We start from the raw sequence: 59845 nt of genomic DNA, 5'->3' as shown, positions 1-59845 counted from the left end.
ATGATCAAAATGAGACTTAAGCTGTCTCAGTCTACCCCAACGTACATTCACACGCTCGCAGCTTTGCTGTCCAACGGTTTTCACGTCGTGGAACTGGCTGAAATTTTTCTGGGGGTGTTGGTATGCCACCGGTAGAAATGCAGAGAGCCTGCGGCCAAACAATATCTTGGTTATTTTTCTACTTTAACCCTTTGTAGGTTTGCCTATATCTTTGACACGATCATACAAAAACCAGCTGTGGTATATTCATATAAGCTACAAAGAAATGGTACAAAACAAATTTCATCAAAATCGAGCCAGTAGTTTACTGAAAAAAAGTGGGACATACTTGTCTCACTGACTTGTGTTTTCAAAAAGTGGGAAAACTGTCCCACAGTCGTATGAAGGCACCATCTCGAGATTGCATCAACGGGTATTTAGGATGAAATGGCAGAAGCAAGTGGCACAGTGTATCACTTCTCAAGGTGTGCTGAGGAAAGCTGTGGAGATCTCATTTCAGCAGTAGAACACCACCTGCGCCTCCTGTGAGCCTCTTGTGAGCGGTCGTAGCGCCTTGGTCTGTTCCTGTAAAGCTTACTTCACCACATGCACCAACCATATTTTTTGTCCATTTGCCTGTCCTTGCCTTGGCTGTCGAAATTGTCAAGTACAGGTGCTGTCCCTGAATATGCGCCTACTTTTCAAGAGGAATATGATAGCAAGAAAAATATTTCCACGCACCAATATCCGCAATTACGCTGAGGAATGAGCGTGGCAATATCGCAGGGGATTGTTTCGATACTTTTATCGGTCAAGTTATTCCGCAAATTTACAAAAACACGTGATGACTGGAAGCTAAAATCGCCTCTCTGAAAAAAGAAAGAGTAGATTATCTGGTATTTTGATTGGTAGGTTTTTTCTATCTGGGAAGAAGAAAATTCAGAAGCTATCATAAAGAATAGACCCTTTTCATAATTGTCAAGCTAGCTTTCCTGCCATGCAGTTTGCCCAAGTAATGGCGTCTAGTGACTTACTGCAAACAGCGTGTTCAAGCGCATTTTGCTTACGCTATGACGTGGAAAATGTAGACTCGGCTCTCTTGACATAAATACGCATAATAGACAAGCCTCAGCACGTGCAACTAGGACCACGTCTCCACTCTAAGCAAGAGAGGTGCCGCCATTAGTTGTTCAAATATGCAGCGCAGAGAAGCGCACTTGCGGATTATGAAAAAGGTCACTGTAACACTACTTCCACCCTTCGAAAGTGTGATAAAAGATTTTTTCTCAAGAATACAAAGACTTGGGTAAGATATGAGTGACTTATTGTTGCGCTAATTACAACGGGTGATGTGGGAGAAAGTTTTTCCTGCAGACAGAAAAGTGGGACGTATGTGTCCTGCTGTCGCACAGAGGGTTAATAAAGTCAAAGGATTAGCTGTTTCATTCACTGCAATATCTACGTGCAAATAAGAGTGGGAAGGGGGGTGTTCCGACCCCCGAAAACCCCCATGGCTGCACCTCCGTTCACCATTACACTAAAACGTCAATATAAAAAACACGGATATAACAAAACATCGGTTATAACTTAGTAAATGAAGAATAGTCTTGCAATAGGCAAAAATCAGCCGAGAGTGTACATATCGCAGTAAAATTCGGAGGGACGGAAATATTGAACTTCACGGTAATACATCGTGCTAGGAAGATACGTTTATAATGAATTTTCGGATATAACGAAGTTATTTTTCGTGCAAGACATAACTTCGTTGTAATGAGGTTTGAGTGTATAATGTTCGCGCATGGCACTCTCCAATATGTACTGTTCAGCAGATGACGCTACAGGAATGTACATCCAAACCCATGTGTGATGGTAGCGATTTTAAGAGTGTCAAACAACAATGAGAAGCTGCCGCATGGAGAACTTCTATGATGATGTAAACTACTTACTACAATATTCAGTGCTATCTTTTATAACAGTGAAGTCTGGCTACTGGGTGTCTGCATGGAAAGGGTGGGTGAACCCTTGAGCAGGCATAACAAGTTGCTCATTAGAACTTTTTTTATTTTTCAAAGTTTTTTAATGGTTGTAGATGAAAAAAAAAAAACAGCGAGCAACAACGGACACAGAAAAAGAAGGCAGCAGTACAAAGTTGGCTTTCCAGCTTTGTCCTGTCGCCTTCTTTTTCTGTGTTGTTGCTTGCTGGTTTTTTTTCATCTACAATCATGTACCAACTCACTCAACTATCGGCCTTGTTTTTAAAGGGACCCTGCAACTTTTAGCATGGTCAGAAAACTGCTGTTGGGTAGTCAAGACTCCAGAGAACACGCGAGCCAAACATTACAGCGCAGCACGCGGCTTGGAATTTACAATGAATTCTTGAAGTCAGCTAGAAACCGCTCCCTCTTCTCTCTACAAATGATGCCATATACCTAAATTAATGTGCCACATACCTTAAGTCCACAGCCGTTGGCTGATTTTAGCATCACGAGCTGCATAGTTGCGTTGGCCGCCACATTCTCGCGTGCGTGCTCGTGATCACACTGAAAGTACAACGCGCGTTCGGAGTGTCATGCTCAAGGACATGACGTGCGCTGACAAAGGGACGCATCTTCTTGCCCATGATATAATGCATATATCATTTTGTTTGAATTTTTCTAGTCTTTTAACTGAAGCAGACTTTATAAATCTGACTAATATTAGAATTATGGTGAATTTTTTACCACTAGGACCTAAATTTTCAGGTAATTTGCATCTTTGAAAATGTATAACACAAAAACAATGAAGTGCATGATTTTAATTCTGCTTCAGTAGTTGTATGCATGAATGCAAGAAAAAATCACTGTTTATCCTGGAATACATAGGAAATAATGGTACCTAAGTAATAAAAAAAACATGGTTCTGAGATAATCGAGTTTAAAGTTAGAAAACAGCTGAAAAGCAAACATACTTCGCCACAAACACTGTTCAACTACTTTATTTAGTAGCTACAAACTTGGTAATCATTGCCAAAGTCAATTTTTCACTTTGGAGCCTCTCATCTTGCTTGAATTGCTTCTTTTCTGAGCTGTCGTGCAGCTCTATCCGCAATGTATCGTCGATGGTGGTCAACGTTTTCCAGCAAATTGGCTATTTTGGCCAGGCTTCAATCCTAATTATTTCAGAATTTTGGCTTGTGCGATACTGCCATCATTAAACAAAAGAACAACATCCAATGTCACAATCCTTAAGACTCTGAAGCCTAAACAAAGACAGCAAGGACTCTGCGATGCAATTCCCATTAGCTGAACACTTGCACCGCACAGTTTGCACGCGCAGTTCGGTCTAATTGCATCACAAATAATATTCATGTCCATTAGAGCATACCCATTGTCACCCTGCACACAATTTGCCTTGAACGCTGAAAAGGCCAAGGTTCAACGATGAAGAGCTTGCTGGTTCAGCGTTCAGCACCTCAGTACGTCACGGGCATTCATTTGCATTTACAGTTGCTGAAGACCTTCTTTACCCTCAGCATGTCAACTTGTGAACAGGCACGACACAAGGTGTAATGAAGCTAGGAGCTGAAAGTGTTTGAACAGACGCGCTCCGAAGAACAAGTGCGAATAAAAAGCCGTACAGCGTCTTCGGACTGCCTTAGAAGTCACCCGACAATTTCCTGCACACAGCCGATTCCAGACAAGCATTGTGGCTTGCGTACACAGTTTTTTTTTTTTAGAAAATGTACCGTAAGCATGGAGCACATACGAGGGGCTTGTCCTAGAGCGAGTGTTCACTCACTACTTGCTTTCGGAAAAACTGGTTTTCAGCCACAAAAAATACTTTTTCAGAAAAGCACAAATGTGACAAATATGCACAAAGGGACACCCTTCCAAATTGCAATTAAAAAAAAGTAATCTTTTTTTTTTCAAATTTTTCTTTACCCTGCGCCCTTAAAGTGCTCGGTAAATCCCTGTAACTCTACTCGTACTTGACGGATTCTAAAAATTCTTGCGGCAGTCAATTTGCGAGGTAAGAAGCTCTTTTAATGAAGCCATTTGACAATTACTTGGAAAAGTGTAGCAGGGCCTCTTTAATGACATTATGCAAACCTTAAACGGGAACCATTTGCAAAGCTCTCAGTGTGGAAATTTAGCTGTAATCACGACCACGACCTTGTACACTTTTGCAGCACGCAATAGGTTGGGGCTCGCATTTGCCTCACTCACGGCTGACGTAAGCATGAGCCTCAACCAATTGCATGTGGCCAAAGCATTATTTTTCAGTAGTGAGGCCAAACAGGCAAAGAAAAGGACAACATGTCATTCAGGTCAATGGAAACATCCAGGCATTTTATTATAGACAAAGTCTCTTTCACAAACATGTACAACGTTAAATCTGCATAGCAAGGCGATGCTAGAGCATTTCGCTGGCCGCCTGTGCAGACAAAAGAATGAAAATGGCATTAAAAACCTCTTAAACAAGCATCAAGACAACAAGGTTATCTTAAAAATAAAAGCAACGCAAAGAAAAAACAAACTTTCTCATTCAAAACAAAAACTGTACACAAATACAAGTCCCCGCAAATAAAAAAAGAGCGCACACAAGTACATATCTCAAAACAATCTGTCAATGCTCTGAGGCTACGTCGATGCTAATAAAGGAAATTTTGTGCAGTCATGGTCAAAAAATAGTTTGCGTGTAGTGTGCACAAATAGCTCTACAGGCCAACACAGTCTACGACCATTGTCTACATCCCCGTTTTTGTAGGAACACGGTTATCATATAGTAGTCGCCCAAAATTTATACTATTAAAAAACTAAGTTTACGTGCTTTGATATAAAATGCACCTGCAGACCTAAACGTTTGAGCTGCCTTTTGTTCGTATTATTTTTTTTACACGACTGTACATTCGTTGCTCCCAGGATGGTCTTATTTTTTTTTAGGTTGGAAAGATGCAAATGCCTTGCATAGAACTGCAGTTTTTTTTTCCCCCTTTCAAAATAGACGGCTTTCCAGAAGACTAGATGCGTACTAACAAATAAAAAAAAAGATATCTACACACCATAGTATAAGAACGTGTTCGCTCACTAAAAGGCCTGAAGGTCAATCTACAAGCCAGAGTACACGCGACGACAAATTCCATTAGCGCTATTCAATGCCTATCGATTATGAGTCACATGGTCACCTCTTCGAGCTCGCGAAAGCAGCTTTGAATTTTCTGGCCCGGCGATATGTGTTGGAAAACTTGCTAGGCAAGTCGCGCAGTCAACCTGTACCATCGGAACCCTAAAAATGAACAGCCACACATTTTGACGCGAAGATTTTGCCACCGGCATAGAACACAATTTCAAAAATGCCTTACTGTCGCACATAACCCAAAACAAAATCATTCTAGGTCACTGAGCAACATAACAAATGGTCAAACTGCCAAGAAATATAAACAAACAAAAAGGCCACTGTTTATCAAGCGTACTACACAATGCAAGGTCTCTGCTGTTATATCCATAACTACAAAGACTTTTTCAGGGCATAGAACTTCGTGAAAACATAGCTGAACTTCATTACGGCGAACAGACCGACCGATGCTAGAACCAAAAAGAGGTCCGCACGCATCACCGCAACGGCAACACTGGGCAACAAGTCGACAGTTTAGCGACGTGTCTTGTCTCGTCTTCAATTACTTCGGCTGTTTTAAAAAAAAGCTAGTCCGAGGAAAGTGGAACCGTTTTGCAAACTTCTGCATTCCGAAAAACTTTGGCGCTCACGCATACGCGCGGAGAACTGCACCCAACAAGCAAGCTAGTACATTCATTTTTCTGTACAAACTCCTATTTTTTTTTTTTTTTTTACCGAAGCACACGTGACGTGCACCTATTCGTGGCAGTGCCCACTCGAGTTTACAACTCCACGTCGCCAAAAACAAGTATCACAGATCCACTGACCGCACTCCCCTCTCGCCAGGCCAGTTTTGCTGCACCTACCGATGCTGGTGGCTACCACTCCGGAAAAACCACGACGGCACGTTCAACAGCCTGTCTTGAACCTCCGCATCTGCTGCTAAAAGCACTTGCGCTCCCGTTGTAGCCGAGCGAATCGATACGAAATCGGGGACTCGAGACTCAATGCACATAATGTAACAAAGAACTGTATCAGCAGTTTGTATATATAGTTAAATACATGCAAAACAAAGCCGTCTAGCACGACAAGTGACAGTTGGATACTCGGACCAGAATTAGTATTTGACCTCGACTCAACTTATGCACTACAATCTCGCTTTTCTTCTTCTACGAGCGCATGTGGCAGCTTTCAATGCTGGCTCTCTCGATTCGCGACGGCGAGCCTGATTCCCAGGAATGCAAGGGAGGGAAAAAATGCGCAATCGCCGATGGTGGTTTGGCGGAGAGGGTCGCGGGATAGGGAAGCGATGAACGCCGCAATCGGAAGTCCCGCGACAGACCGGCAAGTCGGATCACACCTAGGAGATGGAAGGGGGACCGCGCACTCGAGACCAATTTCAGAAGTGCTCCGATAAGCGAGAAGAAAGCGGGTCGTCGCATCCCCCGCAAAAAGAGAAAAATTTTGTGACGCTGCCAGGAAGGAAGAAGGGTTCCTCTCTCGACATCCGTAGCTGCCGTCAGGCGTAGACGTCGGCTCTCTTGTCGCGCAGCCTGTTGCGGGTCTTCGTGCGGGCGCGACAGCTTGCAAGGTTCACCATGTGCTGCACGGAAAACAATACCAAAAAGAGGGCATTCAGCTTCACAAAGCCGAACATATTAACGTACAGTCATGTGCAATATGAAAAGGGAACACTGCGATCACGTTTAACCAATGATCACTCAAAATGCGAGGATATGAATCTGACGCAGTGATTTGCAAGAGGTACATTTCTCTTCAAATGTTTAGCATTATGCACACTTTTATACTTACCAATTGCGTTTAGCTACTCTGACCGCCTGATGGTCACTCTAGTGTTCACTTTCATATTGTTCACGACTGTACAGTGCTCACATAATGAAACATGTTGCTTTAGGGCAAAGTAACTCACGTACTTTAGATTCCACCACTTTCAGTTTGTGTCACAATGGCGTAAAAGTGACCCATACGCTTAAAACAGAGCTAACACTCCCTAGAGTGGCTAGATTCGTAGCGAAATGCAGAGTTACCTCGAGCAATTGTCACACTTGGTTTTGGTGTCACACTTCATTTTACGAGAGCTGTACATGACACTTGCCCACAGAAGTAGAACCCGCGCAAGATATAACACAGCACTATATCAAGACGTTCAATACGGCAAGTGATTCTAAGCACAAGATTCCTGTGCATTAAGACAACAATAAGTACTAGCAGACATTCATGTCTCAAGATTAAGCAAACGGCCACAACAGTGTATGCACAAGAGTTTTTCTTATCCGCATCAATTTCTTAAAAAAAGGTTGTCACTTATAGGGAAAAGAAACACATTTAGAGGTCGTTATATTGAGTCTCCGAATGTTGCTGCTTAATTAAGGTATACATGGCAACTCTCTCGGTACAAGTGCTTTCTTGCAGTTGCCAGCAAGCAACAATAATTACCGTGCTTCAGGATCACTACACCGAGACAATGCATTTCAGAAAAAAAACGGAGAAGCACTTACCCTCTCAAATTTTGTTATTTTTGAAATGATGTGGTCTTCAGCCGCTATTACAGGACCCAATTCGAAAATGTCCCTCAAGAGCTCGTTGGCCTAAAAGGAAAAAGAGGAGGGGTTAGCAGACTTGTCTTAATGGCAACACGACGCAACGCTCAACTGGGCATTGCTGTTAAACAGGCGTACTGGCCGCACCACTGCACTCAACAGAAAGATCCCTAAGTGATAAACAGCAGATCCGGTAATTTCGCGCTTCAGTGCACAAAAGCCACAGACACACCAAAAGTCCAAATTAGAGGACCTACGGTAAGCCGATACATTTATCTCATGATGCGCTCAAAATTTTGAACGGGAAAAAATGTGTTCTTACAGTGCCCTAGACTACTTCGACGATAGTGTGTCCAAGTGCACCGTTGCACAAGCCAGAGCGCAAGCCCACTGTGGCTTCAATGCATTCTCGTTTTTTTTTTTTTTTTGTCTCCCTCTAACATCATTCAAGTCACAGCAGGCATACATGCAGGGAAGCACACAGACACACCTTTAGAATTTGTAAAATCTCGCGACCACAACAGGCAGTGAACACCTAAAAAATGAAACAGTACCTGGGGTATCTTTCTGTTCCACAACAATGACCATTGTCTATCTCACATGCCTCTCCTTGCGTTAACAGCGCGCATCCAGCACATCTAGGTCACAAGTGGCGTTCATGCTATTGGCATGATATAGAATTCTAGATATTGAAGTTGCAAGTGCACAGTTTTCGAGAAAGGATGTGTGTTCAAGCCAGATGACAGTAACTGTGCCAGAAAGGTGCCACACACACACAACCCCCCGCCCCCCTTTTAAAGTGAAGAAAGATGGAGAAGAGCATTCATATCTTATAAAGCTTGTTGTGACCACTTTTTTCGGGCGAAACATGGAGTACAAACTTAGTGATCATATAGTCTAAAGAAGGGGTTCTCAAACTTTGGGACCTTGGGGAACCCCAACGGCCTTTCCAGAGTGCCGCGGAACCCCCAACTTTTTCTTCGGCACGAAGACAATCAAACGCGAAAGGGGTGGGGGGTGTTGTAGGGGGTGATGACACTTGAACCACAGTATTAACGATGAACCACAGTATTAACACTGTCTGCATTGGCCTGTTATCTTTGATACCGAATGCCAACGCTGTTGATGTGGAGCTCCCGATAATACATAAGACTTGTGATCCCTCAGCAAGAACTCCCCTCCCACCCTTGTGAGTCGTGTAACATGCCTGCTGACCACACATTGCACGCTTCAGGCACCGTGCGATGTACAAAAGCCTCTTTTATTATTATATTTTTTTTTCAAAAAGAACGCATGCCAGTTGCACGCAAAATAGCTGTTGACCAATACACCGGTCCTAAGGCTGAGCATAAATGTTCGTGCAGCCCACAGCTGGCAAGAAGCGATGCCTCTTGCACGCGTATCAAAGCGCCCATTGCACGTTTTCATCACAAAACCAACATTGTGCAGTGACAAAGTGGCGTAAACGAAAAGTGCCGTGTGAATGCCGGCGCGCCATCAGCCATGAATGAATCGTCAAGGTGCCTGTCGTTCGAACTGGTTTCCACGCCCAATATTTTCTGCATCTCGACTTCCAGAATTACCAAAATGATTTTGCGCACGTGTTACAAACTGTGCTCACGAGCTTGAATTGTCAGCGCTCCGCATGCTCTGTCGCCGCAGGTCCGCAAATCATGCATGTTTCATGGCGTGCACTAGACGACGAGTCTTTAGTACTGCTACCATGTGGGTCTCTCACTACCTGCAGACTCCCAATGTGCGGATGCGCCAAGCGATGGCTCCATAAAGGAATACTGAATAAAATTTTTGCCGCCAAGATTTTCAGCCAAACTGAGAGATTGGGTACTGAAATTGATAAAAACAACCATCATTCCTGGCAGAAACTAGAGGAAAATAACAAGTTTAATGCGTTTTTCACAAACTGCCACGTTCAGCGGCTGCGCCGCGAACTAGACAGAAGAGACGACGTTTGGCGACGCTACATACATCTGAAACGGGCATGCAAACAATGCCAGCCGTCGCCCGCGTCTCTCAACCCTGCTCAGCTCCCACTACGGTTCCCAGAATCACCACGAACAGCACCGGCAGCGAACAATGTTCCCCGCCGGGGTAGAGCATCAGGGCTTTGTGGAAGGCGGAAAGTGGGATGAAAGGAGAGGTCAAGAAAGGAAAGAGGAGGCCAGGAATACATGTACCCTGCATGAGCCTCGGGGAATGTGACGTCACGGCTCACACTCGCATGCAACCGCCGTATGCTGACAATCCACCAAAGATACAGCCAAATGTTTAAAAATACGCGAAGTAAACTCTGATTATCGGAATATTCACGTCTTTTGAGTACAGTTCCAATGTTTTCGTCAGTTTTTCCAATTTTTGTTCAGTATTCCTTTAAATGCATAATACAATGCAAGTTTTATCATCCAGATAAATAAATGAGGTGCTAATGAGGGTAAAACAGGTACAGGTAGCATTCGTTCTGACCGCACGCAGAACCCTAAAATGCCCTTCACAGAACCTCTGGGTTTCACGGAACACTGTTTGAGAACCCATGGCCTAAAGTGAAGAATACGAGCAACCCCAAACACAGAACAACAGGGGTTGACAAGCAACACATCCTTTCTTGTGTTTATCAGGGGGTTTTTGAGCAGTTTTGCCATTGTTGATTTCGAGGACTTCACTATGTAAACTAGCTCAAAGCCAGAATGTTCCAGTGTCCTTTCAATGCCAAGAGACTTCCAAAGGTTTGGAGACTGACAAGCTAAATTTTTTTTTTGCAATATTTATTTCGCGCAAGAACAATGCACCACTTCTAATATCGCAACACGATTCCAGATTATTAAAATTTGCAAGACGGTTACAGCTATGCCCACACACACCAACAAAAGATACACCAAAGACAGCAAATAAGCCGACTCACAGCTAGGTGGAGGTTCATGCCCGATCCCAGCAGTTGGCAGAGGGCATCGTACTGCAGCTTGCGGCTCCAGGTGTCCAGCTCGAGCACCTCGCGGCCAAATTTCACGCTGATGTCTGGTGAGGACCCTTCCTGGAATCCGGAGGGACAACAGACATCACTCACTGCAGTGGCCTGTAGTACTATGCATGCTTACTAATCAGTAATGTTACATTACACGGGCTTGTTAAAATACGCTTAAGATTCATTCATCCATCACTGTGAATTCACTATGTGTTCACACCAGGTGCGGGGCTTTTGCATTACGCTGGAACAGTTGCATGTTTTGGAGCGTCTTTTGTCCCACGACAATAACTGTTACCCTGGACGCTTTTCCTTGCTTCAACACTGCTACCAATGCTTTCATGTCACGAATGGTGTGTGCGCTATCAGTGTGACATAGCACACTTGACATGAAAAGGGCGAGCGCCAAGTTGTCGGGAAAGGAAACGCAAGCAAGCCAGGTGACAATTATTGTTGCGGAACAGAAGGATACTGCCCCAAGGAGCGAAACGTATTAGAATGAATGATCTTCAGTTCTACACTAATTTCCTTTTTAGGCTGCACCCTAAGTGGTGTACAAATTCTACTTTGTAACCCGTAACCGAAATGGTCCCGACAGCTTTTCGAAGGGAACCTCAGTGATGGGAATGGCCAAAAGTGTTTTGTATCAGGTTTTGTAGCAGGAAAAATGATTTGTAGCAGCTGGCCTCAGTTTTGTAGCAGGTTGCGAAAAACGAAAAAAAAAAAAAAAAAAAAAAAACAGGTCAGATGGCGTTTTAATGCTTTTATTATACAATAAAATGAAGTATTAAATACAGTGTGCGCATGAGTTCAATGACGGCGCAACTAACGCAAGCTTTAAACAAAGCCTAGGATCGCAAATATATGAAGACTGGTTGGCACAAAGACAGCCTCGCCGGTACGACTGCGAGGCTGCGGCACGCAGCGAAAACTGGGAATGAGCCGCAACTGCACTCAGCTCAAACGACAGTGCCACCAGGTAGCGACACCATAGAGTTTCCTACAATACTTACTAGAGGGAACTCTGGCGCTAGTGTCTATGGGAGCTGCAATGCATCGCGCTTCAGCCAGCATGGGAATCGTGGGTAGTACACGGATTTGTCTAAACTTCGTTCTTTCGGCTCCGTTTGGCTCCGCGTCGTCTGCATCTGCTTTGTCACAAAACGAAGTTCAGCAAAAATCAGCAGTTTCACTTCACCACTTTAACTTCTTCAGGCTCACCGATTCAAATCTGGTCCATAGTTCACAACGATCCATTCTTTTATCCGAAAGAAAACCAAAACATAGCAATAAACAAAGCCACAAGTGCGTTCGAAGCCCACAAGCCCGAAGACTAGGCAAATCCGTGTACTACCCATCATTCCCATGGTGGCTGAACGATCGCAGCGCCAGAGTTCCCTCTAGGTCATTTTAGGAAACTCTATGACCGACACTACACAGTGACAAGCCCATGCACAACTACAGCCACGTGCCCACGCATTGGATTGTATTGGATTGGCTCTGCCTACGAATGGCATGAGAGGCGGCAGCCTATCTGCCACCTGGTGTTGCTGAAAAATCCCCTTGACGGTGGCCTCCGAGATAAAGCAGCGCATTGCCAGGTAATCTCGGAGGCTATGCGTAGCAGCTTTGGAGCAGTTCTGCTCATTTGTAGCATGGATGTAGCAGCTTTCACAAAATGTAGCAGGTTGGAGCAATGGTGCTCATTTGTAGCATAGATGTAGCAGCTTTAATGAAATGTAGCAGCTTGGAGCAATTGTAGCAGCTTTCCCATCACTGGAACCTGCAAAGCTGATCTTCTGTTCCGGCTAAAGCTCTTGCAAAGCTTTGGAGGTGAAGTAAAATGAAGTCTGATAAGCTGCACGAATAACTCACATGAACTGCCCGGTAGACATCGCGGAAAGTGGAGCGTTGTTGACGGCGCTCCTTCTTCGCTCTGAACTTTTGGCTGTCAGTGGCAAGCTGGCGGAGTTGGTTGCAGAGGGCGTCTGATGGTTCCTCGAAATTCTAGCAAGAAAAAAAAGAGAAAACGGCGAAAGAAACAGTACAATATTAAAAAAGGGCAAATTCAAACAAGACAAAAGAAAACAGGACGTAAACATACCAAATGCATCACAGAAGTGCACTTTGATGAAATAAAGCGTAAAAGTGTACAAAGTACAACTGTGCAGCCATGTTTAGAACACAACGAGGTAAAAGCTTTGAAAGCCTTCCACGAAGGTCTTTAACAAGCTCAGCATAGTGATTAGTTAAGCAAGTAATTTCCATTTGCTCAGACAACCAACCAGGAAAAAGATATAAATGTTTTGTGCAAAAGAAAGAGATGGCAGTGTGGAGAAACCTACATCGTCGTAATCCCTGGCCACTTCATAGATGATCGCAATCACTTCGCCAGCCGCAATGCGCAAGTCCAGATCCGAGCTCTCCAGCAGTTCTTGAAGGCGGCCCATGTTGCTGCACGACAAAGTCCACATGCAAGTTCACTCAGCCTCTCCATGGCAAATGAGAGGGGCGGTGAAAACAAGACATCATAACGCACACAACGTAACGTACGTACAATAACAGCATGCTCAGTTGTAGTATTTTTCAGCAGTGGTATTCTAAGCGACTCGCTTTCAGGGATAATACAATTAGTTTGTACTATCGCTGTACACTTGAACTTCATTATAACGAAGTTGCATTTGACAAGAAAATAACTTCACTATATCCGAAAATTTGTTATAAGCGTATATTCAGACCACTGTATCTGTTACCAAGGCTATTCTTCATTTACTTCGTTATAACAGATAATTCGTTATATCCTTGTTCGTTATGTCAAGGTTTGAGTGTATACGCAATGAACACCCCGATGCATCCAAGTCTTTGGACAACAGCATTCCCAGAACTGTACTGAGACAGCAACTATGGGTAAAGCTCAAAGCGATCACAGAACTTCCACTGTCACATTCCCTTGGACGTAACAACTAGGAATGGTATCCTTGGTCGCCGTCCCCTTTAGGGAGATGAGCCACTTCTGCGGGATTTGATGTAACCAGTCATGTGCAAGGACTGGCACTGTGATACAGTGGACGCTCAGCACCGTGCTAAGAGAATGATATTGCCTGTCGATGCTGACGCGTCTGCTGCAAGAGTGCACACGAAGCACCACCTGCGTCAACACGGTTACTTTTTTTCTAGTCTAGTGTGCTTCATTTTAGCAGCTTAAGCTTCATGGAAAGAACCAACTAGGCCAACAACAAGTTCTAGAATAAACCTCATTTAAGATCAGGGGCGTGGATCATTGCAAACTGCATTCCAGAAGGATTGGACTGGGTTTCAGACTTTTGTTAGTTTCTTTCTCTAAGACAGCAATGGCACATTGAGAGGCTGAACTTGGCCTCCACAATTAGCTCCAGCATTGCGCTGTTGCTCAGGCCGTTCCATTTGCATGGGGGGAGCATAATCAGAGAAAGCGGTGTGACAGCAAGAAGAGCCTCACTGCTTAGTCACTGAACATGGGCTAACATCGCCATCCCGCCAAATGTTAAAGAATTAACAAGAATATTACACCACTGTTGGGCTATAGGGAAACAGGATGCGTGTCGTGTCTCCCCTCTAGCCCGGCTGTGATTACTCACAGAAAGATCGTAAACAGAGAATGCGGTGTGACAGCCAGGCGAGCGTCGCAGAGCTTTTCTTTAAGCTTCATGGATGCTATGCGCAAGGCTTCGGCTAAGGTCGCCACCTCCCGGCATGTTGAGGTGTAGACAAAATTACACTTATCCCCTCGGAAACGCGCCGAATGGGACAGTCATAACAACAACACACTGCCGGAGCTAATCACGGAGGCCACAAGCTGAGACTACTGCAAATAAATGCTGTAGGTTCAGCCACAGATGCCCTTACCTCTTGGCCAGTGCCAACAACTTGTCCAGGGGTGCCACGGTGAGCAGGAGACCCCAAGCCAGGAGTGCGGCACTGTGCACCACAGTGGCGGGGCTGTTGCCAGTCGATGGTTTGGCCCCCGACAATGCCTGCCACAGGGATTCCATGCACCTCTGCACCTCCTGCACATCATCACGTGGCCACAGAACTCAGTCAGTCAATTCAAACAAATTCTACCACAATGTCATCGGCTCTGCAGCTGCTGCTTGCCCCCATGTGGCTGCATGCATCAATCAATCAATCAATCAATCAATCAATCAATCAATCAATCAATCAATTTAGTCGAACTTCCCAGGGTAAAAAATTGCACCATATTTGCATCAACAAATCAATCAATCGGCCACCCAGTCAGCCGATGAATTTTATTTTCACGCAACACGAGAAATTGCAACATACTGTTGTACAGAGAACCCCCAGAGCTAACTGGCAAATCTGAAGATCTCATAAAAGTAGAGCCCAATCCACTTATGCCACATTTTTCAAGTGCTGAAGTTCACAAGCACTAACAAGGCCATAGAGTACAAAGTGCATCAAGTCATGGCAAACTTTCTTTCCTCCTGATGTGCAACGTTTGATCTTGATACTGAATGCATAATCAAAATTATGTAATTGATGCTGTTCAAGCAGGTAAGTATGGAATACCTTGTCCAACACACAACTATCTATGGTTTGGTGAAATAGCTTTATATAGTTACGGGCTGAAGAAATCAATATAACTATCGCAGTCAAAGTGACTATCACAATCACTATCAAAGGACAGTGATGTTGGATGCAACAAGCAAAGCACAGTTGCTTCAGAAGTAACATGCACACGCATTATGCTCGTCTTATACGAGGCTGTGCTTTGTGTATAAGCAGCCTAAAGTCGCATCCTAATCTCCTCCGTCTGTGCCACGCTCTACTGCAGGATGCTTCAACAATTTATCTCAGCCCTTGTGAGCAGTTACCCCCGATAAATGCACACAAGAGACTCACAGTATGTCATTGCTTCATCAACATCATTATCACTATCAGCAGAAACAGCAGCCTAATAACATCGGCTACCACAACCAGCTATCTCAAGTTACTCATCTTATGTCACCCGACTCTTTCCCATGTTTCCAGATACCACCGCTTTCGTCACACCACTTGATAGGCTATCCTCGACAGCATTTATCTACCCTTGATAAGCACGCTGCCGCTCCGAGGGTTCATTCACGCTGGGGACTCTCACAGTAGCAGATACAGTCGCACTCACCTGTAATGATACCGATCTTAACATATTGGATATAACAATGAGCAGGTTCATTATAGGAAAAATTTTGTATGCCTTCTATGGTGAGATAAATGGCTTACTGCAATGTTCAAGGGCAGCATTATCAGTTATAACAATTAAATCTGACTCCTGGGTGTCACGAGGAAAGAAACTGGCGGAAAAGAACCAACCAATGCGAGCTGCGAACCCTATAGTACTACTACACGTTTGCAGAATTGAGCCAGTTTACCAGCCATCTCTCCAAGCCCACCCTCACTCAACTTCTGAACACACATGGACTGTGTGTCCCCAAAGTTCTGTGCGAAAGATAATAATAATTATTGCGGTTTTACCTTCTGAAACCACGATATAAGGAGGGACGCCGTAGTGGAGGGCTCTACAAATTTCGACCCCCTGAGGTTCTTTAACATGCACCTAAATCTATGTACACGGGCCTCTAGCACTTTGCCTCGATCGAAATGCGGCCAGTGCAACCGGGATTCGACCCCACGACTTTCAGGTCAGCAGTCGAGCATCATGGCCACTAGACCACCGTGGCGTGTTGTGTGAAAGATGCTGTAGGTATCCCGCGAACTGGGGAAACTGAGCATGGATGAGACCAGAAGGATCCAGATTATGCGTGCTGTCTTACCATACCAAGCGTAGCGAAGATGGCCGCAGAGGAGAGGTGAAGGTGTGATTTCGGGGGAGGGGGAGTGCCAGCAACAACATGTTAACAAGGGAGATAATGCAACCAGTGTTTCATCTTATCTGCTGTGGGTGAGAAAGTTGGAGAGCCAAGATAGCACTGTGCTCTACATGTCGAGACGATTGTTGCCACCTGCTGCGGGTGAATGAAGCCGGCAGGTAGGCCGCTATTATTAGTAGTAGAGTGAATCGAGGGCCACTTTTCATATTAACGAGCCTGCGCAAGCCACAGTCGGAAACAGGGGAGGGGTGCCGGCCACATTTGCATGACAGTGCTTCCTGTGCAATCCGGTTATAACACTATAATAGTTATCGCAAGAACATTTTCAAGGCATTTAGGTATTAAGTAGGTTCACCTGTAGTAATAAATGGTTGCTTTGGTCGAGAAGTGACTCTTCTGAGACAGTTGCTTACTCACCTGATGTATGCTTATTTTACAAGGCGCCAGCTGCGCAAGGAGACGCGAATAGCACGGTACTTCAGCATGACGATGGGTTGGTCATACCTGCTGGAGTGAACGAGCCATTTAAATCACCAGTCGCAGTCAGTCGCGCAGCCTCTGCCAATCGCAAACGTGAACGAACCCGAAGAGTCCACCAGTTATGTATCTGTTTCAAGCATAACATGGCCTGTCCACCTCCAAGAATCACTGCACGCAGCCAAAGAATGGCATTTTGCGAAGTGATTAATAAGAAACGATCAATGCCCACTCACTGGATAGTTGTCCGATTCTGCCACAAAGCAGCATAGGCCAAGGGCTGTTGCACACTGAAAGAAAGGCCATGAAAAGAAGGATGTCAGCAACCAATTGGCCTGATAAGACTAGAATGCTTATGTCACGCTGGCAAATGGAATGCTATCGAACTCTCACAACTCCCAAGCATGAGTCATTATGAGTCCCAAAACTTGCATGAATATCAATCAATCAATCAAGATGTTTTACTTTCACCGTTATGTACACAAGGTGAAGAAGGGTGAACAGGAGAAAAGAGCCAAAAGTTCTATCACGAAATACGCGTTAAATAGTGTGCTGCCTTACTTGACCTGCGCTTCAGAAATTGGCCACTTTTAAAACCAATTTTACGTTGTTCAATTCCAACTTGGTATTATTGTCGATTTTTGGCATTACTTGTAGATTTTAGTTGAAGGTTTGTAATTATGAGGCAAAGTGGCACGAAAGTGGGAGGAAAGAGAACTCGCCACCGGTGGGAGCTGAACCCTCAACCTTCGCACTAATGCATGCGGTGCACTGCCAGCCATGCTGTGGGTATGGCTCCCCCTAGCAAGTTGTTTTTTCGTACCCCTTCAATTGCCTTCATTAATTAATTGCTAAAATTCAATTAAGAACCATGAGTGACACCACATATGCTTTACTTTGTTCCTGAAGTTGTGTTCATATGGCCCCTTGATCAATTCGCCCCTTTCCTCGTTCTCTTCAGTAAAGGAATTTTTCTCTGCAAATAATCCATCTCATGGCTCAAAACCAACGTTAATATGGCCAGACTCGTTCAATGTTTGGCTTTAGTGTCTCTTTCGAGTGAAATCGTGCACACCTTTGCTCGCACTGATGGAGGCTGCGCTGTGTCCAAGAGCAAGGTGGTCAATGGCTGAAGCAACGTCTGAAACAGGCTAGCCGCCTCCTCGCCAGCCCCGTAGTGAACACAGGCCAGTGCCGCCAGGGTAGCCGACACGCCCTGCTCCTCTCCTCGACCTTTGCGCAGGCCACGTTCCACTAAGTCGCAAACAGTTGTTGGCCTGCTCCAAAGAAAGCATCAAGCTTGCAGTGTATAAAAAAATTACGCAGATCCAACAAATAAATGAAGGAAGGCAATTTGGAAGGCTCTTTTTTTTTGACACATCCTTAATGAAAGTGAGCTGATAATGAAGCCAAGGAAGATATAGGGGACGTTAATTGTACCGTTTTAAGTGTATTGTAGTGATTGTGATATATATATGTGAAGAAAGTAACGTGAACAAAAAGACAACTTGCCGCCGGCAGGGACCGAACCTACAACCTCCGACACTTAAAACAGCACAATTAGCGTCCCCTATATCTTCCTTGGCGTCATTATCTGCTGGTTTTCATGCAGATTCAACAAGCGTGTTGAAGTAAAAAGGTTTACAATTTTATAAATTCTGGGGTTTCATGCGCCACAACAGTAGGCTCTCAGTAAAGGAAATCTCTTAGGAAAGCGGTGTGCGTGCATTTGCTCTTACGTGTGCTACCCGACGTAACCGACGTAAACAATGCACAAAATGTCTCAAATTAGGTTAGACTAAAGGGCTGTAGAAGATGAAAGTTCAATCTCGTCATTGGCCACGTGATTTACCGTATTTACGCGATTCTAAGCACCCCCCGATTCTAAGCACCCCCCCTGTTTTCACTATAAATATTTTGGAAAAAAGTTTGCTTGCGAATCTAAGCACCCCTCTTTTTTATTTTTTTTTTTTTCCTTTCTGCGAACACGGCGCAGTCAGGGCCGCCAAGCGCGCCCTCTAGTCGCTAATCTCGGAAGCCGCCATGTCGTATGTTGCTAGGTTCACACAAGAGATGGCGGCACAAGAGTCGGCAGCAATCCAATCCGCAAGTCCGGACAGGTTGCACTGGCTTCGCGGTGGCGGGTGGCGTGCTTACGTTTCTTTGTCAGTTGTTCGATAGCCCTGACATCGGTCAAAATGAGTGCAAAGAGGGCATCCTACAACTTGAAGTTTAAGCGTGCTGCGATCGCGTTTGCCGAGGACAATGGCAACCACAGTGCTGCTGCAGAATTTGGCGTGGACCGAGCCTGTATCATCAGGTGGAGGAAGCAGCGGGACCAGATTCTCAAGGGCGCCGCGACTCGCAAGAAATTCACGGGACCGCGCAAGGGCCGACACCCCGAACTCGAAGAGGAAGTCTGCGAGTTTGTTCGCAGCGAAAGAAGCAGGGGCTTCGCTGTCACTGCCGATGCCCTACAGACAAAGGCGATGGAGATCGCGAGGAGAATGGAGATTCCCCGCGCCGTGTTCCGTGCTAGCCGTGGCTGGGCGGAGCGCATGATGCGAAGGAATGGATTTTCTTTGAGACGCCGGACCACGATATGTCAAAAGCTGCCAAGTGATTTTGATAACAAACTCGTTGCTTTTCAGCAACACGTGCTGGATCTCCGCAGATTAAACAGCTACGATTTCGGCCAGATCGGCAACGCCGATGAGACGCCCGTTTTTTTCGATATGCCGAGAGCATGCACCGTTAATGAGGTAGGAGCCCGGGAAGTGAGGGTGAAGACTACAGGGTATGAGAAGCAGCGTGTCACAGTGATGCTGTGCATTACAGCTGACGGCCGCAAGCTTCCGCCCTACATTATTCTGAAGAGGAAAAACATGCCCAAAAATGAGTGTTTTCCGAAGGATGTCATCGTCCGAGTCCAGGAGAAAGGATGGATGACAGCCGAGCTAATGGAAGATTGGATCCGGGTTGTGTGGCAGCGGCGCCCCGGGGCACTGCTTGGGGAAGCTTCAGGTACGCGGTCCATGCTTGTCTTAGATGCTTTTCGCGGCCACCTCACCCCGGATGTGAAGACCAAGCTGCAAAAGAGCAACTGTGACTTGGTCGTGATTCCAGGAGGCATGACACCAGTACTGCAACCCCTGGACGTTTCGGTGAACAAGCCGTTCAAGGCCCACCTTCGACAGGAGTACGAAGAGTGGGTCCGGAACCCCGAGCGAAAAAAAACACCGACGGGAAAGTTGCAGAAAGCGTCCCCGTCCACCGTGGCGACATGGATTTCGGACGCGTGGAAGCGAATCAAAGTCGACGTTGTCGCGAAGTCGTTCAAGAAATGTTGCATCACGAACAACCTGGACGGCACCGAAGACGATGTGCTGTGGGACACAGAGAGTGACGGGTCGAATGGTGCGACGGACTCGAGCGGTGCGACGGACTCGAGCGGCAGTGATAGTGACTGACCTGATACACAAGTGGTGTGTTCACTGTGTGAACCTATTTTTCTTTTCATTGTTTTTGAATTAAAATGCGATTTCTCGCGTCAGCCTCGTTGATATGTTGTCGCAAAAGGGGGTGGGGCTGTGCGGTCATTTTTCGATTTTTCGAATCTAAGCACCCCCCCTAACTTTTAATATCGCGATCGTGAAAAAAAGGGGGTGCTTAGAATCGAGTAAATACGGTATTTAATTTCAGTGCGTTAGCGAATCGGATGACGGAAGCAGTCGCGCCAAGCACTTCTTGCCGGGTACACAACAGTGCAACCAATAATTTTCCAAGGAAGAATACTGACCGTTCAATGAGAAAGTCGTACAGATATCTGTTGGACAGAGCTTTGCGAATGGCTTCCAGGCATGAGAGGCGTCCTTTGGCACTGCAACGATTTGTGGAGAAAAGGGGCTTAAGGGGAGATGCTACTCGAAAACGATTTTTTTTTATTTCTTGACTTAGAACTTTGAAATTTTAGGTAATAGTAGAGTTTGTGATGCTGATTTCAAAACTGTAATTAGTTTTGTGATAACTGTAAAAGTTCCAGAGTTACTACAACTTTGACAACAAAATACTGAGTTTTTTGTGCACACTTTTTAGCTTATTAAAAATTTTCACACAGAATCCCAAGATAGCTCATTTTGCTGCACATGAGCAGTACAGTACTGAAAAGTACCTCAAATGCCTGCTTAACTTGCTACCTTTTTAAAAAAAAATCGAGGGTACCAAATGTATATTTTACATCTCTCCTATCAGCATATCAAGTTATGAAACCAAAAATATGTAGTGTATAGTGCAACTTCATATAGATATCTGTATTTTAGATTGGCTGAAGAAGCTCTGTGCAAAATTTCGTTATGATAGAACTATTTTAAGTGCATGAAAGTTTGTGCACAAAACTTCAGAACTGCCTCAGAATGGAAATTGAGAAAAATGCATTTAAAAGTTATAAACGTGTGTATTCATCAATATACAGTGCGATTAGCATGAAACTTTGTGAGAGCATAGAACAATCCACACTCTAAACAGCGAGCGCACTTAAAGACATCCGGCTTCATATGTTAATCCTTCCCAGCCCTTAAGTTAGCCATAAAGGTGCACTCTCTTCACCATGTGGCAGTGATGAGCCCATGCCTCGGCTGTTTTGCATGCAGACAGACACTATTTTGATTCGCCTCTGGTCATGTGAGTGGCCCAGGGTGACAAGATCTTCAGCTGGCAGTATATCAAGCTCTTGAAGGATGTGCTCAAAGTTTGAATATCCCTTATTGAAGAACTAGGTAGCCATTGTTGCAGCTTCCACAGCTGTACAGGATGGGAGCGTTGTCTTTGGACACAGAAGCCAGACCTTGCTGTTGAGCAAGTCCACAACACCTTGCATCGTTCCTTGTAGACAGTGAACCAAGAGCTTTTCAACTGTGAGTTGCTTATATAATGGATGTGCAGGCAACACCTGTTCGTTGGTCAAGATTAGAGTGTAATCTGGTACGCACTCCCAAAGAGCTCTGGCTCGCCTGTGCTTACACCAGGAAGTCACTCCTTCTGAACAGAATTGGCGACTTCCTGCCATGTTGCTAGAATTAAAGTAAGATGCTCGCATGACAAGATACATTTCCTGAACATTTAATGTGGGTGGTTATTGCAATTTCGTAAATATTTTGCAGCTCTTGTGTTGCATCATCTTTCAACTGATCTCCACAGGGAGGTGGTAATGGCAGTTTACGGAGTGCCGTGCCATGGTGCTTGGCCACATGGTTCATGCCTTCCCCTTTACCACATCAACTTACCATATACTGTGGCCTCAGCACCTGCTGTGGCTGAGGCCAGAGTGACATTGCCTGATTAAAATAGATTTTTCACCAATTTCTAATCTGAATTCAGCCTTGATACTCGGTGAAATAAAAGTTTAATGACCAAACATAATTTTACAAGTGAAATGTCAAAAGTGACAATTTTCACAAAAAAGGCCATTTTTCGAGTAGCATCTCCCCTTAATTCATTTCGCACAATGACCGAGGAACGAGTGTGAGCTTGCCTTTTCTGAGATGTCCCTTCAATCGCTTCCTTCAGCTTGTCCTCAAAATCGTCGTGAAGCACACCATCATCCACATCTGCCTCACCAACTGTGCGATAAGTGAGGAAAGAGAAACGCACAGGTGACGAAGAAGTACCGGTAAGTATGGCACAGTCATTAAAAGAGCTCTGAAAGATTTTCTTTTAGACTACCATGGTAAATGAAACCCACTTAGTAATTCGAGAATAGTGTCAGGAAATTGTAAGCCCAATGTTACTCCTGTACTTCTATCAGGGAGCTGCTATCAGGGAGCCCATGCTTTCCTTCAATGCTGCCAAGTTGACACAACTTCTTGTGTACGGTACAGCCCACTCTTAAAAAGAATATCCAAATCTGAAATAGTGCTTTATAACTACAATAGTTCTTCAGCTATGCCTGAAAGAGCCTAACACGACACATTAGTCGGACGGCTATCCATGCATGCAGAAATAACCTACATACCTTCATCGCACACCTCCAGTGTAATTAACAGGAGAATGCTAAACAGGGTTGTTCCTCTAAATGTCCTGCCCGTTCCTACGCACACTGATATGTGAATCATAAGCCAAATTTTCATGACTATGCGGAGGCTCTGGAGGAATAGCAAATGGAGAAATTTCATGCTTAACAGGAAATTCGTCACTTTTCGTACCAAGGAAAGAAGATACTGCTGCGCCCATAACACGGCCAGTCACATGACAATGCCTGCACCATCAGAACTGTCTACCTGAATAAAGTGCTGTGCACAGATTCACGTGTTGTCATGCAATATCGCAAGCTGCAGGCACAGCTCGTCACCCGAGCTTTCAGCAGCGTTCAGAGGCGAGAAAAATCGAGGAGGCTGGCCACCATTGTCAAGACTGCCAGTTCGTGACAGCTTGTGACAGTTCATGACAGTGCAAATGCACTCGCTGCGTTTTCACACACTTCCCTCCCTAGGCTACAATAATACTGCCGTTGTGCCAATACACAGCACCGGTGTGCATTAGTCGGCAAAAAATAATGTCATGTTTACCAGTGCCGTCACTGCCGCATCGAGATTCTGATGCACAGCTGAGCACGCTGGCTGTGTCAGCGTTGGACTCGTCGTCGCTGCTCGAGGGCGCCAGTCCGGCCTCAAGCCGGGATCCCCGAAGGGTGCCACCTGAAACAGCCAAAATGGGGGGGGCAACGACGTCAGCCAACCTTGCCAAATTAATCTTTATGACACACTCGATGGCTGCAACTCGCGACTGCTTTGAATGTTTAGCAGTCGTCAACAGCAGCCCCTGGAATCAGGCTGACAACTTTCCTCGTGCCACAGTTAAATGCACGAGCTTGCGGAAAGACGAATCTCTCGTGGTAGCCCTGCGTGTGCACACAGCGATATAACTGGGTGGCCTTCCAGCCTCTGAATGCTGCACGCAATAAAGCAGATGTCCTGATCTTTCACTGCTGGCGTGTTAGAACAACAAACGGGTGCAGAGGGTTGGGATAAATCAAGGCCAGGACAAAATGAGATGGAGTTAAGAGGTTAGCTAGTACGCAGGCATGACGGGAAGCCAGCCAAAAGAACGGGGGATGCTGACGACAGTGGGAAGATGTCCATCCCAGCAATGACTAGCTTAGGGCTGATGACAAAGATGATGACAACAATGGCTGTTGAAGCAGAGCACATGTGAGAAGTGAAGCAGACAAATGCAACGCTGAGCAGAAAGCAGCAGCAGCAGCGATGATGATGATGGAGCACTTGGTGGCATGAGACTGGTTGAAGAGTGTTAACAAATGAGAGTGGAGCGATCAATGACAGGTATGTAGATATGACTTGACTGTAAAGGGGCCTAAAAGCAGTTGTCGTTAAGTGTGTAAAAGATAAATATTGGAGACCTATAGCAACGCCTAGTAAAGTGTGCCATGAAACAGAAAGCAAACGAAGAAGCAGGTAGCACGTGTGCTTGAATATCAGGTTTTAAGAAACATTCACTTATGAGCAGTCTTAAGCATGAAGCATGCTAAGCGATGACTAAAAGAACTGGCAGATCTGCTGAAAATCTATTGCCGCAGCCTTAGACGCTCTGGAATATGCTGGCATCAGGAGAAAAACTGCAGATGAATTTGGTGGCGTGCTTAGCTGTAGTAGTTTTAAGCATTAGCTGGGGCTGTATTGTCAAGCAATCACTTTTAGAAATACCTGCACTTTTGTAAGATTTCACAAGCACAGCACCGGATGCACCGGTGTCTACAAACAAAAACGTTTCTGGCCCACTGTATTAGCCCAGCTCACACAGTGGCACTCCGCTGAGGACTATGGATGGCTGAAAGCATCCGGTGATAGTCTCGTGAAATCTCGCGAAACAGGAAGTACCATCGAGAGAGATCGCCTGAGAATGCGAGATGTCGAAAATTCTTCATTGTTTATGCCCTCATTGCATCAAAAGCACCAACTCATTGACTACGATACTCTTTTGCCACACCTTTTGCTAACCATACAAACAGAAGATGTGGCTGTATTGTCTTCATACTTACAGGCCCACATACTTACATTTAGGCGCACGTTAAAGCAACCCCGGGTGGTCAAAATTCCCGGAGCCCTCCACTACGGCGTCCTTCACAATCATATCGTGAATTTGGGATGTTAAACCCCAACAATTATTTTAACACCCGAAAATTTGTAAAAACCACCACACATGGTCCACAAATCGTGGAGTACTGCATCACAAAGCACAGTAAGGAACACAGCAGCGGCCATCACTCCGCAGCAGTGACAAGGTGGGGTCCCTTTTCTAGTGCCTAATAGGTCTTTAAGATAGTCCACATATTAACGTGTATATTTTTTCCAGATATATGTATTTTGGCTACCACTGCAATATTCAAATCGTTGAAAGATGCAGATAAAGAAGGTTTGACTCCAAAAATAGTTTGCAAGGTCGAATAGTGCAGCGAAGTCCACAACCACGATTTCTTTTAGAAGGTAACTGAAGACAATGAAGCGCAGTGTCTGGGATATTTGGCGTAGCACGACCTTATAATTGAACGCTCCCTCAGCACCAGTTAATTTCATATTCATTGATTTCTCACATCGGAGTTGAAATAATCAGATGTCCCTGCATTAATTTTCTGCAATAAAAAATCACCTATTTGGCACAATTTTTCATTATATGTATTAACTCATACGAGCCCCTCTCAAGACTCTGCAACGAGTTACAGGATTCACCTGCATAAAAGCGTCGTGTCCTTTATGCAAAAATAAACTCGATTGTGACCGAGACCACATGTAAGCTAGGTACGAAGAATTCAAAAACAGGAAGCGTTTCTTTCCTCGCCCGAATGCACGGTTCGACTGCTACTACATTTAGACTACGCCAGCTGTGCTCTTGTCAAAGACTGAACTAAATGGGCTAATCTACATTTACTAGCACGCTGCACGCAGTTTTTACTGCACAACAGTATCTCAGGTGATATCAAAACGGAGACGAGTATTACAGGTGTGTTAGCAGTGCAGGCGACACCAATGAACCGGTGTGCATGCACACCATTACAATTCGTGCATTTTACTGGAACTCTCAACCATTTGTGAAATAATGTATATATTAAACAAGTGCACAAGACCAGGATTTTGCAGTGCAATTGACGATCTGTAAAAATCGAAATGTCAGCTTTCCTGCAAAGGTTTTTTACCTTAACCAAACACTTTACAAGTCCTGGGCATTACCTCCTCAAAGGCGGATGCGAACAAGCCTGTACCAACGGACACACACCCCACCTTTGGAGAACATTGCAGACTGCATGAGTTGGACTAAACAATAGACCTCTCCCTGTTTGCAAACAGTGTGACGTCACTGGCAGTGTCCCGCCCCCAAGTCCCGCCTTCGGAGCAGGCTCTGGTTGGCAAGAAAGTTCCGCCGGCGGGATCTCTCTGCATAGCAGCGCTGCGTGTATCTGCTTTACTTCGATAGAAGTTTTTGCAAATTGCTGTTTTCTGAACTCACAGCTGTTAGAAGGAAGAGTTACTGCCTGTAATGAACGATTCTGTTAGTTCAACATATGATTTACTCGTCGGGGATGACAGCCATAAAAAAATCTTATGCTCCTCGGAAGCGAACGTTGTACATTTTCACGGCGACTGGTGTTTGGAGAAATATTAGCATGGCATGGATTAGCATGGCATGAATTTCCGTCGCGAAATCTGCACTGCAGTTTTAAACGATGTACAGCATTGGCGGCTACTGTGCGCGAGGTCACGGATTCGATTCTCACTCACGGCGCAAAATTCTGATCAGAGATGAATCAAAGAAAAAAAAAAAAACGAAGGAAACACGCATTAGCCTGCGTTCGGTTAACAAATCCCCGTGAAAATTAAAGCGAAGTTATCCCCTACCGCGTTCCTCATAATCCACTGAGCAGTTTAGAGATGTTCAACACCAATAATTTAATTATAAATGTTCTCTTGCGCGGTTACGTCGCTGTATCTGATGCCTACAACGTGTTTCCATACTTGCTCCTCTCCTTTAGACTTGGTACACAAACTCGGAATGTCACTTCATAAATATCGAGCCGTAAAGATAAGCTAACTAGAATATGACAAACAAGAATCTCCACTGCTTCCATTATGACGTATATCTCCAATAAAAGGCGATACACGTATGGTTCTGGATATTCGCCGTGGTAAACCATACGTGCATGTTCCGCAATGCTAAAACACGCTGGTAGCTCATGCGTAGTCTTACCTTTCAGCACGGACACCATGCCCTTTCTTTTGTTTTTGTTTTTTTTTTTGTGCACGCAGCACAAACACTGAGATGTACGCACTCGCAGATCATCGCGTCAAATAAAATGTCCAATCCTGATGTTCCGTCGACAACCGGTCACTGCAAATTGCCCTGTTAGATACAACGCATGCCGATGTTTTCGCAAACAAGATGCATCGTTATTCACACAACACACACCACACAATATTGTCAGTTTCAACGTCCGCAAATGTGAACCGATATCGTCGCTGCCTTTCAACGCACACTACACGCCACAGTAAACGCGGCACATTTTCGAAGACGATGCCGCTGTTCCTTGCACAAACCACCACGTGGGTTCACTTCTCCAAGTTAACCAGCCAGCAGCGTAGCAAATTCTTCGTCACACAGTCCACGACACATTTATATGTTCTTTGACACATACCACAAATAATCTTGGAACCGAAAGATTCAGAAAAAGGTTCCAAAGAAAAAAAAAACGTGCGCCAAACACCGTGCGACTGTACCACGCTGAGCCGCCAGCGGGAATGTTTTGCCAACCACCCGCGGTTGCACGTGCGCCGAGAGGTCACGTGACCTGACGCACGGGGAGTGAGTGACGTAGGCTGGTAGAGGTCTATATTTATTTAGTCACCATTTGGTCTACCGGGTGGGGCCTCTCATTGCTTTTTAAGTTGTATATGACTACAGTTCACAGACTGCTTTCACTCTACAGTAAATGTTTCTCCCCTAAACTGCAGGCTCTTGGGTCACCAGGTGTAGTCTGACAGGCAACAACCCTGTAGGAACTTTTGAAAAGCATTTGTGGCATTCCCACAGCTTCACTGGAATGGGCTTGGGGGAAACCACTCAGATTAATAAAAGCTTTTGGTTTTTGCAAATCCTCAATTGATATTTTGCAAAAATCTGGGGAATGCTTTCCTGAAAGGCTATGAACCTGTTCACCCCTCCACATTCCAGCAAAGGTGCTGGAGCAGCACAAAGGCTTTTCAGAGATAACTGCTGAAATTTTGGGTCTTACAATAAACCCTGTGGTGTAAAGAGAAAAACAAAGGAAAGTCAGGGACCCGCGTTGAATGGAAGGAATAGTTACAAAATAGTTATCCACAGTCTTGAACACAGACCAGCCATAACAAACTAGTTTTTCCATTCAACACTCCTCCCAGCCTTTCCTTTCTACCTTTTTCTCTGAACACAACAGTGGTTACTAAGAGGGGTACTACACTACAGTAGAAGACGACATTTTCCGGTTTTCCTATGCTTTTCCTGGATTATTCGTCTGTTGGATTCATTCGTTTGCGTCTAAGAAAGAAGGAAGCTTCTGGAAAAAAATTCCCCTTCTTTCGTTTACTATGAGGGGTGACACTTGATTAAAACCATAGAAAACCCTTTATGGTGTTGGCCCACTTTCCCTGAAAGGTTGAACACTTAATGGAGGGATGAAAGTACTTAAGTGAGGGAAATGAATTTTGAAAGGAGAGTCTTGGGTTGGAATAAATTCTTGCAGGAAAGCCAACTTACGGATTCTTGAAAAGCTTCCATTCTCCAATACTTGGGGTATATCCGCATATATATATCACGTAGATAAGCACAGAACTTTTCTGACAGGACCCTTGGCAAGTTTTATTGGATGAATGGAATCGCAGCACACACTCCCGACAATGCATCGCAATGACCTATGCCTAAGTATCTGTATATTCTTTTTTAGTTACGGTTGTAAAGTAATATCTACACTTTTATAAACACCTCAGAGAGTAATTTAAGGATAAATAAAAATGCCACTTGCGTGCCACACACGCGAAAATCGGAAGGATAAGGGCAGCATGTGCGTGATTTGAAGTAAATTCCGAGGGTTTTAATTGCGAAAAAATGACGATATAACTGTGGCATGCCGTTCGGTATACAACATGTCAACCAAACTAACCGCAGTTGCTCGCTCAAAAATATAAGATTATCGACTAGGCTGCAGTGTTACCATTAGCCCTGGCCTCGCGCTCAACCAACGTGCGCGCCACGTGACTAGCACGTGATCATCGCCAGCGGAGCGAACATGCCTTGTCACGTTGTTTAGTGATTCACGGCGGTAATTTCAGCACAACGATTCATGGGGGGAAAAAAGACAGAAAAACCGTCGGGTCCCAAATAGAGTCATAAACTACGCTCACGATTCAATGGGCAACACAACGCGATATTCCGCCGCTCCCGTTTAGAGAGCGATTTATTGTTAAGGTCGAGATACAGACGGATAGGCACTAAACACATGCCGCAATGCCCAATGTCAATTGTTAAAGTCCACGTGTTTTTTTTTTGTTTTTTTTGGGGGGGGGGGCGCCAAGACTTTCTTGCTAAACGATTGGCACCGCGTTCTTTCTCGCCTTGGTGGCAAAAATTAACAAATCCTAGACAACCGATCCTGTTATTATTTATTTTTTGGTTTTTTTTTTTCTGGCGCTTAAAATTCTTGCTCGATTGCTCTCATCTGTATTCTATTACATCTTTTTCGGCAGCTTCAAAGACTAGACAATACCATATTTTCAATGTCGTGTCGTACGCTTCTCTCACCAACATGTTTTATGTGTTATTTTTTTTTTCATACTGTGCAGTGGTGGAATGTTTTTTTTTTTTTTTCGAGAACGTACGCGAACATTACAAAAATAAATTTCTAACTACCATCGAACTTCCGCAGTAGTGTGTACAATATGTTACTTCGGTCTCACCCGCAGCACTCGGCTGCAGGCAAGGAAACGACGTTGTAGTAACGTCACGAACGTAACTACGAGGAAAAAGAACGCGCTCGCGAAACCAGTGGAATGGCGACCTTGAAGAAAAACCTAGCCGAGCTTCAGAAAATATTGTCACCCGACTCAGTTTATGAGTTCTAAGTCACAAACGGCCACACCGTTTCGTGGACAAGCACAGCGATTTAAAGCCCCACACTCTAAACGTCGCGTCACAAGTAGCCAACATATGGGAGCTGACATTTTCATTCAAACTCGGAGGTGGAGGGGGGACCTACAAGGTCGATGCCAGCGACAACTAGTTCGCTCGGCCCCGTTCTCTGGGTTGAATTTCACACCAAACGTTAGCTCAAAGCCACTTTTGATCACAGATTAAATAAATCTGGCCAAAGCGAACTATCAAATGTCAGTTTAGCAACGTCAACGGTGTAAGTTGACACAACTCGCACGACTAGCACTGATTTTAGGCCTCGATCGTCACTCACCTGATTTAGATTTCTTCTTTCCTTTCGGCATCGCGTCCAAAATCGTCTAGCCTAAAAAACCTAGGAAGCCCCTTAATCAAGAAGGGCAACAGGCGAGTATCGATCTAAATATGAAATCCTTCTCAAAGACGCAATATTTGTTTACAGATGCGAGAGGCTGTATCCACATGTTGAGATGGACGTCTGATGTAACGAAAAGCGCGGAAAAAAACCCCGAGCTCGGATTCCTGGTGGCGCTGCTGTTAAAACAAAATAATATTTGCAACTATTTTAAAATAACTCATTATCACTTCAAGAATGCATTTTTCATAAAGTAGTTCTATGTATGAACGATAGGAAATATATATATATCGGTTTCTGTACAATGTGCAACTAGTTTGCCGCTAGGGGTCTTCGAGTAATCAACTTGCGTGACAAATGTATTCAACCCCTGTCGCCCTTGTCCCCGCAGTGTACGAAATCTGTGCGTTTAGCGTTTGTGCGGTTCGCACTCCTTTTGAATACCTTTTCTGGAACTCGTACTGAAGGCGCGACACCTCTGTTATCGTCGATATCGTTTCCGCAAGCCCGCGTTCTCGGAAGCGAGCGAGCTCCGACCTGCTCGATTAAAAAAAAATGCAAAAAAAGGAGGGCAAGGCTTGGGCGTGTCAGTTTACCACCAGGGAAGATGCCGTGGTCCAAGGTTTTCAAGCGAAAATCGACGCGTTAACGTTGTACATACAAAAGCCCAGGCCTTGCGCTTCTCCATGCGTTCGTTACAATGTTTTACGTAGCTCGATTGATCGAGCGATGCTTATATTTTCGCGCCAACGTTGGAAGAGGGCGAGTCGTAACATTTCGTTCTGTTTCTCCGTTCGGCGCGCGTTTCCTAACAAAAGCGGCAGGCATTTTCAAATGCGGATCGAGGCTCCTAGTGTGGGTGAAAATGAAAAAGAAGCACTCCGTGTTCGTTATAGCGCAATCTCTGATCCTGCTTCTGTGCTGTACACTGCTGTGCGGTAACAAGAATTAAAATATAACGGTATAAAACGAACTGTAAACGAAGATTTCAGCCTCGCCAAAACCGCTCGGTTCAAAACGCCAAATTCGAAGCGTCGGTCGTATTTACAACGTTCGGCTTCGCGTTGGCTTCGTGGCATGCGCGAGCCTACAAAAAAAAGCGACAAAAGAGAATGAAACCAGATGCAAAATTGCGAGCTCTCTCCGCCCTTTCCCTTTATTATACCGCCCTCTCAAGCGCCGAATATATCCAGCGGGCCGCCATTGGTCGAGCGAACAGCCGTAGCCGTGACGTAACGAACGTTATATATACGACGTCACCGCGGCGGAGAGGGTCAGTTGAGCGATTCGTTCTGGCTTGGTTATGTCGCAGCAGCGATCGGCTACACGTTGTTCGTTTCTCGTGAATTTTCTGTCAACGGACTGCTTCAAAGACAATTCACGGTGGCAGGAAGGCTGATCATCGGCCGGGGCAAGTGCTGCGTGCTTTTGGGATCGATCCAACAACTGGCTTTGAAAAGGCATCGCCGAACGTGGGGCCGCGTCTGCGAGTTTGTGGTCTGCTGAAGCCTCGAAAGGAGACACACGGGGATTGTGATCGGCCCGGCCTTCCACTCTTCGAGTCACATCAAGGTGATACGCCTTTCTCTCTCGCGTTGCCTTTGCAGGTTTAGTCGCGTGACTTTTATCGGGATTCGCGTGCCCGCTGCTAAAAAGCGGCTGGCCCTACCTGAATACCGTGTTGTGTGCGCACGTTGTAGTGACCCGTAACTAGCGCTTTTGTGAGATCCATCTTGGGATTAAAAAATACATAGTTAGCGCCGAATGATCGCTAGTGTTCCGAGCGTTGCACCGTCCCTGCCTCTGAACGGAACGGCAGATCGGCCCATGACTTTAACCGACGAAGATATGACGGTCGCTACTACTACCGAGCCCGCCGGAACTGAGATGCTCGTCTTTGACGCCGCGGGCAAGCACCATCGCAGGAGACGTCGCGGAAAGAAGCGCCGTCAAGGCCGGGACGACCCGGACGCCGCGCTGTCATCGTCGGATGCCTCTAGTCCCGTCAAGCGCAGTCCAACCAAGCAACGCAAGAAGCAGGTCATGATTCGTCCCCGCGAAGTGCCCAAGGCTCCGGCAAATTTCACGCAGTTCATCATAGACGATCACGAGAACTGTGCACTCTACCAAAGCTTCGAGGCCTACCCCAATAACAACGGCGTTGCCGAGAACGGTGGCTGTGCGATCGCAGCAGACGATGCTCGCGTAGCAGACGACGCTCGGGCGTCGTCTGGTGATGACCACTACCATCACCACTACGGCACTCACGTTGACGACTCCGGCGAAGAAGGGCAGCCGCAGTCGGGCTTTCCGACCGGCGAAGACTACGAGTACCTCGACTACGGCAACATGATGCAGTTTTACGAGAAGGACTTCGAGGTTGTGTACAGGAGCGCGAGGTTCGAGGAACTGATGCGGCTGACGCGAGCAGAAGTGATCGACAGGTACACGACGCTAGAGTGCCGCGCCGCCGAACTGTACGACGAACTGCACAAGTTGGACCCGCAGAACTGCCTCGAGGAGCTTCAGCGGCAGCTCCTGCGGTTGCAGGACGAGAACCAGGCGCTGCTGAAGCTTAACGTAACGCTACGCTCGGCGGCGACTTCCAGTTTGACCACCACGACGTCATCATCGTCGTCTGGCCACGACGACGAAGATGCAGACGACAGCGACCAGTGCGACGCTCATCGGGACGAGAGCTGTGGCAATGAGGACGATTCTGAAGACAGTGGTCACGAGGACAGCTTTGAGGACGCTCAAGGTGCTGAAGAGGATTGTTGCCGACCCTAGTTGGCGTTTTTTTGAGGGTCCGCGAACGTCCGCTGTAGATAACAGCTTTGCCCCCTCCACAAGACGGGGAGAGCCCCTTTTTTTTGTATATTATTTAAGCATTTTTTTTTTCTGTTTTGACTGCTGCTGTTCTTTTTTGGCAGTCGGCGGTAAGCGTTAACCGCTATCCCGGTCTAGTCTCTGTACATACGTTTTTTTTTTTTCTTCGGCAGCTCGTCGGAGATGCTGCATCGCTCATTAAAGAGAGAAAACAATGAAGCGAGAAAAAAAAATGCGGTGAAAAAAAAAGAGAGAAAAAAAAAACGTGGACCAAATCGCCACCAAAACAGCACTTTGACCTTGTCTGATTTTGTTTCCGAAAATTATTTCTTCGAGACGGTGCGAATTTATGCCCGTTTCTGAAGCTCTTTACACTCAGTATACTCAACCGTTCATAACTTATCTCAGCACTGTGTTACCCCATACAATAAGGAATCACTATGGGAGCCTTCTTAGTCGACATAAAAGGAGTTCTCCATAGGTGAGTTTGGACGTAACGAAGTCGAAGGCTCCCCTTCGGTGACCTTTAAACATTTCACCTTCCCGAAACAATGCATATAAGGCAGCAGCCTCACCTTTGCAGCCTGCTTTGGGTAAGACTGCTGTGCTAGTTTTAACTAAAACAATGCAGCAGAAGCTCTTAGTAGGGTTGACTACACGGAGCAAAAGAGCTCCAGCCTGGCACAAGCAAATCTAACGCAGGAGTCAAAACAACGTTAGCTGATGTTCTAGGCGTAAAATGAGATTGCTCCGCAAGTAAGAGGTGGAAGACAGAGTAATCTCGTACAGTCCTTTTTAAAGACTCGCTACGAAAAGCAGCAAACACGTGACGAATGATAAAGCGATTTAGCGTGTCGTCTACTGGGGGGATTGCTTGCTTACGTACCCTGACTTGTGTTAACATGCCCCAAGGGCTGAACAATGCCTTCATAACTCTAGCATGCACTGCACGGCCGCCGCCACACTTAACCGGGACATCAGTTTTTATTCTCAATGAGAGTGGTTATGTGGGCTTTTTTGTGCGTAAGTTATATCTAAATTAATGAATGGCATACACACAATGACATTGCCATTGCAGTGTAACATACTTAGCTCCGAGATGATAGAGCCTTGTACATCTCAGGATGGCCGGACGTAACTTCTTTCTGGCTGGATGTTTGGCTCGTGAAAAGGGGGACACGGGTATGACGTCTGTCTCTCCTCTGTTCGCCCGTTTCACGACTTCGATCTCTAATCGGAAACTATGTGCGAACGGCGAGAATGCGTGGGTTCTGGCTCCTCGGTGTATCGTGCGGTGCCCGTTCGGATTAAGTGTGGCAGCGGCAGTAGCAGAAGAGAGAAATAGCGAAACATACACAAAGTAGCCAGGGCAGCACTGACGCCCTTTGCCCACTGTCTTTGCTGCTGCCAGGTGCGGGGAGAGAGTGGCGTTCGAGCCGTGGGGGCCTCTACTTCTCGGTGGTGCTGGAGACGGACCCCCAGCTTCCCTTCCTCCTCCCCCAGGGGCAGCCTGCAGAGCCTCTACACTCGGCCGTGGGGGGCCGCAGGCAGCAGTTCGTACTACAACCACCACCACGCGATGGTCGCATTCCGTCTTCTCGCATAGCCTGCCACCCAAAAAAGAAAGGGAACGGGTTGTACTCGCATCGGGGCAACTGGCCGACGAGGAGGAGCAGCCTCGGTGGGCATTTGCTGGGGGGAAAGGGTGTCAGTTTGAAGAACCTCGTCAGGCTAAAGGCGTAGCTTAAAATTTCTTTCAAGGGGGCCGGGGGGGGGGGGGGTGTACGACACCCCTTTATGTGCAAGGATGTTTGAAATTTCCCAGGCCGCGTTGCCGTAGGATTACATGGGATAGCGGCGTGGGAACTTTTGAGCACTCCTGTACGTGGATGTGATTGTATGTGAGCGTATATACCAGGCCTGTAGCCAGGGTAAGGGGGGGGGGCTATGTCGCCCCCCCCCCCCGAAATTTTGGTGAAGTAGGTGGTATTACCCAAAATAAATAATAAAAATAGGTGTTTTTCTCGAAAAGTCAAGGTTTTCAGCAAGAGCCCCCCCCCCCCCCCCCCCCCCCGAAAGAAATTCCTGGCTACGGCCTGGTATATACACAAATACAACATTTAAAAATTTCGAGGCGTTTGAATTCCCGAAACCACCCCCTTGGCTACGCCACTGCCTCAGAGAGAGAAGCCCACTGATAGTAGCTTTTGTAAAGATAAAGCTTCATATGTGGCTTGCTCCGCCGGAAAATCGGCCTGTCGCAGGAAATGTGGGACCCGTCCAGGGGAGAGTGCGGTTTTGAGCCAACTTGGGCTTTTCTTTTTAATAGAAGTGTGCAGAAGTACACAAGGACAAAAAAAAAAAAAACTACTAGCCAGTCGACCGCAAACTCGCGCAGCAGTTGTATAGCTCATGAATCATAAGCATGTTATATGTGCACACTACAGCAAAACGCTGTACTCTACTAACCAAGACACACGACAATAGCAGCGTAGTTAGCAGGGGTGTAGCCAAGGGGGGGGGGGTTTCAATTCCCTCCCCCTCCGGCTCAAATTTTCAATTTTGTTTGCGTACACGCACACATACGCACGCACGAACATACATAAAGTATGGCAGAACCCCCCCCCCCCCCCGAAAAAAAATTTCTGGCAACGCCCCTGGTAGTTAGGGGTGAAATCCTAAACAAGAAATAGGCTCGCTGTAAAATCTGGACATGGAAAGTTAACAAACGAAGTTGGACAAATTAATAATTTATTAATGCAAGTAAAGTCTCGGGTCTACAGAAGCTACATTGAGCTTTGGTGGATCCTCGCAGGGTATGGCTTTCAAGCCAAACGTTTTCGACAGATGCAGTACTATGCATTGACTAGTTGCCTTATCGAAACGTTGTGTTGCGAGAATACAACTTTAATACGCGGCCGTTGCTCTTCTTTTTACTTTTTTTTTAATTCTTTGCCGAGTTATACGTCTACAACGCACGTCAGACTGATTCCACGCTATGCGCGTTTTGGGAGGCGTCTCAATGGCACGACAGAGAAAAGAAAGAAAAAAAAAATGATATCTCCTCCCGAGCACTCCGTAGAGAATCTCAAACGTGCGGCCCGGGTGTTTATCAAGAGCTGGAATAAACCGAAGCGTCTTCTGTTGTAGCCTTCCATTACGCTCTAACCACTTTTTAGAGATGCGTGCTTCAAAATTTGCGTTTGATGATGCTGGCTCAAAGGACATTAAGAACACGCAAAGGATTTTATGGGCAACGATTGATGCTGCGGCGGGTATCATACCGCGTTATACCGTATTTACTCGAACCTAAGCCGATGTTTTTTTTTTTTTTCGAAAAAACGATGTGCGAAAGGGGGGGGGGGTGCTTAGATTCGAGTACAATGATTAAGTTTGTTTTTTTTTTGTTTTTTTCTGGCCTTGCGAATTTCGGGGGTAGGCTTAGAATCGGGGCCGGCCTAGATTCGAGTAAATACGGTATATGCCGACTAAACCTGAAGAGAAACTGTCGCGCAAGCGCGGAGACCCTTCGAGGTAGCGTATGCTAGCATTGCTTCGTCATTACAGTTCCTGCGCACTCACGAACTACCGCATTTTCCCACCTCATACCTATATACAGCTGTAAAAAGATCGCTTGGTAATGTAAACTCACGTAACGCTGTGTCGAGAGGTGAGGGACCTGGTGTAACTTCAAATAAGGTCATTCCGTTCGTGCCGGAAGTGACTTAGTGCGGTCACCGCCTGTTCACGGCTGGGTGGATGGTGTGTGTGGATATATATATATATATATATGTGTGTGTGTGTGTGAAAGAAAACTAGTCACAGTGAAAAACATAACAACATTTATTCTGAGCTTTCGGCCGGGGACTGGCCTTTATCAAAGATTTGATAAATCAATTTGATATCAATTTGATAAAGGCCGGTCCCCGGCCGAAAGCTCAGAATAAATGTTATGTTTTTCACTGTGACTAGTTTTATTTCATTAATTAAACCAATAGCCAGGAATATTCTTTCGAAACCCTATCTATCTATCTATCTATATCTATATATATATATATATATATATATCTATATATATATATATATATCACACACACACATATATATATGTGTGTGTGTGTGTGTGTGTGTGTGTGTGTGTGTGTGTGTGTGTGTGTGTGTGTGTGTGTGTGTGTGTGTGTGTGTGTGTGTGTGTGTTGACGTTGCCGGCGAGCCTGCAGGGCTTCCGTCGTGTAAAACTTGCTCGGTGACGTAGGAGCTGCGGTCGACCCTGGTAACAGTCACATAACCAGCTTCAAACGAAAGTATTTATCCCATCCGCTAGTGTATCTCTATATGTATGTATAACCTTGAAAGGTTTTCACTATCTCGCGTGTTGCACTGAGATTATAGTTTTTTGCGGCTGTGGGAAATAGTTTACCATCCCCACCAGACTTGCAGATTCCAGATACTGTGACGCCGCTCACTGCGTTTCTTGTACGCGAGTAGCGACTGCTTCACTTAATAAAGCTTAATATGGCTGCCTATATAAACGGCTAGAACATAGAATGGCGAGTCGTGACAAACACCCCAACGTTGCTCCTTTTCACGTGTACACGCAGTGGCGCGTGACTGCACGCGCGAACGAAATCGACGGTGGTTCGATGAAAAAGCTGCCAGGCTCGCGTATTTAGTGGCAAGGCTTTCGTTATTAAGTATAGATCCTCGGCGAAGGCCACCCCCGTCGTGACCTGCGTCGAACGTAAGCGGCACGCGGGTGCAAGCAACATGGATTCAATGTATAGACTTTTCTACGGATGGGTTTCAGTGGCGCCATGTTGGGCTGTATCCTTGCTGTTTTGTAACTCGAACTATTTACTATTCGAACGGTAGACGCATACTCATGAAAACGGTTGGGTTGGTGCATTCGACGCTTCATGACCTTATTAATTCGCGTCCTGATATATATAAAAATTAAGAAAATATTCGTCCAACGCCCAAGGTGGCGGCGCCTATGCATCTTATGTAAGATCGTCTATAGTATGTGCACGTTCCCCTTATAACACTCCTCGGAGGTTATAAGCTACCTGACGCGTGCTTTTATATACTGATATATTCATCGAGTACCCGCTTCGCCACAAGGCATTACAGCGGGGAGGGTACAGTTCATTTAAACGAGCACGCACACAGTGCATCAATAAAGCGTGGAAGAAATCGTCATTTGAACGATTTAGACAGTGGCAACCTGTGGCCGAGTACTCCAATCTCGTATAGTACGAACAAAGAAAGACAGAATCGCGGAAAGCGTTTTAATTGGTCATCTCATCTTCGAGAGACATAGGATGGGTGGCTGAAAATACCCCCCCCCCCCCTCGTTTTAGAGTAACAAATGTTACGAAGAGATTTTCATCTGAGACTTCGACGACGGTGTTCAAAAAGGTGCCAATTTAGTGCTTTTTTTTTTTGCTTTCTGGCATACTAGCCATTCTGTCATAATTGCAAAGGGCAAACCGAACTGCTCTTTTCTTCACTTTTTTTTTTTTTTCAAGTTTATCTACAAGCGCACTCATTCTGTTGTATCAGCTGTGCAGCAATCCGTAAGCCGTTGTTGTGGTCAGCGTACCTGTACACCGTATGTGCTGTGTGAGCTGTGGTCAGGCGTGTTTGTGGACATAACGATACGTTGCAGCCGTACTCGGTGCAGGAGCTCTCGGACGAAAAGAGAGAGAGAGAAAAACGCCGGTGATAATGACAGTTTGACGAAGCCCGCGGAATTCCATACAGATGACTGTCACCTGCAGCTGGTATACTCATGTGTTTATACAGGCAAAACAAACAACAGCCATTGCGACTTAACGCGCCTAGATAGCAACGTCGTGAAAACATTTGTCGAAAGCAATATGCCGCAGGCATGTAACAGTGACAGATAATATGGCAAGCTTAGTTCCCGTTTTTTTTTTTTTTTTTTTTTTTTTCCTTGTTGTACCTCCCTTTCGAATAGGACGCGGTCAATACTGATTGTAACAATTTATACACACTCAGAAAGAAAGTCAGTAACAGAATCGAAGCGCTCCCACCTGATAAAATGAATAAATAATGAATCTATGTGGCGGTCTTGTGAGGTGATCGCGTGTAGGTCTCTGACGTGTGTATCGGTAAACTATCAAGGACGTACGGATGTTTTTTCTTTCTTTTTTTTTTTTTACAGCAATGCTGTATATGCTAGCCGAAACCAAAATTTCGTCCGTCCCATGTACGCAAAAAATGCTTACCGCGTATGTGCCGTAGGAACTGGGCAAATCCCATTACTCACTACTGGTCCACTGAAAATGAAGAAGGGAACGCACGGACGGCAAACACAAATTAAGATTTCTCGACAGTCGTAACCAACAATTGAGGAAGACTTTAGTGAACCGTCGGGATTAACCAAGTGATAAACACAGGAGCCGCACGTTTCAGCTCAACCGCCTGTACGAGTGCTTGGGCTGTGTTCTTTTTTGTTGATGTTGTTCTTTTGGTCTCGGTAATCACGTCACCATCACGCAGCGTGTATTTTAACGAACACCCTAATGAAGCTAACTGCCGCGTCGGCGCCAGTGATATTCGAAAAGAAAAAAAAAACGAAATTATAACGTTCCAAGTCCTTGGTGCTAAGACGAAAAGGACAGGGAAAGAAGAAACGAACGCGACGCAGCCTGTATAATTTATGGCGGAAACTCGAGTCAGTGCTCGCGTCGCTCGTTTTTCCTCTTTTGCGAATTACATCGCAGACCCGACGTGTTAGCAGTGCCGCGTGCATTACCGTTCGACCAGAGTCATTAAAAAGCGCTATCAAAGGACTTCGGCACTAAGCGATCGCACTTAATTAGCGCGAACCATCTGTTAGTGAGTCAGTCCCCGGATTTTCATCAGCAGGGTAAATTGACTTGCGGACCAGTGTGTATAACGTGTGAGTCGCTGTAGTCTCGAAAAACTAGCACGTATGAAAACAAAGGCGTTGAGACGTGGGATTGTCATGTCTTGAATGCTAAATTCAGTGAAAGCGTGAGCTCACGGTACAAAGAAACAGCGCCGTCACTCCGCTATTTTGTTCACCGCGGTGGTTTAGTGGTTACGGTGATCGGCTGCAGACCCGAAGGTCGCGGGTTCGATTCTAGCAGCGGCGACCGCATTTCGATGGAGGCGACATGCTAGAGGCCCGAGTGTTGCGCGATGTTAGTGCACGTTAAACAGCACCAGATGGTCGAAATTTCCGGCGCCCTCCACTACGGCGTGCCTCGTAATCATATGGTCGTCTTGGCACGTAAAACCCCTGGTATTATTATATTACTACTACGATTTCTTAGCGGAAACGAGAGGAGTGAAAGAGCAGTAGATTAACTAGCAGCGCTCTGACGCAGGGAGTTTCATCAGGAGATTAAACCGAGTAAGGAACCGCAGCGCCCCCCTGCGTAGCCATAAACCTCTTTCTCGTTGAGGAATAGGACTACTACCACTACTCTCTTTCGATGGTCGGGCGTCTCTCCGTTTACTGCGCCGTGATGACCCGTAATGCCGTAATCTCCAAATGCGTCTCTTAACGCTCGTTAGACGAGAGCCCTCAATGACACTCGCTTTCCTGCACCTTTCTCCCAAAACCCGACTTTCGTAACAGTGACTCGCCGGTCGTCGTTTCGTTGAGACAATGGCGTCTACTAACGGCCTATCGTGCGGTGGAAAAGACTCAGTCTCGACGCGAATGTATGGAGCGCGCTACAGTGCCGCGTTTGCCGATGAGGCGCAGGGTCTAGAAATGAAGCTGTCTGTACCAACTGTTTGTCGTACACCACGTACGGGCCCGCTTGTTGTGTAAAGGAAAAGACGGAAAGAAGAGCCACACACAAAAAAGTAAATCATAAAGAAATGAAGGCAGCTGGCGGCTTCGGGTCGTTTTGTGTTTCGAGGTCTCCTAGTCGGCGCACACTTTCTACTGCGCAACTGGTTTGTTCGTTCGCTCGCTTCCCGCCGCTCACGGTGTGCCGTGACACAGGATGGAGGCCCGTGTACCGTATAATATCGTGTAAGGGCCGCACTTTCTTTTTTCTTGCCAGCCGGGGTGCGGAACTAACGCTGGACCAGCCATCATTACTTTTTTTTTTCCCGACACTACGATTGTAAAAGTTCGCCAAAATCCTAAATGACTTTCCACCTCCACATAAGCGAATGATGTCCCTTTTAATAACGAACCCATTCATTCATTCATTCATTCATTCGTGCGATCGCCTCACGCCTAAAATGGCGCGAGATGCCCGCCATTTTAAAACTCTTAAGAATTACTCGGTATTCGGTGGTTTGAATTCGTCTTTCCTCTTTCTCGATCTTACTTCCCGGTTAGATTAATTAAGTTACCTAGTAAAATTTCACAAATTTCCGGCTGCCTAGATGGCTACGCGGATGCGGCTTATACACCAATCTATACGGCATGTATAATAGTACACTATACACCTCTTTCTGTCGGGCGGCGGGCGTCGCTATTTGGCAACGCAGCTCGGGGGGTTGAGATGAAGTTTTCTTTTTTCGCAACCGACGTATGCGTGGGAAGGCTGTGAATGCGGCGCGCCTATATGTCTGGTGACGTCACTGAGGGTGTAAGGGGGGGAAGGGGTTGTCACGTGGTCCTCCCTCATATTTTTTGTTCGCTTTTCGTCAAGAAAAAAGCTCGCACCACGTGTTATCGGCGCTGGCCATTGTCTCCCCTCTACGTAATTTTCCGTTGTGTGTCGCTGTAGAAAAAAGAAATTGAGGACGGAATTTAACTGCGAGGTCGGGGGCCAAATTAATAACGATAATAATAGCAATAAAAGATCTACTGCGGTTTCACTATTCTTGATTATGCGAGGATCAGCGCCCAAATTGGATTAAAGGATAGGTACGGCCAGCGGAAAAACCACCTTGTGCGAGGAAATAGTAATTTGATTTGTGGTCTCGCGCAGATGAGTTCCCTGTTTTTGTCTTGCGCAACCCGCCGCGCGTGGCTGCCGATAATCCTGTTTCAAACCTGAGCTCACTGAAACTGCGCACAAGATAAAGAGCTTTATTACGCTAATCCTAATGTCAACTAACGGGAACACTAGCTAATTACATCGCGGCGTAATGAACGAGTGGTTAATGCCACTTCGCTTTGTCGTTCTGACCTTTACGTAAACATTTGCGCGGTTGTGAGCAATACTTTTACGTTAAATGCCGTCGAGGTATGTCGTGTGGCGTTAGCAACGAGCTCTCCGGAGTTTCAGGTATGGCTGCTTTATTGCCATTCGTTTGAAACGAGCGAATGGAATTTGGCGTGACTAGGCGTGACTCTACTTGGCAGGCCGCGGCTACTCGGACTCTCGCACGTGCGCGATACGGCATCGCGGCCGGCGCGGCCGAAACCCGATGGCGTAACGAGGTGCTCGTCGCGTCGTTCACGTCGTGTCGCGTGCGTTATTAAAACGCTGTAGAAAAACAAGGAAATACAATCAGAATCAGATAGAGAGTCAGTTTGAGACGTTAAATAGGGCTTCTACGGCACTGAGGCGAGACGGTCTCAGCGCTTACAAGAACAGGAAGTGACGTCACACTCTTTACGCGGGCTCTTCGAAAATGGCTTGAGACATCAGCTGCGGAGTCGTTTTGCAGCAGGCTTCCTTCGATCGTCCGTGCACTTTCTTTGGCGAGATTTTTATGTAATCTATTCCGCCACTACCGAAAGTGTACGATAGCATGAATTAGGGTAGCGATATATTACCGTGGAAACTCCTGAATTGTCCGCACCTACCCGATCAAAAAGTGTGTGTGTAGGCGGTATGAAGAGGCACTTCGGACTGTTCTAAAACTTCCCTAGCTATACGTGGTGCCAGTCTGGCTACAGTGAACTCCGCACTATAGCCACATCATTTAGAAGGTCCAACGACATCTCGAACCGTATCTCTCTCATCAAAATTCAGCTACACAGCAGCATACATTTAAAAAAATTCAGAATAATACGTCCTCGAATGCAAATCGGCCCCTTCGGCGTCAACTTCAAATCCAAGCGCTCGCGTTCTCCCAACGCCAGAAGTGCGTTTGCGGCGCGAATTCAAATGTAGGCCGAGGGCGCGTTAAAATGAGAGAGAGAGAGAGAGGAAAGGCGCGTCCTAGACAAAACTAACACCAGCTGCTCCAAAGCTGCTGCTATTACTGAACCGGAGGCGGCAGCGAGGAAAAAAAAAAGAGGAAAAAAAAAAGGCCAAGCGGATCTCAAGGGCTAGCTGTGCGCGCTGTTTGTTTCTGTCGGCTTGTTCCGCTTCGGGGAGCCGTTAAACCCTGCTCTTTCCGTATGCCAAATGTGAACGGAATAGTGCGTATGTTTAGTTGTCCACGGACAAAAGGCGCGAGCGACTGACAGGATGGCGGCAGTGTATACTACTCACCTGTGGCGGCAATTGCTTTACCTGTAGCAGCTGTTTTTTCTGAGTGTTAGCGGCCGCTCACTTTGGTGCTCGTCCACCAACTTTGTGCAACGCAGTATGATGTCGACGATGTAATTTCTGACCGAATTCAATTACCGTATTTACTCGAGCACTACCGACGCTGGTTCGCACTCGCTGCGGTGGGTAATGTCGACCGGAGTTGCCTATATGTCGCCGAAATTATGGGAAGTGTTGGATAACGTTGCCTATCAAACGATCTAAAACCAAGGATTGAGTTATTCACCAATATGATGCGAACTTGCAATCTAATTCAGATACGTCTGATGCTATCGGCATTCATAGTACAGTTCTTGCCTTCGTGGGAGTGGGATAGTAGGTGTATCGCGAATTGAGACGCCAAAAGAAAAAAAATTCCGTGTGCCGTCATAATGTTGGTATACACATAGTACATATACCGTCTCGCACGCACATATACAACAACATGTGTCGGTTCTGCCTACCATGAGCAAGAGTGACGTTATGATGCATCCTTAAGAACAAAAATGTTCGCGGAAGTTAATTTCATGAAGTTCCCCTGTTCGGGCGCCAAAAGACAGCGACAGGCTTCGATTGATGCGGCGCAGGCAATCCGGGGAGAGCACAAAGCGTCGTGCTTTCCGTGCGCGACGGGGTGCGGGTCTCCGACAGGATGCGAGTTGCTGCGTAGTTTAGTCGTGCGCGCGGTCTTTTTTCTCTTTCTCAATTTCTGTTAGAGCAGCAGGACATGCAGGGGGAGAAGGCTCGGTGGGTGTGGAATCGACAGTCGACGGCTGTTCGCTCCTTCCGTCTTTCCGGGAAGAGCGTTGGCAGCGGCGGCCTCCTTCACCTCTATCGTAGTATACCAGTTTACGTTGATTCCGAGATTGGCGCCAAGCGCAGGTCTCGGAAGTTGCGCGCGGCCGCCGCTGAGCAGAAGGCGCTGCCGTCGGTTGCTCGATCGCGGCTTGTCTGTCTGGTTGCAACTTTCAAGGTGGTGGTGGTGAAAAACTTTATTATAAAAGAGAGTATGCACTCCGGTTGGCTGCGTCTCTCTCGCGTCAGCTTTCGTTGCCTCCGGTTGTGTTTGCCGGCTGTAGTTAGCGCTGTGCTAGTCGGCTTTAGTTAGAAATCGCTGTGCGAGATGAATAGACACTAACTAGCTCTATTTCCTGCAATGCCTCGCGCTCCTTTGGTTAGCCGGCCGTCGGCGTCCTGGTTACGTCGAAAGGCTGTGTCGGTCGAGTTCTTGGATGAGTCTGCAGGAGGGAAGTTTTCGCTACATAGGTGGAACGTTGGTACTAGAAACTAGGAAAGGCATACAACGCTTCTGACGAAACGGCAACGTAGTAAATCAAGACAAATTATGTAGCAATTGTTACATGACATTTATTAGTTCACTGCCTTGTTACGGCTTTTCAGGCGCTCAGTCATTGCACGACAGATCATATCATTTGTGGTGTTAGCTAACTAACTTTTATCAAGTTAAAAGTCGTGACTGTTACCTCTACAAGCATATGGTTTCCATTAATGATACCGGTAAAATCCAGTCCACTAATTTGTATAGAATTAACTCCGTTTGGCGCCATTTTCGAAATGATGCGTTCTCAGTAACATTTCTTCTATGTTGTCAGGAACATGCGTTGCTAGGCAGCGTTAATAGTGACAGCGATTTTAGCGGCATTTCTCCGCAACAGTGTGTAGCGATGGTATATGCGTTGGTGTACAGTATGTACTCAATTTTGCTGCCCTTACATGCCGTGCGTAAAGTTCTGAATTAATAGGTATTTGACTCTTTCAGCTAATTATGCTACTAATCAGTGCATTTTGTGTATCTCGAGCGTAAATTAATCACCGAAAGGAAATTTACTTCAGTCGTTTTAATTCCTAAAGTTGGTAAAGATACACAACCTTGAATGCGCGATAGCCGTTTCCAGATCTGATGTGTTGAGGAAAAAAAAAATTATCAGCCGTAAAACGCTGCAGTCTACAACATTTGACCAATAGCTGAAGTTAAAAGCGTGTGTGTTTCGCTATGTTTTTTTTTTTTTTGCACTGTTCTTGTTCAATTGTGTTTGGTAGTTGCGTACAGAACAATCGGGCTTTACGGAACTTGCTGTCCGGGCTCAATATTGGCGGTGGCGTAATATCTGAATTCAACTGAAAATAAGAGCGGCTGCGAAAATTTATTCAGGACGGAACGTTATTGATGTGTTATATGTGTCCCGTATGCGTCACTGCTCTTCTTTTTTTTTTTAATTTTATTTTATCGACAATTTCCGTTCGAATGTTCAGCTCTGCACAATATATTATGCGTACTCGTTTTGTGTGAAAATTCACACCACATTTTAAATAAGAAATATTTTTATATATCTAATTTATATTACTTGTAAGACAGAGCAGCGCGTAGCACTACGCATTTCCTGTAAGACTTGCTTTCTTCTACGACAGTATACGTCAGTAAGGGCACACAGGGTGTTCTATTGTTATCATTGTTTGTGACTGCGACTCTGATAAGTGTCTGGTTGTACTTAACGAAGCGCTGTTGAACCGTTTCCGCATAGCTATACACGTGTTTTTCGTATTGTTTAGCCGAGATATGGGATATGAATTCCGTATCAACTGCTCTACCACTATAGTTTCATAGCCGGGAATATTGCGTGCACTGCAAAACAAAACACTATGCTAGTAAGTAGTAGTAGTAGTAGTAGTGTGTTCGTTGTATTTATTGGACACATTGTGTTTATTACGTCTCAATCGAATGACTCAGTTCGGTTTTAATTATTGCTGAACATTCATCTATTTTTATTCCGCCCCCACCAGAATGCGGTCGCTGTGCGGCCGGCGGGAATCAAACCCGAGACCTGGTATACCGAGCAGCATAACGGCGCGCACAACAGTGTCGCCGTGCCACACGTGATCAGGGTAAACCGAGTGGCTTGAACATTTAGTGGCGAATGTATTACTTGTTCGGAATCAACAAGCCAAGCCTGCATTCAAGCCAGAGAGCTTCCTTATATAAGTATATGAAGCAACTGTGGTTCGCGAATGCATCCTTGAATGACGATGACTAAATTTATGTTCACTGAGTAATATTAGTTAACGGGTGCCGCGGGTAAATGAAACCTTATCGCGTTGGACAACCCAAGCTCGCATAAATCTATTGAAATATACATAAAATACATGATTGTCGTTGTTACAACAGCGAGTAGCCAACATTTGTCATCGTTTAGCCAACAGTAGCCGATATTTGCCAATACTTAGCCGACACTATAGCAGGAATAGCCAGCATTCGTGATCATTTAACCATTACTGAACCATCTTAGTGAATTAATATAGTATGCTAGTGAATACGATGGCTGAATTTGCCGTGGAATTATTCATCGTGTAGCCCCGTTGCAGAATATGGATGGGTGAATGCCCGGAAGTCATTTGTCTTAAAAAAAACAAAAAAACAACGAGTATATTAAAAAAGAATAGCTCGGTAAGATGACTATTGGTTATCGTTCGTTAATATATATGCGATCAATGTTAGGGAAACTGAGATGGCGTGCAACCGACTGGGTATTTCATCTGTGGGGCGAGTTGTTCGAGCGACTCTGTAATAATAAACGTTGGTTTAGGTTGACCCCTCGTCTATAGGTCCGTTTCATAATCCGCAAGTGCGCTTCCCTGCGCTGCATGTTCGCCCAACTAATGGCGGCACCTGCCGTGCTTCAAGTAGACTGGTTGCACGTGCCGGGGCTTCTCTATTATGCGTGTTTATATCAAGAGAGCCGAGTCTACATTTCAGCGCCACCAGCGCAAGCAAACTGCGCTTGAACACGCTGTTTGCATGCATAAGTGGCCATAGCTGCCATTAGTCAGGCTAAATGCATCACAAGAAAGCTAGCTTTACAACTATATGAAAAGGGTCTGTTCTGTGTCTATAGGCAGTCTGTATATATAGATTGAGCTTGTCCAGCGACTCATTCTGCGGTCGATCATTTGCACGAGTGCGTGTGCACGGTTGGAAAGTTGGGGCCGCGGCTCGATTATTATGTATTCCGCTGAAACGACCGCTTGTATCTGAGCCCGTATAACGGACAGACCGAGCCCGTCATTCTCGATATATGGGACGACCTCAAGATCGACGCTGACCCCTCGATTCGCATGCACGCTTACGCTGCGCGCTGTAAAACAAGTGTACGTGCCTCGCGACGTATCGAATCCGATCCGATAACTTGCTCGCTCTCCGGAAGTTATAAGACTATCGAATAGCATATACAATAATAACTGTCGGGGTTTAACGTCCCAAAGCCACGATATGATTATGGGGGACGCCGTAGTGGAGGGCTCCGGAGATTTCGACGACATGGTGTTCTTATAACGTGCACCTGAAGCGCGCGGGCCTCAAGCATTTTCGCCTCCATCAAAAATGCGGTCGCCGCGGCCAGGGTTCCATCCCGCGACCTTCGGGTCATATCGAATAAGATGGTGACGGTTAACTATGTGTATATATTTTGGCAACGCGAGAAACTCACATGCGCTGGTTACCCACGCTTTTGAAACACGATAATAATCAACAAGGCAGCGAGTTACAAGAGAGGCGCGTTTTGATACAAATGGTGTCGGCGCAACACAGCATATCCATTCAGTAACGACGCCCGAAACGTAATTCTGTAATTGGGCATCTCGCTCGCGCCGATCTAAGCGCTTGCAGCGTAGATGTTGACTCTTTTATACTCGATCAATAAGCGCTTAGCGTAGATGTTGACCATTGTATAGTCGATCGAAGCGCTCACATCGTTGATGTTGGCCATTTTGTAGTAAAGACGCGTCGACTTCATCGTTGGATGCGCGCGGACGTTGTAAACGTCGACGTTGAACGCGTATATTTCTGTTATGCGCGACGACCGAGCGCTTTGCCCTGTATACTACGTTCACGTTGAATTATAGCCCGCTCGCGTCGCTTGCTTTCGCTGACGTAGCCAGAAATTCCCCCTCGGGGGGGTTGTATGTATGTTTGTGTGTGTGCTTGTATGTACACGCACTAAAATTGAAGAGGGGAGGAGGAGTTGTACCCCACCTGCCCCACTCACGGTGTGTGTGGTGTCGATAACGATAAGTTCCTTGAGTAATCGAGAGGTTGTCCTGTCGCCCAACTAATGGCGGCACCTGCCGTGCTTCAAGTAGACTGGTTGCACGTGCCGGGGCTTCTCTATTATGCGTGTTTATATCAAGAGAGCCGAGTCTACATTTCAGCGCCACCAGCGCAAGCAAACTGCGCTTGAACACGCTGTTTGCATGCATAAGTGGCCATAGCTGCCATTAGTCAGGCTAAATGCATCACAAGAAAGCTAGCCTTTACAACTATATGAAAAGGGTCTGTTCTGTGTCTATAGGCAGTCTGGTATATATAGATTGAGCTTGTCCAGCGACTCATTCTGCGGTCGATCATTTGCACGAGTGCGTGTGCACGGTTGGAAAGTTGGGGCCGCGGCTCGATTATTATGTATTCCGCTGAAACGACCGCTTGGATCCGAGCCCGTATAACGGACAGACCGAGCCCGTCATTCTCGATATATGGGACGACCTCAAGATCGACGCTGACCCCTCGATTCGCATGCACGCTTGCGCTGCGCGCTGTAAAACAAGTGTACGTGCCTCGCGACGTATCGAATCCGATCCGATAGCTTGCTCGCTCTCCGGAAGTTATAAGACATCGAATAGCATATACAATAATAACTGTCGGGGTTTAACGTCCCAAAGCCACGATATGATTATGGGGGACGCCGTAGTGGAGGGCTCCGGAGATTTCGACGACATGGTGTTCTTATAACGTGCACCTGAAGCGCGCGGGTCTCAAGCATTTTCGCCTCCATCAAAAATGCGGTCGCCGCGGCCAGGGTTCCATCCCGCGACCTTCGGGTCATATCGAATAAGATGGTGACGGTTAACTATGTGTATATATTTTGGCAACGCGAGAAACTCACATGCGCTGGTTAGCCACGCTTTTGAAACACGATAATAATCAACAAGGCAGAGAGTTACAAGAGAGGCGCGTTTTGATACAAATGGTGTCGGCGCAACACAGCATATCCATTCAGTAACGACGCCCCGAACGTAATTCTGTAATTGGGACATCTCGCTCGCGCCGATCTAAGCGCTTGCGGCGTAGATGTTGATTCTTTTATACTCGATCAATAAGCGCTTAGCGTAGCTGTTGACCATTGTATAGTCGATCGAAGTGCTCACAGAGTTGATGTTGGCCATTTTGTAGTAAAGACGCGTCGACTTCATCGTTGGATGCGCGCGGACGTTGTAAACGTCGACGTTGAACGCATATATTTCTATTATGCGCGACGACCGAGCGCTTTGCCCTGTATACTACGTTCACGTTGAATTATAGCCCGCTCGCGTCGCTTGCTTTCGCTGACGTAGCCAGAAATTCCCCCTCGGGGGGGTTGTATGTATGTTTGTGTGTGTGCTTGTATGTACACGCACTAAAATTGAAGAGGGGAGGAGGAGTTGTACCCCACCTGCCCCACTCACGGTGTGTGTGGTGTCGATAACGATAAGTTCCTTGAGTAATCGAGAGGTTGTCCTGCTAGATAACGACCGCGGCATCACCCTGATGATAGCTAACAAGCGTACAGCGTTAGTTTTAAACTCTCTCGGTGAATTAATTAATTAATTATTTACCCCAGAAATGTATATACGGGAAAATCGCAGAAGAAACAAAGCACGGGCAGCGACGCCATGCTGAAGTTGTTTGCACAATCCTTCACCGTGACGTCATTGATTTCGACTACGGCTTTACTCAAGTCCAGTCAATGCTTCTGTCAGTTACACACTGCATTTTAAAGGGAAATCGAGGAGTCAGCTTAGCGAGTTTTCGAAAGCTTTTATCGAGCCATTTAAAACGGGCCCACGTATCAAGAAGATACATCGAAAGGCATGACGTCGCACGAACGTGCGGGAAGTTTAGTTTAAATTTATTTCCAGTACCAATAAACTTTTTTTTTTCTTTCTCTCTATCTCTCCTCAAGTAAATTGTAATAAAAGTTGGTAGACAACTCATTCGTTGTATTGAGGACTGAATGAAGATGTCGCTGTTAAAACAGCGGATAGCCAACAATATTCGACACTAACAGCTCTTAGCTATCATAACCCGTCATGTATAGCCAACAGCTAACATAACAACACTCATAAGAACATAAACTAACACTCTAAGAAAAAACAAGAGTCATTTTACTTGTGTGTGTGTGTGTGCCGTGTGTCCTAGCTGTCACGTATGTGAAAGTCTCTTTAAAGAGACACGTGAACTCTCGAGAGTCGTGTGACCCACAAGAGAGTTAACGTTTCTCAATTTAAAGAATCATATACGTGGCAAGTCAGGACTAACCGAAAGGAGTCACACATACACACATACGTACTCTTTTCTTTTTTTCCTTAGAGGGTGGTAGTATAAGACGTATTCCAGTGGGATTAGGTAATAATAATTTAAGGAGTTTAAGGTCCCAAATCCACGGTATGATTATGAGCGACGCCGTAGTGGAGGGCTCCGGAAGTTTCGACCATCTGGTGTTCTTGAACGTGCACCTAAATCAAAGTGTACACGAGCCTCTAGCATTTCGATTAGACCACCGTGGCGGGCGTTGAATTCGGTCAGATGCCATCGTTACAGTTAATAATGCTCCGTATCAGAAAGTTTGGAAGAAACCGAAAAACATAATAACGTCTTTAAATACGTTTTCATATGGTCGCTTTACTAAAACTGATCCAAATTTGCTGCCTTAGCGCAGCTCTCTAAACGGATTAGTGGCGCCGCGTCTCTGCGTATACGGCTCATTTCGCGACGTCCGAAAGTCGTCCCGCTCGGTAAAAACGATCGCGTTTATTGTATTATAAAAGAGCGCGGACGACAGACAGATGGGGGCCAACAAAACACGAAAACGACGGATGCGGCGGCGGCGGCGGCGGCCGCGCGCCTTGATGACCTGCACCGCTCGAAACGATGTTGCAGCAGCAAGCAAGCGGCGGCAGTTGAACGAGGAACCCGGTCGCTTTTCCGCGCCTTAGCGCGATGATTGGGGCAGGTCACTGCGAAGGAAGGAGCTCGGGGATCGACCGAGCGGCAGTTCTCTCTTCTCAGCAGCTCTGCTGGCGCGCGTGTTCCCCTTCTCAGCTGTAGTCTGTACTGTCTCTGTGCTCTCTTTTTCAGACACGTGTCTGTTTGTGTGTGTGTGTGTGTGTGTGTGTGTGTGTGTGTGTGTGTGTGTGTGTGTGTGTGGTGTGTGTGTGGTGTGTGTGTGTGTGTGTGTGGTGTGTGTGTGTGTGTGTCAGCAAAACAGTCAAGCAGGTCTGTCTGTGTGTCTCTCTCACATGCGGTCTGTATGTATTTGTGCGTGTGTGTCGTGTACGTGTGTGCGCGTGTATAGCAGCAGCAAAACAGCAGGTCTCTCTGTCTGTCTGTACTATTTTCTCAAATGTGGTCTCCGCGTGTGCGTGTGTGTGCGTAAGGGGCAGCAGCAGCAAAACAGTGGAGCAGGAAAACGCACCACGACCGTGTTTCGCCGTGCCGAGGCGATCCGCGATGCGGCGCCGTCGACTGTTGGGTCGTTTCTTCGTGCGAGGCAGTTTCCCGCCGACCGCGAGTCAAGAAGGGGCGAAGAAGGCGCTGATCGTGTCCGTCCCAGTTCTGCGAAAAGTGTATGGCGTGAACTTCTTGACGCATGAGACTTATTGGAGAACAGCTACGAAGGATCAGATGAAGCTATTGACGGAAGCTAGTTATGACAGGAACCAAGCTCCGGTATTTTTAGTCGAGAGCATAATGCCAGATTACCGGCGGCGGCAGGCCTTAATAGATAGAACTGGGTGCCGAGGGTATTGATTAGCGGTCGAGAAGGATGCAGAAAAATATTAGACGTTGTGATAACAGAGTTAGCGAACGTATCGGGGGGGGGGGGGGGCATGAACTCCTGCGAGCACGACGCGAAGTTACGGCTGCAAAATCTTGTATATGGCCTCGTGAGAAGCGTACGCTACCCTGATTTGGTAATTGAAGAGCTAAATTCACTTCCCCCTCCCCCCTTCCCCAGTGCAGGATAGCCTACCGGGCTCAGCCCTGATTAACCTTTCTGCCTTTCTTTTATCCTTATTCTCCTCCTCCTTAATGTGTGGTCGTTCTAAGTAGATCATGCGCATGGTCAGTCCGTCAACGGTCTTATGTGCGACACACGAACCACTTTGCAGAGGTCAATCCTCAAGTTTGACTGCTGAAGATCGCGTCGTTTCAAGTGGGCAGTGGAGTGCCCGGTTTCAGTGGACGAGGAGGGGAGCAGTTTTTCGTGGTCGCTCCAGATCGGCTAGCTCCCGAGGCCGTTCGAGATAGGGGTCTATGAATAACACAACAACAAGCCCGTATCCTAAAACTCGCTCACTCATACACACACACACAAAAAAAAGGAAAGGGCGCGGACTGTGGCCGCAGTAAAGGCGCAGAGCCCAAAGAGAGAAGCCATCCCATCGTGTGTGCGCATCGCCGAATTATTGCGGGACCTGTGGTGGGTTGTATACGCGTAAGGTTGTCGCGGTGAAAGAACCGGACTGCGGGCTCGTTGCCAGCTTGGCTTGGTTGCAAGCAGGCTCCTCGTGTGCCAGGAAAACATTTTGAGAGTGCGTGGTTTGTCCTCTCCCCTTCCTCCTCGTGTTGTCTCTCCACATCACAGCCTCCTCCTCGCAGCTCCGAGAGCGGAGCAGTCGGGCCAGAAATGATCCGAGCGTCGTTTGCGGACGATTTTAGCTGGAGAGGCTGTTCAGTGGCATAATCTTAATGTCCTCAACTGATCGGGGCGGCCGGAGGGATTCTTAGCCACGGTTTGGGGGACGGCAAATTAGTCGTGCAGGGCGCGTTCGGTGTTCCAACGAGGCGCTTCGTCGACTGAGAGCCGCTTAGTTACGGTCCTGAGAAAGTGTTTCTAATAGAACACGCAGCGCTGTCGATGCCGCCGCAATCATCGATCGAAAAGCTAGGCCGCAGTATATGGCTCTTGGGGCTTTTGAGGGGATGAGGTAAGAGCTTCGATCAACAACTCAATTGCGCTGTAGCGCGAATAGACGCACCTACTAGCTCCGCTGCTGTTTCTAAGCGCCCTAATTCGTCTGATGCCGTCTCCTGGTGATTGGAAAGTGCGACTGAAGCGGTGATGAGCTATAAACTATTGTTTCGCCCATAGACGGGCGCACAACAAGAGTGCCCCCTCCCCCCTTATCATCGAAGGGGGGCGCCAGGTCTGTCCTATACCTCTTCTCATTCGAACCTGTACCGTCATTGTTTAAAGTACAGGGTTATTGCCACGCAGGTTTCTGACGCTAATGACGGCCGAGTATACCCTGACGTTGCGTTCCAAGAACTGTTTGCTTCCCATCTTTACTTCCGGGAAAGCGGGGACCAAAGGCAGGGTTTTGTGGAAAGCACGTCATTGACCCCCCCCCCCCCCCCCCCCTTTTTTTTTTTGATGAAGAACCCTTCGCACACCTGTGACTGTGCCTAAAGTCGGTGAAAACCCAGGAACTGCAAATAGGTTCAGTCTATACATTTTGCAACAACCTGAGACTACAGTGACGACAGGTAAATACGTTCGCTCATCTCCATGACGTCAAGCGCTCGTGCTAAAGATAGTTAATTGTTCCTTACGGATCTATCTGCGTCGCTGTCTTTAGAGTGAAACTTGAACTCCCTCAGAAATATTATATTGAGATTAGTGCTCAGTGAAAGATAATGTTATAAGCCAACAACAACGAACTTCTACTTTTCCATTAAGCCTATAGACTATTTTGCGGACGGGTTTCGGTGCGGCCATGCTGGGCTGTTAAGCTTGCCGTGTTCTATCTTGAACAAATAAGCGAACAGTGTTACGGTCGGCGTATACACATGAAAACTGTTGGGTTGGCGCATTCGGCGTTTCCTGACTTTATCAGTTCGCGTCAGGGGATACAAAAGTAAGAAAACATTCGTTTAACAGCCCATGATGGCGGTGCCCATATGCCTTACGTAACAAAGTCTATAGCGGTCAGAAGCCGAACTCGCAAAACTTACCTTTCCTAAGTGCGTTCCCATTGGTCAGCGAGCGGGCTTCACTAATAAGATGTCCCGCATTGTGATTGGCTGAAATATTGTGCTGCGAACATTTTTAGCGTTAGACAGTTTTGTGAATACTGGGTCAGATTTTCAAAGCGAATAAAAAAAAAGAGGGGGGGGGGTGAACCTAACTTTGCTGAGAGTGTGGACCATAATATGCAGTGTGCAACAGCCTGGAAGTGTGAGATGCAAAAACAGTGTCCGCACGTATTCTTTACCCCCATGGCAACAGAGGAGATATATGCGCAATCAGCCGGTAGCGGTCCGTGGGTTTTTTCTTTTCTTTCGCCGTTTCGTTTGGGGCCCGCACTCCCGCAGCCCTTCGCATGTTTGCCGCTCTCTCGGAGATATGCATGCTAAAGCCCGCAGGGGTTCGCAAACTCCCTGCTTTGAAGTGCGTGCGGGAGCATATGTTCCGACGCTGCTCGTGGCTAGGATCGAAGTCCGTCGCTGCCGTGCCGTGTGCCTCCCACTTTTCGCGATAGCGTCAGAGACAGCTGGCTTTTCTCTCGCCAACAGCGTTTTTTTTTGTTTTTTTTTCTGTCGCTGCTGACGCCCGCGCGTCGCCGAGCGAGCAAATCGCTCAGGTCGCGGCAAGCAGCGCCGACGACGTCCGGAGCGAAAGAAATAAAACAAAAGAGGAAATGCATTCGGTGCTCGTCTTCGCGTATCCCCGCCGGGAATCCTCCTCCCATCGTCGCACATCGATGTACCGCGAATCACTGTTACGCTGATCCACTGGGAACGATTGTGTGTTTGTGGCCCACAGTAAGGTTAGATTTGTAGTCGTGGCAGGCACGTAGGCAAGGGGGGGGGGGGGGGCCCGGGGGGCCCGGGCCCCCCCCCCGAAATTTTTTTAGCCTTCTATATTCCCAGGCCACTTTTTTTTTGTTTTTGCCATGGAAAGACTTTCTTTCGAACAATTAGGCCTTGGGCCCCCCCCCCCCCCCCCCGAGAAGAAATCCTGGCTACGTGCCTGAGTCGTGGACATTGCATGCTTTCTATCACACGGAGAACTGTGTCTGAGGCCCCTTAGCCGGCCTCATGCAGCAGAGGCGTGCGATGAAATTTCTGTTTACATATTTGGGAGTATCGGTCTGCTAGACGAACTTCAGTTGTACCTTGCATGCACACAATGGGAGACTCTATCAGCGCACGTCCCCACCCAAGAGGCAGAAAAATGAGACTGTTCTTTATTTGTTTATTTATTTTCCTATTTTATTTTTTCGTGCCTCTCTCCTCCCGTCTTTGTCTCCCCGCTCCCCTTACCCACGCAGAGCTGCAAGTCAGCTAAGTTATCTGCCTTTTTATTTAATAAAGAGTTCTCTCTCTCTCTAGTGAGCAATATCGGATGGAACACAGAAATTACCTCTTAAATGTCATAGCGGATAAACGCAGTTAGAAAGCGCATAAGTGCTCATAACACTAAATGCTCAGGCGGAAAAGGTATTTAAAACACCTTGAGGGGCTAGTTGGTGCATTCTCGTAAACGATTAGGCTCTTATCGTTTACTAGAGTTAAAAGTGCTGCGCTCTCTCTGTTTTGTGTCTTCTTTCGTGTTGTCCTTTTCTTAATGTCGCGCAGTTCACAATTCTCTACCGGAAAGATACCTCTCGCAATGTCACATTCATATCGGTACATTACGAGTAATCGCTTATTACGAATGACGTGCTCCTTCTCATATTGCTCTCGAATGCACATACAAGACGCGCGCTGCGTGGTTTGAAGAACTTCTGGGGGCTTCTTTTGTGCTGCATGCCGCTGCTTGCGTGGCTGGCTGCCTCCAGAGAACGCGGTCTTTTCAAGAAAGCGAACCCTCCCTTGTTTGGCGGCCGCGCTCGCCCCAACAGACGGCCGCCCGACCGACCTTCCCCTTTCACGCTTCCCTTGTTGGCAAAGTTATTTTCTTTGTTGCCGCATCGTAATTTTATATATTTCTCTCGGTACCCACCTCCTCCCCCATCCTCTCGCGTGCTTGTATGTTCTCGTTTTCCTCCTCCCCTCAAACGGACGGGCTTTCAGCGAGCGCAAGCGCGTTGTGTGGCTTGGAGGGGATGCATGTGGCTCTCTCGGGCAAGCGGCGCTTTGGAGGGAAGTTGCCCGTCGAGTCGTTCGTTCGCTCGGCTTGGTAGCCTGCACGGCGCAGCGTCGAGTCGAGGCCTGTGTTCTGAGCGCGCTGCTCTCCGCTTTTTTTTTTTTTTTTCATGCAGCCATTTCTCTGCGCTCTCTTTCTCTCTCTCCCATCCTCTCATCTTTCCATTTCTCTCGCTCCCTTCCTTTTCGCACTTGGCTCTCTCCAAGCTCTATCCGACCTTATGTATTGCGGCGTCTGTGTGTGTGTGTGTGTGTGTGTTGTGTGGTGTGTGTGTGTGTGTGTGTGTGTGTGTGTGTGTGTGTGTGTGTGTGTGTGTGTGTGTGTGTGTGTGTGTGTGTGTGTGTGTGTGTGTGTGTGCGCGCGCGCGCGCTAGCGCAAAACGCTATCCCATTCCTCTCCTCCTCTCTCTCTTTCACGGCCGCCATTCTGCTCACCGGCGTTGTTTTTGCTGCGCCCCCCCACCGTTGTCATGCGAGGCGAACGAGGGAGGGAAAAAGGATCGCTTCGCTCGCAGAGGCCAAGTCAGCTGACCGGCGCGCGGGCTTTCTTTCTGAATGCCCTGCACATACTTTTTTTTATTTTGTTCCAACGTCCCTGCAGACCGGAGTCCAAACACGGCGTGTCCTCCAATCTGGACGACCGTGTAGAAGTTCGCAGACTACAAACGGGCGATCCCGTATGCAGGCGACAAACTCCATTCGATAGGTAGCAGTGAAAGGATGCGGCGATAGCGAATGAGGACAGCGTGCGAGGAAGGGGAGATGCGTCGGACGAAAACAATGCAAGAAAGGCGGGACCTTCTCACGAAGTCCTTAATGGCCTAATGCTGTATACGATCAGCTTGTGGCTATAACTGGGGCGTTCGGAATCCCTCTTCCATTCTCTCGTGTATCTTATTTATTCCTGACACCAATCGAAGTCGACCCCGCGACATCAGTGGAGAGATCGTCAACGCTACTAACCCGTTCGAGTTCACGAAACGTCGGTAGCCGGGCGCACTGCAAGACGTGAGCAACTCCTTTGTGAGGAGGTAGGGGTGGGGGGCGTGTGCTCGGCTGCATCTGTGAATGCGTGCGTGATCGCCGACGACAGCTGTGTTTATGCGCTGCGATCCTCTCTCCCTGTCGCGTCCTCGACGCCCTATTTCAGGTCATTAATTTCGCTCGCCGCCACAGCTGCAGCGTTGTAATATCGTCTCGCCGACTGCCTGACGATCGGCGCCTTAATTCGCCATTCGTTTCAGCGCCTTCTAGCGTGACGTCCTTTCGCGCAGTGTTGTCTAAAATGATGGCTAATGTCGGCTAAACGATTGGTAATATTGGTCAGTGTTCTTATAGTGCCTATATAATATATGGTAGGCACGTAGTGTTCTTATGCGAGCTGTGGCCATTTGTTGGATAACCCCCCCCGAGTTGGCATTTTTTGCCCAGTGTTGGCTAAAGCTTGACTGATAGGTTATATTGGCTAAGTGATTGGTAGAGTTTGTTAGTGCTGTCTCACTATTGGCTAATATAGAGTGTTTTAGCAGTGACTGTAATACCGTACGGTAAGCACGGAAATACCGTACCGTCGTGGTTAGCACGCAGATTTTTAAAAATAACTTCTCGACCGCTCGAGTTTCTTATTGCGTACGGTAACTTGATTGGATGATAAAAGTGGCTAATAGAGGTATTGCGGGTTAAGATACGGAGTACCATTTCGTATTTCAGTATGCAAGACCCCTACTAGCCACTTAGATCATTTCATCAAGTTACCGTAACGTAATGGTATTCCGTATTCCGTACGGAATATGGAATACGATTCCGTTTGCTCCGTGTCGTCACGCTTCGATGTGGGGGCCCTAACGTATTTCGATGTGGCCCATGGAAAGCACTCGATATACGAGTGCTTTTGCGAATAGCATTTCGTATTCCGGGTTACGCAGGCCGCGGCGGCTGCATTTTCGATGGAGGCGAAAATGTTTGAAGCCCGTGTACTTAGATTTAGGTGCACGTTAAAGAACCCCAGGTGGTCGAAATTTCCGGAGCCCTCCACTTCGGCGTCTCTCATAATCATATCGTGGTTTTGGGACGTTAAACCCCAGATGATGATGATTCCGGGTTACGCATTGGCTTGCTTACAGGGGGGGGGGCGGCCTCCCCCCCTAATCAGCTAAGAGGGGGGCGCAAAATCTGCCTCGTACATTGACTTCGTAGGGGGGGAGGGACTGCGATGAACCTTCGCCCCCCCCCTGATGGGGAACCCTGCGCAAGGCCAGCATATGTCGGCTAACCGTCTCAGTTGGCGCGGCTTTGGCTAGACTTTCGTATGCTCACCGCTGCAGCCGAACGACGCAGAGGCTAGCAAGGAGCGCGGTGAGAAGGGAGGGTTTGTTCACTGGGACGTTCGCACAGAGACTTACGGCAGAAAACGCATCGATTTTCGCAGGTCGCTAGGATTTGCCAAGAGCGCAATCAGCGTGGCGCGGTCCTTTATAGCCTGGCTGGCACTGCTACACTTTTACGCACTTCGCTGCCGGCTCGTTTAGCGGCCCCGAAGTTGGCCTTGTGTGCTCGTGAGCTTCAATTAATTTCACCTGCGCAAGGCAGCTTTAAATGATTTCGCCATCGAGTTGGCGATTTGAGCAGTTAGGTCAGAAGGTAAGTGTCTCCTTTCCGTGTGTTTGCATGTTGAATTAAATGCTGCTGTCAGCGAAGGCTGGTTTAAGGTTCTTTTTCGCGCATGGTAGCCTGATTGGCTATCAACACACTGTGCTCTCTCTCTCTCTCTTTATATATATATATATATATATATATATATATATATATATATATATATATATATATATATATATTGTGTGCGTGTGTGTCTGTGTGT

At 46.7% G+C, this 59845-nt stretch overlaps 2 protein-coding genes across 2 annotated transcripts; one reads left to right on the top strand and one right to left on the bottom strand.

The window, feature by feature from the left end:
* Positions 1–4286: 4286 nt before the first annotated feature.
* On the bottom strand, positions 4287–30668 carry LOC119396290 (interferon-related developmental regulator 2). Its single transcript, XM_037663438.2, has 12 exons — positions 30454–30668; positions 23519–23647; positions 22486–22573; positions 20755–20835; positions 18031–18232; positions 17192–17245; positions 14497–14657; positions 12957–13065; positions 12487–12618; positions 10552–10680; positions 7593–7682; positions 4287–6676 (listed from the first exon to the last, which is right to left on the bottom strand). Exons 1-12 carry the CDS (start codon positions 30482–30484, stop codon positions 6593–6595), a joined length of 1290 nt encoding a protein of 429 aa, XP_037519366.1. The 5' UTR covers positions 30485–30668; the 3' UTR covers positions 4287–6592.
* Positions 30669–32078: 1410 nt separating this feature from the next.
* LOC119396289 (protein HEXIM1) lies at positions 32079–33634 on the top strand. The gene has a single exon (XM_037663437.2). The coding sequence runs from the start codon at positions 32278–32280 to the stop codon at positions 33301–33303; it is 1026 nt and encodes a 341-aa protein (XP_037519365.1). The 5' UTR covers positions 32079–32277; the 3' UTR covers positions 33304–33634.
* The last annotated feature ends 26211 nt before the right edge of the window (positions 33635–59845 follow it).

This window comes from Rhipicephalus sanguineus, chromosome 6 (assembly GCF_013339695.2).
Source record: "Rhipicephalus sanguineus isolate Rsan-2018 chromosome 6, BIME_Rsan_1.4, whole genome shotgun sequence".
Classification (NCBI taxonomy): domain Eukaryota; kingdom Metazoa; phylum Arthropoda; class Arachnida; order Ixodida; family Ixodidae; genus Rhipicephalus; species Rhipicephalus sanguineus.
The sequence above is the reverse complement of the archived record's forward strand: the minus strand, read 5'-3'. Positions and strand labels throughout refer to the sequence as shown.

Excerpts from the sequence above, each read along its gene's own strand:
- LOC119396290 (XM_037663438.2), bottom strand. The coding sequence starts at position 30,484 with ATGCCGAAAGGAAAGAAGAAATCTAAATCAG. Across the intron at positions 18,233-20,754 it reads TACGACTTTCTCATTGAACG|GCCAACAACTGTTTGCGACT; the intron begins GTCAGTATTCTT and ends TCTTTGGAGCAG. Across the intron at positions 13,066-14,496 it reads TTGTTGGCACTGGCCAAGAG|CAACATGGGCCGCCTTCAAG; the intron begins GTAAGGGCATCT and ends TTTGTCGTGCAG.
- LOC119396289 (XM_037663437.2), top strand. The coding sequence starts at position 32,278 with ATGATCGCTAGTGTTCCGAGCGTTGCACCGTCCCTGCCTCTGAACGGA.